We start from the raw sequence: 72,089 nt of genomic DNA, 5'->3' as shown, positions 1-72,089 counted from the left end.
GCAAGGGCTGAATGTGGGGTTTCCTGTGAAGGCTACACTTTTACTATAAGACCTAGTAACTTTTAACTATTATCTCTTTTTAGGAGAACTCTTTTGCAGATAGCTTTGCACACTGTTAAACCTTGTTCCACTCTGCTAAATAAAATTTCACAAAGACAACTTGGTGAACTCTCAACCTCTTAATTTCTTCTCTCACCCAACTCACGCAGCTTATAGCTGTACATGGAGGGAAATACGTTCACTGACCCTGTAAACAATGTGTAAGTTTGGTGTTATTTTACAGTTATAGTTGTCTGAACACTCTATATCCTTTTGTTTGATGTCCTGTTTACAGAAATGTTTGAACAGATGAAGATTTACCTCACTTTCAAACCCAGATAATGAGAAGGATTACAGCTCTGATGAGGAGCATCTTCCACCAATCACAGTGTCTGGTATGTCATCAGTCAGACTATAATCTCTTTACAGTCACAGTCAGAACAGACAGAAAAATAATACTCTTCAGGTGAGTCATGGCTATGTTTTACATAGCTGGACTAAACAATTCAACTGTTAAACTATAAATGTACTATATTTTATTGTGGTCTTTGGTTTCATTCAGATCAAGTGCTTCTTCAGTCCTCCAGTGTATGAGGACAGAATGTGTTTACACTTGAAATATTTCCTTTCACTTTATTGATAGACACGTCCATTATGTGACTGTTCTGTACATAAGTGACATTTGTTGATATGTTCACTTACTAAGATCCCACATAGAGAGCGCTAAATTGTGTGTGCAAGCCTAAAGGTTGGGCCTGCTGCTGGTTTGAGTTTGACCTACTTTGCCGCCACAATTGACTACAGGTGCAGAAGTGGTTAAGACCGCTCTATTTAAATTAGGATTTTGCACTAGTCTAGGGTTGTCAACATGGAGAAAGAGAAAGAGGAGACTCAGAGGAAGCACAAAATTAAGTTTGAAGTCACTGAATTGAAAGTGTTGGTGCAAGAGGCAAACAAACATATTTTGGAGTTGCAGCAACGAAATATCACCGTTACAAGGAGAATATGTGCATATATTGTTCTGCATTTACAAAATAGAATATATTGTCTCCTTCAGTATTTTTGTTGTAATTTCTTTATTTGTTACCATAATTACTCATATTCTCCCCAGAGGGGGGTCTAGTGCGCATGCGCCACAGGAGAGTCTATGGTAAAGATGTCACTTGACAGTTCTTTCACTGTAAACGAGTAAGAACATCTGCATTTAAATGTAATTTAAATGTTTAAAGATTTTTCATGTTTTTGTAAAATTATTTTATGTGATTCACGTGAGACAGGTGGGGTGGCGCCCTAGCACCCTCTATTGATGGGCCACTGTAATTGTAAATTCAACTCTCTTTGATATTGAATCTTTTTAGATACCACCACATCCTGTTGTTTTTTTTCCCACAGATAATGCATGGCTTCTTATCTCCGCATCCCCTTACTAATCCTGCAGGGGAAACCAGGAACAAGGAATATCCAAGTTAGAAAACAATATGACCATGGGAGGCCAGCTCCAGCAAGGTGTGACAGCCACTAGATCAAATGGTTTTTTGAGGGAGACCAGACAGAACAATAATCCAGATGGGAAGTGACAAGATTGTGGACCAGAATGGCAGTGGTGTGAAGAGTGGGAGAGGGGCAGAGACGGTTGATGTGACCAGCTGGTGGGCACTTTCTTTTCTTTCTTTTACTTGCATTTGGCCATTTTCCAATGTGTATTTGCACATAAGCACTTAAGCACTTTCTGTGAAGCACTTTGGTTGCGGCTCAGCCGCTTGTAAATGTGCGTTATAAATAAATTAGACTTGACTTGACTTGACTTGACGTAACAAAAAAAAGAATGAAGATATTTCTTGACTCAGGGGAAACTGAGGTTGGGAAGCACAATTTTTCCAAAACTCCTACCCCTGTTCTAGTAATACAAAGCAAACAAGCATACAAAGAGTGCGACCGGAGAGGTAAGATTTAAACCAGTTGAGGGGTATGTGTGATGCCTGGTTTGGTTTTTAGGAGTAGGGGTAGGAGTGACAGCAGCTGTTTTAGTGAAGAGGGAACAATACCAGCAGTGAGGCAAGAATTAATTATCTCTGTTATCAGGGGGACCAGAGACGGAAGGGTGATTTTGACTAGAATGGTAAGGAGGGGGTCTAACTGGTAGGAAGAAGATTTAGATTTTTTAATGAGATCAGAAATTACAGCAGCACAGGGTAGTGTAGAAGATGAGAATGAGTGGGTGAGGGAAGATGGAGTTTGGGAGTTGTTGATGGTGTCGTTTAGGTCAGGCTTCCTTCTTCTTCAGAACACCAGGTGATGAGATGATAATGTAGAATGAGACTCCGTGACACAAGACTTTTCACCAAACAAAGAGATCTTTATTCTGTCATATTAGGTCAAGTGTCAATTCCAGGCGCTGCAGATCATCTGGGATCACCAAAAAGCTCTAACTCTCCCTGAGCAAAACCACACTGATAAAGGTTACCTGCTCCTCCTCCTACACATCATGCTATGCCCTTGGTTAGCCATTCAACCTTCAGTCTCCCCGAGAGAGCACATCAAAGGACCAATGCCAGGACCAAAGCCTAACCTAAACATCCACTTTATGGTCAACCGACGATCCATCTGAGCAGGCAATGCTTAGACAAAATCTACAGACTTCCACCCAAAACTTAATTGTAGGGCATTGTAAATGAGTATGTGAACAAATAGATTTTTAGTAACATATTTGCTGTGTTAAAGTGTCTACTACACTTCAATGGATTATGTTCATTTTGAATGTGAATAATGACATGAGTGAATTACAGAAGGTTGTGGAGGGAGTGAGCTACGGTGTTGTGTGACTTTGTGAAAAAAGAACCAAAGTGTTTCCTTGATTGGAGAAGATTAAGTCAGAGAAATATGAATATTTTGCTTGTGACACAGTCCTTGTAATGAAGTGTGTGGTTGTGGTATATGTCTTTAACAGTGAGTCCTAACCCCTGTGTTTTCAGCAGTGGTTTAAACTGTTTGTTATGAAACTTTAGGGCTTCATAAACGTGGTAATGATGCAGATACACTGTGTGTGCGTGCGTGTTATGATTCTTGGCTCTATTACGAAACAAAGGGGAACTGTGTGTGCGTGCGTGTGTGTTTGCGTGCGTGAGTGAGTGTGAGTGTGCGTGAGTGAGTGAGTGTGTGTGTGTGTGTGTGTGTGTGTGTGTGTGTGTGTGTGTGTGTGTGTGTGTGTGTGTGTGTGTGTGTGTGTGTGTGTGTGTGTGTGTGTGTGTGTGTGTGTGTGTGTGTGTGTGTGTTGCAGACAGCCAATGTCATGTGGATGTGCCATCTCTACACTTAACAGTCTTAGGATAAAGAACCTTGTGTCCCTGTACCTTATGCAGTGGTGACCCATCAATAAAGGGCGCTCACATGGAGAAGAGGATAGGAATCACATAAAATAATTTACAAAAACATGACAATTTAAAACAAACAAGCTATATACATTAAACAGTCTGTGATTACTGTTTATAATCTGCATTTAAATGTAGTTTAAAGATGTTCTCACTCGTTTACATATGAGTGAACGGTCAAGTTATTTCCTGTTCCTTTTGGGCGCATAACTCTTCACTATACTCATGTGTGCCTGGTCACAGACAGACCATGATTGTGTCATCTTAATTTATTCCGGATCGTGCTTGATGTGCGTGGGAGGGTGTGTTGTAATTTGCATCCGAATTATCTGCACTTTAGTACCATATATTTGCATATGTGCAAAGACCGTTAGTGTCAAAATCAGTTATGTTGTCGTGGTGGGTGCCTCCCTGTTTACATCAGGGGCAAATGGTTGGTTTGAGTGAGAAGGCTCTTCTATTCGGTCTTCATAGAGATGATAAAATATACAAAAACTGGAGGTCTTTAAAAAAAAAAAGTGTTTTCTTCTTTGCAGAAGCAGATATAAAATGATAAATAGTAAAATACAAAAAAATCTTAACGTTATTCATCTAAAAAAAAGTGTCCCTCTGTTCATTCTGATCCATTCTAACTTCATGACCAGCACATATTTATGCCATGTTACATTGTCGCATTGTGGGAAATAACCAGTTTTCTTTTTGTTTTCTGTAGTGGTTTTAGTTCAAGGTGTGAAATGTCTTTGGTTCTGTGTGTTGTTTAAGATAAAAAAATAACTAACAGTCAAGCTGTGAATAAATGCTGGGGGGATTGTACAGTGGGGAGGGGTCAACATGAGGGTTACACATGGTGACATACATGTCATAAACATTGGGTATTTTGTTCTTGTTGTAACTTTGATGTTTTCTTGTGTCTGTAAGGTACTTTGATGTGTGGTGGAGCTATTATAGAATGTCTTGGTGACAGAGTCTCTCCTCGATGTATGTAGTAAAGACATGATTTACTCAACACTGATGACTCTAGAATTTCTTTCACAACATTGCGTGAATGAACATGATAAAGTAAATAGGTGTCCTGTAAATGTTCATGATTTTCCTTTATAAATCATTGGTTCTTTGGATAAGAAATTTCAGTTAATTATATCACACCTTGGATCATGTTTATGCAAATATTAAGCAAGCCCACAGGGCCGTACCCCTCCCCCACCTGGGCATGTCGTTTATGCTCATGAGCTTCAGCCATATTCCTAAGAAGCACTGACTAACTGTAAGCAAAACCCCGCTTCTTAAGGGTATCGCTCATCCTGCTATAAATCACATCTTACCTACTTCTAGCTTCAGTCTCTCAGGGGCCCCTTTTTTCGACAAAAACAAGGTCAGCTATTTGACCTGGGCCCTTTGAGATTTGTGTTTCGCACCTCAGGGCCACCGTAATATACCCTCTTTGTACTTTGATACTTGTTTGTAGTTTATAATCTCTTCTTTACTTTCTTTTACACTTTGTACCTTTGTGGCCTTTTTGGCAACATTTTGTTGTAGAAGCAACTGACCAACTAACCCAAATGACAATAAAAACTCAATAAAAAAAGTTAATGCATTGTTGGAGAGTTGAGTTTAGGTTCCCTAACTAAGGTTTATTTAGTCTGAACCTTTAAAAAAAATTGGAGGACAAAATTAAAGAAAATAAATTAAAAAAAGAAGAGCAAAGGCCAGTAAAAATGTTACACATACAGAGTGAAAATGTCGCTAACTTTCCTCCTGTGTGTGTGTGTTTGTGTGTGTGTACGTGTGGGTACATGCACATGCTTCTTATGATTCTTGGCTCTATTACGAAACAAAAGGAATTTGGTCGTAGCAACAGACTTCTTAATGTTGTCACATCCACACCTTGCTCAACAGTACACTGCGTCATTCATTCAGTGGAAAAGTTTTGAGAAAAATTAAATGTCACTCAGTCTGTTATGAGTGAATACATTTGTTACAATAATACAATCCCAAAGAGCAGCCTGGGAGCTCCATGATTTCTTATAAAACCCAAGGTCAAAGTAAAAAAAAAAGCACCACAACAGTTCAAGGTCACTAAAAATAAGGATGAGAAACAGGGGTAATGATAAAGAAGGTTTCAACATGAAAAGTGAAAGTAATGAGCTGAGATGTGCGTAACATTTCATGCAATATAGCGTGAACTGTGTGAATTGTGTTTGATCCCCTTATGATGGATTTTATTGAACTAAATCCAGCAGAAGGAAAGAAATACTGCCTGGTCATGGTGGACATGTGGTCAAAATGGGTTGAGGTTTTTCCATCTAAACATGCAAGTGGTGCTGCAGTGGCTAAAGCCCTGCTAACTGAGATAATTCCAAGATGGGGAATCCCTACAAAGATCAGTAGCGACAATGGTAAACATTTTGCGAATGCAATGCTGGATGAACTAGGTAAATTCCTAGGCACAGACATCAGAAAGCATTGTGCCTATCATCCAGCCAGTGGAGGGGCAGTGGAAAGAGGAAATGGCACTTTCAAATGCAAACTGACTAAGTGATGCGAAGAAACAGGGCTTTCTTGGATCAAAGCACTCCCTCTCGTCCTCACTTACATGAGAATGAGGAAGAGGAGCAGAACAAATTTGAGTCCATTTGAAATTCTGTTCGGCCGACCGCCCCCTCCTTAGGAGTGGCTCCACCAAAACGACCACTGCCTTCCACTGACCAATGTGAAGATGCAATGTTGAACTATTGCAAAAAACTTGTCCTCTGTATTATCTCAAGTCTCTCAACAGGTGAAAACTGCTCTGCCAAAGCCAGCATCAACTCCACTGCACAACATCAAAACCTGGAGATTGGATCCTCATCAGAGAACTTCGACGAAAGCACTGGAAACAAAGACGGTGGCAAGGACCATTTCAGGTACTACTCACTACGCACACAGCAGTAAAAATAGCTGAAAGAGCTACCTGGATCCACGCCACGCACTGCAAGAAGAATGATCCACGCCCTTTCAGTGCTAACACCACACCGCACTGCGACGCCCCTCTCATCGAAACCCCAAAAGACAAGGGTACTGTCAGCGCTGTTGAATAACACAGAGTGAGTGTACGCCGAACGCTGCTCACACTGACATAAGTACGAGAGAATACACAACACTGACGAGTTACACCTACACACACACGGTGTAACCAACGTTGCTTCATCGATGGAACCACAACAGCATCCCTGGCAGCGCAGACAGTGCAGACAGTCGCCATGGCGTCGCTTCAAGCAATTTTGCGGCATGAGAGAGATTTTGTGTTGTGTAGCAATTCTGTTTTTGATGTGTGTACTTCCTATAATGTGGATGGAAAACCATTGAAGTGTCTTAGATGAACACATTAACACAGCGAAATTCCACCTCAAATGCTCAAGGCCCATTCCGCCACACCAAGGAGCACAAGGCTCCCCAGGATGTGAGGAGTCCTGGTGCTTACGCACCACATGGCTACAAGGTTCCTCAGGATGGAGGTGAGGCTAGGTGCACATGGTTACAAGGGAAGTCTGCAGGACTGACTGGACATTGCCATGTATGGGCCTCAGTTAGCCAGCACAGGGATGCAAAGGTTAACATGTGTTTTGTTTATGCCGTGAAGAGGCAACTATGCGTGACTAAAGATAGAAGACCTTATAAGGGCAGGAGGTGATGTATAGTAGGACGGCTAAATTTCCTATAAAATGTATAGTCTTGCCGACTGTTGGGCAGTGCTTCTGGAGAATTCGGCTGAAGCGCTCCCAAGCAACTGCAGTGCTCAGAAATGACACTTGACTTGTTACAGAATAAAGATCTCTTTGTTTGGTGAAGTCTTGTGTCACGGAGTCTCATTCTACATCATCATCTCATCACCTGTTGTTCTCAAGAACAGGGAAGCCTGACGAAACTACATTTGGCGTCACAAACAGGATTGATCCATTTATATATTATTTTATTTTCTGCTAAAATTATTTGCCTGGCCAGGCTTTTTCACAATTATCCATCCTCTGACAGACTTCTGTACCATGTGTGCACACTATTACTCTCAACTTCTCTTTTCATCTGCAGTTTCACTTCTTTGATTAAATAAACCTGTGCACAGGATTTCACTCTTTTCCTCTAAATAAACCTCTACGCAGGATTTTCCTTTTCTTCTTCTTCTTTCATCAATTTTCACGCTTTCCGCTACTTGACCTGACTTACAGTTACTTAATTTCTCCTGCAGTGCCCAAATAGTCTAGTCCACGCTACTCATTATTCTATCGAGCTACTGTTGACCTGCCCACTCCACCTGACCTACAGATACTTTATTTCTCTTGCAGTACTAAAATAGTCTGGGTCAACAGCAGTCATTCTACTAATTTGCGCTCAACTTTCACAAAAGTATAGGTGAATACCATGCCTTACAGTTCAGCGAAGATTGGGGCCCTTCTTCGAGATCTTGCACCGTTTACCAGCTTTACTGTTAGTTACTCATTAGCTCTTTTGCCAAATTACTAACTAATTTCTTAACTTCTTCTTTAATCTAAAATTAATTTCCGCGGGCCCTCTAATTCACACATATTGGTACTTTTATTCCTCTTATATGGCCATTTAGTCTGGCTTACGCTACTCATTATCTACTCATCTACTTCTACTCATTATTCTCTCTAACTTCCACTTTTAACTCTTCATTTTCTTAACTCTTTATCTTTAATCTCTTAACTCTTTGTGGATGGGACCTACCTCCCCCCTTTTACATGTATTACTCAACATAAACATTTTAGGCGGAGCTCACTGCACCACCATCACACCGCAGCCTGCCCCCACACAAATTATTCTTTACAGCATGCCAACAGGGCCACCGCAAACCAACAGCCAAACCAACAAACCCACGCTGGCTCCCAATGTGAGAAAACACTCACCTTTATTATATGCCGGCTGGGAGCGAGAGCGAGCCCATCCGAAGAGGCTGCTGGAGCCGTGGACCCGAAGCAAAAAGACCCCCCCGTTCGTGACGCCAATGAGACAATAAGGGGATTTGAATATTTGTCAAACACTCAGAGAAGTCACAGACTGACATTGTTGAAACATGATATGGCCCTCGACTACATTTTGGCCAAACAAGGTGGCCTATGTGTAGCGTTAAACTTAACAGGGGATGCTTGCTACACTCTGGTCCCCGACAGCACTGACAATATGACTAGTGTGATAGAAGCATTACAGGTAATAAGAGATGCGTTTGGTCCAACGAAAGAAGCAGGCTGGTCAGCCAACAGTTGGCTGCAGGACAAACTAGGACCAATGGGTGCTTTGATGGTACAGGTTTTGGGAGTGCTTATTGTCGCACTGTGTGTGATGTTTTGCTTCTGCACACTGTTGCTGACTTTTGCGAAGGCCATGATACTGAGGTGGGTTGGAGTTGTAATGCCTGAGGGTCAAGCACAGATGCCGTTATTAGACAGACATGACTTAGACGACGACAATGAGGAAGTCAGGATAGGAGGTGATGTGTTGGATATGTATCCATTTTGATGTCTATTTTGATCTCAATATAGTTTGATCACTTGTGTTATTGTTATTTTGTTATTATTTTGTTTGTTGCTCATTTGTTGTTTTGAGCGACTCCTATATGCATGTTTGTTTGATTTTCTTTGTTTGATTTGTTTGATGTGAAACTTTGGTATCTAGCCTGCAAATGAGCAGGATCGATGAGATAATTGTGTGGACACTGACAGTGGCGTTGCCTGGAGCGGAGGTGTCCAAACTCTGATTGTGAGTTGGAATGGATAAGGGGAGAATGGACGTGATGGGGATTTCATTATGGTGCTGATGTGATATAATGGTTGGATATAAGCGGATATCCATGTTGTATCATATGAAGTAATATGTGAATAAATTGGGACTATTTAAAAGCAGTCAACGAGCTGTTTGTGACTCTAGAATCAGACTTTGGACATGTCTAATCTATAATAACATAACATTGAATATTTATGATGTATTGTATTCTATGTTGTTGCAAGATACTGGTTGTTGTTCTCTTTTTTCTCAGGACAACATCTAAAAGGGATCGACCTGAGGGTGGTTGGCTGTTCAGGGACCCCTATACTATAAATGGACTCAAAGGCTCCAAGGAGGACAGCAAGAATGGACTGTGGGTCCTGGACACAACAGTACAGTGACAGGGTTCACTGATGTATTCTGGACATTATGGGATATTCCAGCGTGTTAAGGGGCATCGCTACTAAAGTGACACACTGAATAATGTAATAATGATAATACTGTGTGACGGGTTTATATACAGGAACCTGTATTTTTTATGTTTTCTTTGTTTTGATTATGTGTTTTTATAGCATGGACTTTGTTTTATTAAGGTGTGATTTCTGACATTGATCTTATGAATGTGTTGATTTTTTATTATTCACCTTTGTTTCAAATGTTAATTCGTATAAGTAAGAGTGTAGTTTTTTTTTATAATGATTAATAATGTAAGGGTTGGAAGTGTGAGTTATATGACCGATTGGCAAAGGGTCATACAATTAGAAAATGAATGATAGATTGTCAATTTAAATGGGGACCTCTTGTCCTGATTGGCTCAAGGAGTGGGGTTTCTCCAATTTCACTGTAGAAAAGGTCTCCTAATCTTTTTCCCACCTTTTAGGATGGGTGGTTTTTCTGATTGAGAGGTAACGGCTGATCTGTGGGGTTCCCTTACATCTACACTCAAAAGGAGATTTAGCTTACAGGAGTGTGACTGGAAGGGAATCTGACATGGGAGGCTAAGTGTAGCCAAATTTGATCTGATTAGGATAGGTGAGTAGGTTACCTAGTCTGAAATAGTTAAAATAATGTGTGAATAGGACATCAAATAGGTAATTACTTAATTAGCTGATCTACCAATTGAAGTTTTTAAACTTAGATTCTTGAATAGGATATAATACCAAACAAGGAGGAATTTGTTGGAGTTCACAAGCAAGTGTGATTATGTCATATGCCAAACAACATTGCTGTGTTAATTATTTTGTATTTCGGGACTCTATGAAGTCCCGAAGGGGGGAATGAAGTGTCTTAGATGAACACATTAACACAGCGAAATTCCACCTCAAATGCTCAAGGCCCATTCCGCCACACCAAGGAGCACAAGGCTCCCCAGGATGTGAGGAGTCCTGGTGCTTACGCACCACATGGCTACAAGGTTCCTCAGGATGGAGGGGAGGCTAGGTGCACATGGTTACAAGGGAAGTCTGCAGGACTGACTGGACATTGCCATGTATGGGCCTCAGTTAGCCAGCACAGGGATGCAAAGGTTAACATGTGTTTTGTTTATGCCGTGAAGGGGCAACTATGCGTGACTAAAGATAGAAGACCTTATAAGGGCAGGAGGTGATGTATAGTAGGATGGCTAAATTTCCTATAAAATGTATAGTCTTGCCGACTGTTGGGCAGTGCTTCTGGAGAATTCGGCTGAAGCGCTCCCAAGCAACTGCAGTGCTCGGAAATGACACTTGACTTGTTACAAAATAAAGATCTCTTTGTTTGGTGAAGTCTTGTGTCACGGAGTCTCATTCTACATCATCATCTCATCACCTGTTGTTCTCAAGAACAGGGAAGCCTGACGAAACTACACCATCATGTTGTTGAAAATTCAAATTCTGTTGACGTTGATGTTGATGTACCTGACCATGTGACGACTTCTGACACTCACCCCCGACGTGTTAATCGCACCAAAAGAGCTTATGCCCTTCTAGGTTCTCCTACTGAGCAGCGTAAACGCGACAGTACACAGAAATTGGAGAGAGAACCTGATCATCATCATGATGAGTATCATCATTATCGCACACCTGTCGAATCGATCAAAGAACCAATTACTGAACAACCGACTGACCTTCTATTTAGTTCACTTTCATCTGACGGACTGACAGATGAGTTTTTACCTTATGATCCACCTCATGTTGAAGCTAGAGTGGCCTTAGCTCAATGTCATGATAACACTGCATGTGCCCTATCTCTCCTGCAAGCTAAGACATTAGACGTAACAAATTGCTGGATCTGTCAACATGTGGGAGCAAGAATGCACGACCCCACTCACACATAGCATGTATGAGTCAAGTCTGCTAAATTTCTGTTGTAGAGATGTCTGATGTGGAAATGTGGAAATAATGTATGATGTGGAAATAAAGTTGAATGAGACATAAAGAGAGAGACAACAGAAGACAACTGCTCCGAGGCAAGTCTAAGATGGCTCTGAGGAAGATAAGAACGTCCTGCATAGATATACTGTTGTGACCAGGCTGTTGTGACTAGGCTGTGTGCGAGTAGCTGCTTGAGCTTGACCTTGGTTTGTCTGTTCTACGTGAGAGCCGTCTACGTGTCGTAAAAAAATGTCAAGAGCATGAAGAGTATGTGTGTGCGTATGTGTGGGAAAGAGAAAATGTTATTTTTCCAGGACAGTCTTGAAGTGTGACAGATGCATATAACTTAGCAACATAGCGGAGTTGATAAGGGCGGAGAAACTTTGTCAACACAACCCCATTATCACCAAGAAAATATAATGTTTTAATATCAAGTGTGTCTATCCAACATCAGGTGTGCAATTACTAAGTGCAAGACATGCACAGCGAGCATACCTTTCAAATTCTGTGATCATTTGCGTGACTGAAAACATTTATTAGAAACATAAAGCCATTGCAACGAGAACATGTTATTGTACAGACTGAGCTAGTTTCAAGGTCGACTCCAGGAGAAAACTATTGTGTTTATTTCTTGCCAGTAAGAAGTCAAAAGATAATGATGGAGCTGAGAGAAGATTATTCCACAGAGAGTTTAATGGCTTCCTGTTTCCAATAAACAAATATTTCTCCCTGATTGTGGCAATTCTGATCTTCAGAATCATCAGACTGTGCACATGCATGAAGGAGGAGAGCACAGTTGGAGAAAGCGGTTTGCAAATTGTACAGCTTGGTGACTACAATTTTGATTTTTATACAACACTCAATGCTTTTCCAGTGGTAACGTGTAAACTAGCAGTACTAATTCAGTCATTAGTGTTTGTTTAGTTTATGGTGGCGGGTGTTGATTTAACTTTGTTTCTTTCAAATTTCTTTCAAATTTGTAGTCGTGTTGAAGGTTTGAGCAGCAACAGCTTCATAGCTCGGCTGTTATACATCACTTTGGGGCATGTTTGCATAAATAACTGTCATTTTCCCACTAACAAAACCTTAAAATATTTATATCTGAAAGCAAGTCCTAAGGTAATGTTGCTAAAAAAAAGAAGTGCACTTTTATACTAAAGAACTCAAATCACAAATCAGTCTCAAGAGCATGACATGAGACAGTTTAATAGGACATTATTTATTTCGTAGGTTTACTGATTTATTGTGAGACGCTGACTGGTGTTTGAAAAAATAGTTTGATCATAAAAGGGGAATTTCAATGTGTGATTTATTCTGACTTGGATAAATAAGTTCTTACTTAAAAAAATTAAGGTAACAATTTGCATGGGCATTTCTGAGGAGAATGAAAGGAAAATAAAGAAGTTAGAATAACTCTGAATCATGGGGTTTACAAAAATTGAAGAAGTTTTTTGAGAACTTAAAGGGACACTGTGTAGTATTTATGGGTTTATATGATCCAAAATCCACTTTTGTATACCTATTATGTGCTGCATTGTCTAGTCGCTGTATAGTAGTTTTTGTTTCATTTTCGTAGTGTCTCAAAAAGTCATGTAAAATAACATGGTCGCGGGCCGCTGTTGCATTGCCACGACGCCATGTTTCTACGGGAGCCTGTATAGACAAACCCGAGAGAACAAATCAAGCGCCGAGACGAGGCTGAGAGCGGATCTTTTTATGCATTTAGAATGGAGGATCACACGTATTTTACAGCGGATTAAGGAACACCAGTACCTGACCGTACGCCCGCACCACGGAGAAAGACGATGAGGACGACATTTGACCGGCTGAGGATACCGTAGCGCTTAGGGAAGGGAGGGGGTGAGCAGTGGAGCAGTTCGTTGTTGTAAATTTCCGCCTCTCCTCTAGATGGCACTATAAACTACTTACTTCACCTTTAAACAAAGAAAGGCAAATGGATTTATAAAGAATCGTCATGATTTATTAGCTCCTGAAATCATTTGGAACATTGATGCGAGAATATGAAAATGTCCCAAGCAAACACATGAACACAAAGCATGGTGCTGTTCTCCGTGTTGATTATGCGATCTGCGTGACGGGACAGTCATTGGGTTGATCCAGGAACAGCGTCTGGAACATGTGGTTGTAGAAGTCTGGGTGGTACAGACAGGCCCGTGCACAGTCTGGGCTGAAGTTCAACTCCAAGATCTGAGGTTGCATGACGCGTTCACCTGACACAGAATCAGAGCAAACACAAATCAAGAACAAAAAAAAAAAGACAAAAAAAAACCCTGGAGGGTGCAAAAAGACATTCAGCTCTGCACAAAAATACAGCAGTAACTGTTATTATTTTTTTAAAAGGACTAAGGTCAGTGAACAAAACAAGGAGACACACTGGAGTCAGGAAAATATTTTCTAACCGTTAAAACTATTCTAGGGGAAATGGTCCACCAGAACATATTGGAAGACTCAATGTTTTCAGCAAAATAGCATGTTGACCCTGCAAAAGTGTTGGGAGTGGCTTTGGATGGTTATCAATATAATTTAGATCGACCTTTTCAAATCAGCTGAGGGAAAAAAACAAGAAGTCACACTGGAAAGATGACAGAGTTGAGTCCATTGTCTTCAGGTCAAACAGGTATTTATTTGAGGATCTACACATCAAACACCATTCTTCCACCATTAGCGTTGGATGATAAGGTTTAATCTTATCTAGCTGTTTGCTCTTTCCTGTTTGTTTTTTTTTAAACTTAATTTACTGCCTATAACCCCCTCCTCTCAGGAGAAGAGTACATAGTGGGCTCAGGTTTCCACTTTCAAGGGGCAGTTAGGTGATTCCCACTTGTCTATTCCTAATGAAAACGCAAAAAAATATGCACAGTACTGAACTATTCCACCTGGTGGAAAAATGGCATACCTTTTCGAATAACATGCATAAAATAAAGTTTCAATTTTATCAGTTGTGTCATGGAAAATACATTCTCTCATACAAGACACATATCACGCCATCGCATTTACTTGTGAAGTGTCTTAGATGAACACATTAACACAGCGAAATTCCACCTCAAATGCTCAAGGCCCATTCCGCCACACCAAGGAGCACAAGGCTCCCCAGGATGTGAGGAGTCCTGGTGCTTACGCACCACATGGCTACAAGGTTCCTCAGGATGGAGGGGAGGCTAGGTGCACATGGTTACAAGGGAAGTCTGCAGGACTGACTGGACATTGCCATGTATGGGCCTCAGTTAGCCAGCACAGGGATGCAAAGGTTAACATGTGTTTTGTTTATGCCGTGAAGGGGCAACTATGCGTGACTAAAGATAGAAGACCTTATAAGGGCAGGAGGTGATGTATAGTAGGATGGCTAAATTTCCTATAAAATGTATAGTCTTGCCGACTGTTGGGCAGTGCTTCTGGAGAATTCGGCTGAAGCGCTCCCAAGCAACTGCAGTGCTCGGAAATGACACTTGACTTGTTACAGAATAAAGATCTCTTTGTTTGGTGAAGTCTTGTGTCACGGAGTCTCATTCTACATCATCATCTCATCACCTGTTGTTCTCAAGAACAGGGAAGCCTGACGAAACTACATTTGGCGTCACGAACAGGATAGTCTATTTGCTCTGTGTCTGTGACTCTGATGGCTCTTCTATGGATCTGCTCTCGCTCCTTGCCTGCATATAAAATAAAGGTGAGTGATTTCTCACTGTATGGGAGACAGAGGAGATCTGTTGAATTAGCTGTTGGAATGCAGTGGGCTAACGAGCATGCTAAAAAGAATCATTTGTGTGGTAGCAGGCTGAGGTGTGATGATGGTGCAGAAAGCTCCGTCTAAATTTGTTTTTGTTTTTATGTTGAGGAATAAAGAAGAGAATAAAGAAGAAGAGTTAAGAGAGTAAAGAAGAAGTGTTAAGAGAATGAAGAGTTAAAAGTAGAAGTTAAAGAGAATAATGAGTAGTAGATGAGTAGATAATGAGTAGCGTAAGCCAGACTAAATGGCCATATAAGAGGAATAAAAGTACCAATATGTGTGAATTAGAGGGCCCGCGAAAATTAATTTTAGATTAAAGAAGAAGTTAAGAAATTAGTTAGTAATTTGGCAAAAGAGCTAATGAGTAACTAATAGTAAAGCTGGTAAACGGTGCAAGATCTCGAAGAAGGGCCCCAATCTTCGCTGAACTGTAAGGCATGGTATTCACCTATACTTTTGTGAAAGTTGAGCGCAAATTAGTAGAATGACTGCTGTTGACCCAGACTATTTTAGTACTGCAAGAGAAATAAAGTATCTGTAGGTCAGGTGGAGTGGGCAGGTCAACAGTAGCTCGATAGAATAATGAGTAGCGTGGACTAGACTATTTGGGCACTGCAGGAGAAATTAAGTAACTGTAAGTCAGGTCAAGTAGCGGAAAGCGTGAAAATTGATGAAAGAAGAAGAAGAAAAGGAAAATCCTGCGTAGAGGTTTATTTAGAGGAAAAGAGTGAAATCCTGTGCACAGGTTTATTTAATCAAAGAAGTGAAACTGCAGATGAAAAGAGAAGTTGAGAGTAATAGTGTGGCCACATGGTACAGAAGTCTGTCAGAGGATGGATAATTGTGAAGAAGCCTGGCCAGGCAAATCATTTTAGCAGAAAATAAAATAGTATATAAATGGATCAATCCTAAATTAACTGAAGGCAATGACTGTCTTGTGAGGGCCGAATCATCGGAAAATTAGTTTTGGGGGGTTGAGAAATACCACCTCGTTTGGCTTCAAGACCAAGCAGATATATTGTTTTTGGAAGTCGACTTAAAAAATTTGAATTGAGATTAAGTACCATTTAAAATCTGGCCTAAGTGTTGTCTTTTGTTGTTCTGTTTTGTTCCTTGATGTTTTCATGTGTGTGGCTGGTTTGTGTTGTTTTGTGTATGTTGACATGAGCTCAATCTGCAGAGCTTGTGTGAGGAGGAAAAGTTGCATGGGGTTGTTGCAGGCTGTGGAGCCAGAATGACTGTAGAAAGTTGGGGGAAAAGAGGACATGCCTCTATGACAAAAAGTTAGACCATGTCTAGAGCATTGTTTCATTCAATGCCTGATCTGCTGCAGACAGGTGATATGTAGATATGTTTGGGAAAAAAAAAAAAAAAAGGAGAGAAGAGAGGAGAAGTGTGGTGGTTTGCATGAAGTTGAGTGAAGTTGCAGGAGAAAAGGGGTTGTTAGTCTGTGTTTGGATTGGTAATCGAGTGCTGTTGGGGTTTTTGGATGTTGAAGAGACTGTTGATGGTGTTGATAATGATATGATAGAAGGTGTTGGAGTAAAAGGTGAATGAACTGTTTCTGAGAGCTGATTTCTTGGGCTGGACACACAGTGATATAGAGATGGAGAGATAGAGAGAAGGGGGGTTTCAGAAGTAAGGAGAAAGATTGTGAAAAGTAGTGACCAGGGAAAGAAAGTTGAGATATGATGAAAATGTTTAATAGGAAAATATTAATAATAACAGCAATGATAAATTAAGACATTAAATAAATAAATAGATAGATAAATAATAGGAACTGTCTATGTTGTTGAAATAAATAAATAATAGTAAATAATAATAGAAAATAATAGGAAAACAACAGTAATAATTAATTAGCACAATTAAATAAACAACAGGAACGGTGTATTTTGTAATAAGAACTATATACCAACACACAAGTGATTTATAATTGTTTAAATAGGGTTCAAATGGAAGCTGAGCCGCATGATTTGAATCTCTGAAAGAGCAGGATTTCTCGTCACTATGGAGACGATGACGTGTTGTTGGGGCGGAGTTGGCTCAGCTGTGGAACTTTGATTTTTTTCTGTGGTTTGCTGTGTAAATGTCTATGTTATGGTTAATGAGAGGATGATTGTTTATGACGAAGTGTCCCTGATCAAGACACTAAGTCCTTAATGACTCCTGATAAGTGTGGTTTATGTGGAATGTGAATGTGAATGGATGAATGGGAGAATTTAAGCTGTTCAAGCGTGCTTTGAAACGCCCAGTTGATAAATAGTAATAGTTTTTAAGATGAATGTGTGACATGATTTTGTTTTATTTCAAATGCCTTTGTCTCATGGTAGACAAGGAGGGTTCTGTGTGGATGTTGTGGATGTGATGTGGAAATGACTGAAGTGGTTATAAACTAACACATAAATCTGTAATTACATCATATTATATAACTATAGGACTAAAATAATCTGTAATCTAGACTGAGTGAATTTGACTGTATGAAGAAACATCTGAACACATAGGGCCTGATTTACTAAAGCTTTGCGTGTGCAAAAACGTGTGCAAACTGGATTGCACACGCAGATTAGCGTTGATGCTGTTCTACTAACAGGGCGCAACGAGGAGCGCATCCCGCAGACGGGCAAAATAGCACCCGCAATCCATTTAGCGTTATTGCCTTAATGCATATGCAATATGGGGCGTTTACACGCTATTTTGCGTGTGATGGGAGGAGAAAATGTAAATATGTTATTTTAGCACGCGCAAAGTGATTTATCAAACCTGAAACTGATTGCGGTGTTTATTTTTGCGTCGATATTTAGCACGTTTGAAAGGCAGGTCTTAACTGGCACAGCGGTGCGCGGCGCGCACATGGCTGCGATTATTTATAGTTATATATATTTGTAAATCAGGAAATTACGCTTTTCCAGAGCATGTTCAACTACGCGTTCACAGATGACGCACATTCATGTCTTATTTGGTATATCTGAATAAATTAAACATAGATATTCAGAGGAGAAATGTGTGTTTGTACTGGTATGGGCTTACCTTGGTCTGCAGTTTGTGGTTCAAGGAGGAGTCGTACCTATGTTCCCCGGTTAAGACCGGAGGAACGGGGAACCCCGCTTTACCTTAACGGGTCCAGCTCTAACCTGGTCTACTCTTGGTGCACGGCGAAGCGCAGGCCGCACAGTGCGCACACGTCACCAAAACCTCACAGGCAGGTTACCCTAACTCTAACCCTTCCAGTTCCAGGCACATTTAAATGCAATAAATAATCACAACAATCACTATTTAATGTAACTATCTGAATCAGCTATAGATATATCATCTATATCGATTGTCCCGTCGCCTCTGACGTCAGATCAAAGGCTGTTGGCACGCGTAATGGAAACTCGGCCTGACTGAATGAACACAGATCAAACCAGGGACGGACTGGGACCAAAAAGCCGTTGTGATGATCCGCTTTATTTATTTATTTACTTATTGATAAGAAAGTCACTCATCCATTAGATCCATAAAAACAGCAGAACTCGCTCCCTGGCAGCTGTCAGTGAGCTGCAGGTGAGTCAGGAGGAGAGCGCAGCACCTTCTTTTTTTTTTACGGCAACATCCATTGTCCATAGTTTTCTTTGTTTGATACGTCAGGTAATGATGGAGCTGTCCAAAATACCGACGCAGGATTATAATAATAATATAAGATGGTCCTATGGACCCGGGGATAAATATGTCATATATGCCTCGATCCCAGTTATCTGCTCATCGCAGAACGTCACTTTCTGTTCAGTGGCTTCAAATTTAATTCTGCGCTTCCGTTGAGTCTGCTCTTTCTCCTTGTGGACAACTCTTGACTCGCGCAAAATCCTCATTTAAATAGGGCGGTCTTAACCACTTCTGCGCCTGTAGTCAATTGCGGCCGCAATCTTAGTAGTTCACCCGCAAAACGTAATCCAGTAGCGGGCGCAGTCTTTCTGCTCGCGCAAGCAATTTAGCGCTCGCTATTTGGAATCTTAGTAAATCAGGCCCAGAGTCTACAATTAGGCTCAGGAGATATCAGAGGTCAACAGGAGAGACATGGGACGCCATGACTCTTCAGGGATCCCAAAAGAGAGGAGATGGGGGACGCTCTGTCTTCTTCTCAAGCTTTGGGTGAACACTTGCTGACCAAATAAATATCTTCTGATCATTTCAGACATGAATAGAGAACAAATTGCATACATTTAATATAGGTATAGGGGATTGACTACCTTGATCTTATTACTGACTCCACTAACAGACCTGACTGACTGATAAGGGAAGAAAACTGCAGAAATAACTGTGTCTGTGGGAGAGTGTCTCTGTGAGTAATGTGAAGAGTGTTTGGAAGAGTCTGAAAGTTGTTTGAAGTGTGATGATAATTAAATTAATGTATGGATAAAGTTTGAATGAAAAGAAGTAAGTGTTCATTTGGAAATGGTATTCAGCTTCAAGGTGGTTATGATGGTGTTGACATTTATTACTTTTATATGTGAAGTTAAGATAAATAAAGTGGTCATTTACAGCTGATTGGATTAAAATCAAAAGGTAGATTAACAGTGTATCACTATTTAGTGACTCAAGTTTTTGCAAATTTTGTAAGTTTACTGATGAATAGGGTGCAAATAGCAGCTGGACAATTAATGTGCAGCTAGACTGCAGCTAGAGAGTTTTGGGTGTGGTCTGGAGCAGTGTTCTCTGCGCTGGCTCAGGGAGAAATGAAACTTGAGGACTCTCAGTGAAGTAGGAGGGGCTATCCATGTTATCCTATCATCTTGTTCTCTGACATTTGGTCACCACCCCTGGTGCTGTGCGGCCTCAGTCTCCACTCAAAACTTTGAGAAGGGACAAAACAGGATTAAAGCGACTGTTTGTAAGCTACACTTACAATTCAAAAGTGGAGAGTTATTAATAAGATTTGGATAAAGAAATTTAAATTGGACATTTTTAGCAGATTTAAGATATATGCATATAGATTGATATATTAATTCTGATATTTGGGCTATTTCTCATAATTAATTGTATTTTGCTGTAGAATTGAAACATTTACCAACGAATGCCTAGTTTGAATAAAATTATGTATTTAATTTAAAAGTTTACAGGAATAAATATCAAGATTAATTGGTCTTTAAGAAACATCCTGACCTCATGAAGGACAGTCAAAATATGTCAGAAAAATGGGTCTAATGGATAGAATTTGTCTGGCCAAAAGGAGGTACATTTGATTACAGGTAAGGATCTAAAATAGAGAGCCAACATGCACCCACCAGATAGACGTTCTCCGGGTTGGTTACTATTTTTTAATTAAAGGTAATGAGGGTCGTTATGGACCATATACACTTGACCTTGTGAGGCTGATGTCCAGACTGCCAGACATTCATGAAGGGGCAAGTGAGTGGATGAGAGCATATGAGGAAATGACAGTGGAAGAAAATCTTGCCACGTGAAGGAAATGAAGCTGTGTGGACTTGTGTTCTTGAAACATCAGCAGTAGAGAACCTACTGCACTCCAAAGGGAAAGGCTGGATGATGATTCCCATTGAAGATGAGACTAACTTCAAACTTTGTCAAAAGGTGATGTGGAGAGGATTACGAGGCGAATCTCCCACTAAGAAGACCCAGAGGTGTTAAAGAGCGAACATATCTTTGAGATGCAAAGTAAGACAGTGCAAAGAAAGCTGGCACAGTTCCCTCTTTGAGGATTGTCAAATGCCAGTAGAAGATTTAAGTTCCAGTGATGAACAGTGACGTTGACAGTGTCACATACAGCAGATGAACAATGAATGAAGGATGCTGCCACATCTATGCTGTGGATGTGGTGAGACTGGAAACTGCAGGAGTTCATGAGCTGACCCTGATTGGGGAGAATGTGGTTGTGGAGCTCAGCCTTCTCAACGTGAAGGTGTTAGTCCAATAAATTTGTGGGGAGAATATTTCTATTAGGGGGAACTTTTGAAAATGTGACGACCAAAATCACCAAAATTTGGCTTCTGCCCAAATTTTCATTAATCAATGGGAAAGAACTGTGTGAAAAGTACAAGGTTCTAATTTCCTCTCTGGAGATGTATGTTGGTGGCTCATAATTTAATTTTAAATTATTTTTATTAGACCATTCTACAATAAAAGGCGATTGTATAATTGTGGACATTTAGTTGAGGATATGCACAGTTGGAATCTGTGCGAGGGGGGAATGATGGACATACAATTTGGAACAACAAAATACATTTTTTACATTTTTGGAACAATTAAATACATTTTATGGAAGTTATGAGAAATGATTTCATTTGAAATGAGGAAATAATTTAATGCATTTGTATGTTCTTTGTTGGTAGTTTAATACGCCACTGAGAATCCCATTACCAGATCGAGAGTTTAAATATTTAGTTATGCATTGTGTAGGCATTAGGAACAATAAAGTAATAACTTCTGATAGTGATGAACCACTGTAGTCATTGGATTGAAATAACACCATTGGACAACCTTGGAGCAGAAACAGTTGAAAAAAAGGAGCAGAAACAGTTGATAAAAAGGATAAGAAACAGTTGGGAAAAAAATGAGTAGTTGATGAAATATGTTTGGGAATGTTTTGAATATGATTTATTCCAAGTTTAATCTCCAAGCTGGGGGATTAGGTATATTGGATGCTGTAAATTGAGATGTGAGTGTGGAAGTGAGTGGTTGTTTGTCATTATTGTTTATCATTATTCAAAATCAAGGTTTGGTTTAGAGAATTAATGACAAAGTTAAATGAAATGTGTACAACCACTAAACTGAATTGAATACATGTTTGGCTACTTACAACCATGAATTACTGCATGCTAATTCACACCAGTGCTAACACTGCATGAAATGCTAACAGGTCGACCTATGCTAACACAGCTGCTGAGAGGACCCATGAGGACCCACTGTTTGAAAAAGCGTGATGTATTGAATTATATAACAGCATTGTCTTTATGAAATAACCCACATTAGATGACTGCCCTCCATAGGCGTGTCCATAGTTTGTTTACTTTCAGAAAGATGGTGGAAGCTCAGCTGGGGACAAGGAAGTTGAGTGACTGATGCTGCCTGTGAATCTGTCTACCCGAGGGGAGGTCCAAAGGAAGTGGACTGAGCCAATGAGAGAAGGAGCCTGAACTGTGATGAGACCATCATCAGCAGTCCAGTCTGGAGGAGCATGGGATGGTGTCAACTAAGCCGGTACAAGGAAGTGGACGACAAGATCAAGAGCAGCATGGGGTCTGAGAGTAATGCAAATAGAAGGAAAATCTTGAAGGGCAAGAGAGCAACAGCTTGAACAGCAGAAAGTGGACTGTGGTTCCTGAACATGACAGAAGCAGGATTCACTGAGTCAGCATACACTGGACATTACATTATATTATATCGCAGTGGGAGGCGATGCTACTGAAGTTTCAACATTTAAATAACATCGGATGACAGATGTGTGAATGTTTAGATATAGAAACTGTGTTTTTATGTTTTCTTTATTTTTATTAGGTGTCTTTTACAACATGGAGATTTGTTTTGTTGGAGTGTGATTTCTAACAATAATGTTTTTGATGTTTGAAATCTTCAGTGTTAAAAGTGTGTTAAATGACTGATTGGCAAAGAGTCATTCAATTAGAGGATAAATATTAATTGTTCATTTTAAAGGAGATTTCTTATCCAGATTGGCTAAGTGGATGAGAGTTTCTCCAAGCTAAGTTTAGAAAGGTCTCCTAGTCTTTTTCCCACCTTTTAGGATGGGTGGTTTTTCTGATTGGGAGGTAATGGCTGATCTGTGGGGTTCCCTTACATCTACACTCAAAAGGAGATTTAGCTTACAGGAGTGTGACTGGAAGGGAATCTGACATGGGAGGCTAAGTGTAGCCAAATTTGATCTGATTAGGATAGGTGAGTAGGTTATCTAGTCTGAAATAGTTAAAATAATGTGTGAATAGGACATCAAATAGGTAATTACTTAATTAGCTGATCTACCAATTGAAGTTTTTAAAATTAGATTCTTGAATAGGATATAATACCAAACAAAGAGGACTTTGTTGGAGTTCACAAGCAAGTGTGATTATGTCATATGCCAAACAACATTGCTGTGTTAATTATTTTGTATTTCGGGACTCTATGAAGTCCCGAAGGGGGGAATGAAGTGTCTTAGATGAACACATTAACACAGCGAAATTCCACCTCAAATGCTCAAGGCCCATTCCGCCACACCAAGGAGCACAAGGCTCCCCAGGATGTGAGGAGTCCTGGTGCTTACGCACCACATGGCTACAAGGTTCCTCAGGATGGAGGGGAGGCTAGGTGCACATGGTTACAAGGGAAGTCTGCCGGACTGACTGGACATTGCCATGTATGGGCCTCAGTTAGCCAGCACAGGGATGCAAAGGTTAACATGTGTTTTGTTTATGCCGTGAAGGGGCAACTATGCGTGACTAAAGATAGAAGACCTTATAAGGGCAGGAGGTGATGTATAGTAGGATGGCTAAATTTCCTATAAAATGTATAGTCTTGCCGACTGTTGGGCAGTGCTTCTGGAGAATTCGGCTGAAGCGCTCCCAAGCAACTGCAGTGCTCGGAAATGACACTTGACTTGTTACAGAATAAAGATCTCTTTGTTTGGTGAAGTCTTGTGTCACGGAGTCTCATTCTACATCATCATTTCATCACCTGTTGTTCTCAAGAACAGGGAAGCCTGACGAAACTACACTTGCATCTGACTCACGTTTTCACTCACTAACCTATTCACATTTGTTCTCACTTACCATATACAGCTCATACTTACAGTATTATCTTACTTAAAAGTGCACATTCCTCACCACCTGCATAGAAACGTAAACCGCAACTGACAGGAACTCACAGTCCATAACTCACGTTCAAGTCATTTCGTAGAACACACATATATACATCGTTTCTCCTAAAACCAACAGGGCCCCTCGCCCCCGTACCACAAACCGTCTAAGGCGCGAAAGAGCACAAAGCAACAGCACACAAACATGTGCTAAAGCCTTCCTGCGCACCCACATTTCTCCTATAAGAACTTGTAACTCTGCTGCTGAGTTCAGTCTTTTGCAGTCCACGTTGGACTCTGTAAAACTCTGTTCTACTCCGTTCAATACATTTTACAAAGACAACTTTGAACATCTCTCAAATTCTTCTCTCACCCGGGGTCACACGAACATTTCCACGACAGTCGCTACATTATGCACACATTTGCTCTTTGTCCCCAAACTCTATAGGGATTTGGGTCATGATAGTTTGTCTTTATCTTTAAAAAAGTAGGTCCTCAAGGGTTATTTTGTTTTCTCAGCCAAATGATGGCCTTCATCACTTGCATTGACAAGTCATTGGACATGACAATTTTAGTGAAAGGCTGCCCGGGTGAGGACTTTATCTGCTTGGTGGGTTAGGGTAACCCTAACCCTAGGGAACAATGAGGTAACAGCCCAAACCTGGCCATGAAACTGCTTTTTAAATCAAATCAAATCAAAATCAAATCAAATCAAATCAAATCAAATCAAATCACCATAGTCTTATTTAGATTTGAATCACATGATACTTATGTGTAGAAAAAATGCTCACCATTATTCCCTGTGCTCCACTTCAGCATGAAGTCGACGGCGTATATGGCCCGCGATGATGGGTAGGCAGACATCCCATATGGAGCAGGTCGAGATGAAGCTGCATGGAAAAGCTCCTTGAAGGCTTTGAACAACTTTTCCTACAAGAGGGAGGGAGGGGGAGAGAGATCTGTATTGTTTACACAGCACTTGAATCTTAAACCTTTTAAAGTGCGTCCACACCGATGCAATTTTGTCAATGTGAATAAATTACATACAGTCAATGAAAAGGTAAACAAGTGGGAGGGAGAACGGGGCCAAAAGTGAAGAATGAGGATGTCTGGACTGCAATGACTAATCAATGAATTGACTATTATTAACCATTGACTAATCAAAAGTAGTTTTATTTAACTGAAACACTTTCAGAACCATTTCAGATTTTTCAGCTTCTTAAATGTGAATATTTTCTGGTTTCTTTGCTCCATAAAACAAAGAAATATACCAACATTTTATGACATTTTATGTTCCAAACAATTAGAGACTTAATCTAGAAGATAATCGACAGATTAATAGACGTATGCTAGCTTTAGCATTAGCCGTAGGTGAGGAGCCACAGTTGCGTTTACTCAAGAGTGTAACGTGATTAAAGACAAATGATAAATCAGTGCAAACTAGAAAAGCACTCGGAGAGCACAGACCTACGTCAAGGCAGCTCAGCCCCTACAAAATAGCAAAACAAATAGTGATAGCGTCTGCGGATCACGCCCAAAATGTAATAATTGGGACCAATCCTGGTCCCATTGCAGACATTTCCTGAAAATCGGTCCGCGACTGTTTGAACAGACAAACAAACTCCGGCGAAAAACATCCCATTCAAACAACAATCCTATGGCGCCATCTGCTGGTTATAGAGGCAAGTGCAGCGGAAACAAACAAGCAGACGGACACACACAGAGCCGCCAAAAACAATACTATGGAGAGATTAGACATTATGGGCGCGTCCACATGGACACGGGTGTCAGTGAATATGCAGACAATGAATACACTACTTTATGAAAACGATGATGTCACAGCCCCACCTCTCTCTCTTGCTCTGACATTAGAAAAGACACTAGATATCACTAGTCCTGTCCTCAGTGACACAGGGGTGAAGAAAAAAAGAATAGTTGGTGATTGACAGTGAAACTGAATTGTAAAATAAGTGGAGGAGAAGATGAAACCTATTCTCACAGTCACTATTTTACTTGAATGAACAGTTTAGTGATTGACCAACCAGGTCGTTTGAGATCACACCCCTGTTTTAAAGGGTTGAATTCAAGCATCCATTTCATTGTTCATTTGCAAGCTTTTCCAGCACCTTTAAACTATTTTAAATGACATATATTATACCTAAAATTCTGATTTTACTTCTTTAAATTGCATTAAAAGAGTTACTGTCAGCCAAACTTGCGTGTCATAACAGGCTTGGGTATAACAAAAGGAAAATGCAGATGTTTTATAGTTTAAATGTCACTTAGTTTTCATTCTGTAACATATTTGCATTTCTCCATCTACATATAAAACCACTGTGTCATATTTCCCATTTGTTAAGAACAAAATACAGTTTTAATACAGAATTTATCCAAAAATATCCAAGCACTTTCAAGAATTTCAAGCATCCGTATGTATGAACTATGAACATCTATCCTGAGTGATCCGATTACGATTAGGTGGACAGTGTTAATGAAGATTATTCACATCTGGCATGTGTCCATAATATATGGCAGTTATTTCTGTATTTGTGAGAACAATATTTCTATTTTTTTTTTTCTTTTTTTTTCGATTTTACAGTTTGTGTGGGTAACCAGTGAGAAAAAAGAAAAGTAGAGTCAAAGCACTACTTGCGCTTCTGTGGCATGACACAAGATTGTAAATATTAGAAAAAGAAAAAGAAATGATATGTTGATCACTTTTAATATTGTTAATATGGGCGTAACCCATTTCCAAACTGCCTCCAAAATATGTTTTTATGACTGGATTTGAGGATGCAGTGAGTGTTTTCACTATCAGACCTGTGCTGAGATTGAAAAAAAAAAATCTGGAATTATAGACTTAAAACTTGTAACCTACAGTATGCTCCTGCAGTTGAAATGTAGAAGTTATTAAATCCTTGCACTTACTTCGACTTCCTTCCATGGATATTGTGGGTACTGCTTCTCAAACATGGGGATGAACTCATCATAGTGGATCTTTAAACGGAAAAGACAGGTATTTTAATTATCACACAATTATCATCATTATCAAATACTTATCCAACATTAGCCATCTTTCCTGCTAAAGCTAAGAATAATAGCAATACGCCCAACTCCTATAAATGCCTTTATTTGATTATTGGCAGTCAAGAGTAATAAACTGTTGTCCCTCCCTTGCAGGGACACCAAGCTGAGAGGCGGCACCTGACAATGCCCTAGTATGCACGTGTCTGCCTAATTTTCAGGGGGGTTGTGACTTTAAAAGTTTGGAAAGCATTGGAATAGATTCTGTTGATAACATATATTGAATATTGCAAGTACCACACAAGAACATACCTGCTTCAGCTCTACACCGTCTGCATAGTTCATGACGGTAAAGTGCTTCTGATAATCATCAAATTGGCTCATGGAAAAAGGCCTGCATACAAAAAACAAGGATGAAACCATTGTAGACATCCTCTATTTGTGATGATGATGAAATACATTATGAGGACAGCTGTCTTTGTATAATATTTAACAAAAAGGACACAAGCTTCATTAACGATCAAACTGTACTCTTTATTTCAATAACATGTTTGCTGTTTGTTTCTCGCTGTTTTACAGCCTTTTCCAAAAGGAAACTAAGGTTTGTGAGGCTTTGTAAACTCACCACATCAAAGCTCATAGAGAAAATCTGTGATTTTACGTCACATAACTGAGTTATTGATCCACTGCTGCCTCCATCAGTAAACTGATAAGACTCCATCAGTATAATAAGACTGACTGTCTTATTTTATGACTTTGGTGTTATAAACTTATAAACTTACCAAATAAGGCAGCAGTAGACCTGTAGCTGTCGAGTCCCTGAGAGCTACAAACACTTTTTTATGGACTTTTCAGGAAAGAGGGATTTCTATAGCTAAACAAACTTTAGTTTCCTGTTGGAAAAATCTATGGACATTTAGTAGATGAGTCCTTTGTTACTGTTGTCTCTTCAATGTTTCATAGACAATGGAAATTAAATGTGAGGTAATCTCTTCAGTCTGAATGGAAAAGATATACGTATCGCTGTTACTGTATTGTGAGGGCAGAAGTTCAATAAGGTAAAATGTCTTATAGACAATAACAATAACTTTAATATGTATGTGTTTACATACACTATGCCTCTAAATATACTGTATAAATACATGCAAGTTGTTACCTGTTGGCAAAACGCAACCAGAAGACATTGTATGCATAAAGACGCAGAGGCTGCACAGAGCGCAACATCAACATATAGCGAATGTCAAACTTCACCAATCCCACCTCCTCCCTGTGGAACAGTACTGGATCTTCCAGGTACTTGCACACCACCTGGAAACACAAAGAGAAAGGTCACAGGTAGTTAAAGAAAATGAGTTCACTCAATGTTATATCTAACAATTCAATGTTCACGATATGCTGTTTCCAGTCCACTGTGTGGGGGATGTGACATACAGCATGGCAGGAAGTAGAAACCAGAAGTCCCATAGTGCCAATGCACGTGATGTTACATTACATTACATGTCATTTAGCTGACGCTCTTATCCAAACCGACTTACATTGATACATAGTATCTTACATAGTAACATTAAGGGCCTTGAACCCCAGCCCTCCCACCAAGGTCTGTGAACTACAACCACTGAGCTATACCAGCTATGTTGATGTGCCATCAAAATAATCTTGGAGACATTACATGAAGATTTAAATCCTACATTTTAATAGTATGCATCACATTAAGTTTATAACTGTATTTATCCAAATGAATGGACATGTACGTTAAGTGAAATGCATAAATCTAATTATTGGGCCTTAAAATGACGGCTACAGGATAAAGATGGAGGATTAGCAGCAGCAGAACGATGTCTGCTGAGTTTGAAGATGCCTGAACACCATCTCTGGGGGAGAGGTCTATCCTCCTCTTCGTGAACTTGGCACACATTCCCTGTCTAAGAGACGCTGTACTTCTCAGGCACCCTGCCCAGAGGTTTCTCAGGCACTTTGAGGAATTTCAAGGACAGTGCAGGTGCCTTGAAGTCGTTTTCCAAAATTTTCCCCACCGGAGTGAACACAGTAAATTATGAACTTTAGATAGAGCTGGTTGACAGGATGCTAGAAATACAACCATTTTTGTTTACATGTCCAGATGTCTCATGTGAATGTATTTGCTTCTTTGTTTTTTAAACCCATAATCAACTCTTTACACTTACCTTGTGAGATACCTTTTATCACAACATGTATAGTGTGTGTGTGTGTGTTGGTACCTTTGGTGTACTCTCTCTCTGTCTGATGATGTAGTCCAGGTTGTTGGTGATATGGGTGTCCAGTCCACGAGCCAAGTTCCAAGGCTTACAGATCCAGTGGTTATCCTCGCCGCTGAAACAAACACCCACAAAACTGTTAGCTCTTGTTCGGTCCTGATCAGAATTTCATCAAAGAACTGTGAACCCACCACTGTTGTCTCAGCTGATAATTCTTGACAAACTGCGGCAGCTCTGTTTGGAGGTTGAAGGTCTCTGGTAGCCAGTCAGGACCTCTACCACCTTTCACTCTGCGGGCCACAGCGGCCAGACAATCCTTCACTGTGACAATGTTCTCACATGGAAACTGGTTCAGCATTATCCGTGGTCGCTCCTCACTCAGTTTCCTGTTAGAGAAAGGGTTGGATAATAAAGTCCTTCTCGAGATTCAGAAAAATAATAATATTGAAAAGTAGTGAGTCTGTGCATGGATTTATCATTTACAACTTCATTTTGACTTATGAATAGAAATGGGTGTCAAAAACCAGTACTAAATTGGTCCAGTTATCCTTTGGTCATTATTAATAATGGTGCATTCCATTTGTGGAACTCGGAATTTCTTGACACAGGAACGCTTTCTGAGCAACCTCACCAACCTGGACATGGGATTCCAAGATGGCTGCCACCATATAAACACTGCTACTTTTACTGTTAATAGTACGCACGCACGCACGCACGCACGCACGCACGCACGCACGCACGCACGCACGCACGCACGCACGCACGCACGCACGCACGCACACACACACACACACACACACACACACACACACACACACACACACACACACACACACACACACACACACACACACACACACACACACACACACACACACACACACACACACACACACACAGTTTTCAAGGGACATTGCATTGACTTAAAACATAGCTTCACCTCCCTGTGAAGGGAGGTTTGTCCCCAAAACAGTTTTAGGTCCACACAACATTAGTAATACACGCACACGCACGCACACGCACGCACACACAAACACACACACACATACACACACACACAGGCAGTAGTATTAGTGCAGTTCCCCTCCGGACCACCAGATGGTCTCGTTTCCTTTGTGATCACAGCACACACTCCCATAATGCACCTCTTCCTTTCGATAGGACTATCAAACTGTGTTTTACTCAAACAAACGCTTTCTAAAGTGTGGTTATTTGGTTCAGTTGTTTAGTTTTACTTGTGTGTGACGTCACTAAAACTAGCGCGTGTTCGATGACATTTATGAAGTTTCGTCACCGTCACTCACTAAGCTGAGGAGCTCGCACATATAGTTTGAGCGCCTACAACACGGCCGATCCTTTCGGTTCATGAATGTGATGATTGGATGAATCACGGACTGATCCGTGTCAGGTGCTGCCTAACTTGTTACGCTGTGCGCCTCAGCCTTTCTGATCATGGATCTTCACTGCATTGTAAACTCACCATAAAGGATATAATATGAATAAACTCTGTACAACAGACTCCACGCTTGCTTAGAGTGAAGTGGTGGGTATTCACGTTCTTTGAATAGAGGCGATGGGATCATAACGTAGTGATTTCTTATAATATATATATATATGTGTATGTATGTACTACGTTATGTGCTTATGGTTTTATTACATTATGAGTATGGAGGTAGATGTGTGCCTTTATTATTCAATCCAAAAAAAAGTTTGCTTCAATCAAAATATATATTTTCAATCAAAAAAACCTTTTCAATCAAATAAAAAAAGTTTAATGCAAACAAATATTTGAATTGCAAAATGTTTTCTTTGATTGAAGTGAAGGTTTTTTTGTAAGTAATGTTTTGTGTTTGGGTAATATAATGGGTAGGACATTTGTGTATTTATAATTCAATCAAAAAAGAAGTTGTTTCAAACAACAACAAAATAAGAAATCAATAAAAAAAAAATCACTTCAATCAAAAACTTTTTCAATCATTCGATTGAAAATGTTCTTTTTATATATTTGAAGTGATTTTTTTTTTTTTTTGAATGAAGTAAAAAAAAATTTTAAGTCTTTTTTTTATTGAATCATTTTGACACAAATATCCCACAGTGGGCGGGTGCTTCCCCATTGGTCAGACATGTTTGAGTGACAAGTGTCTACACGTCCTTCTGACAAGCAAGTCAGGGAGCAGTGATGGAGTGGAGTTTTTTGTTGTGTCGTGATAACAACAGTGAGTGAAACAACAAGTGTGTGTGCCATGTTAAACGTTTTTCACTACATTCAAAAAAATCACTTCAGATAAAAAAAAGTGTGTTCAAATGCAATTTTTAGAGTTTCAAATACTTTTTTTTTCTTTGATTGAAAAGGTTTTTTTTTTTTATTGAAGTGATTTAAAAAGAAAATGTTTTTGTTGTTGTTTGAAGCAAACTTTTATTTGATTGAATAATAAAGACACAAATCTACCTCCATATATGAGCTGATTATTACATCATGAACTTTTATTACATTATGAGCTGTTATTACACAATGAGCCATTATTACATTATGAGTTGCAACTGTAAGCTCTTTTGGCTCCCAAGTGGATTTTTTGTTGCTTAAATTAATTTATTACTAAATTATGTGTAAAATGAATAACTAATGTAAAAAAAAAAAAAGATACAATATAGCAAATGTATATTATTTGTATGGCTTTATTAATAAACTTAACATGGAACTGGCTGATGCTGTAGACGCAGTAGGAGCAGCAACAGTTGCAGTAGACACACTAGCACCTTCATTAACAGCAGGGTTCCTTGCTGGTCTTTTCTCCACTAATTGCACTGTTGGATGAACAGTTCTCGTAGGGAATATTTGAAGGGACAATCTGGGCTTGTCTGGGAACATTTTTTTATGGACATAACTCAGAATGTTGCCATTGCCCCATAACATTACACTGCAGCCATTGCTGCCTGTCACGATCCCCCGGACCAATTATGAACCTTTATGAAGCCATCTGCTTGCAAAAACAGCACACAGAGAAAAGCCTAATCAAAATGATAGTGTCATGGATAACATGACATTTTATTTTAACACACACCCCCACGCACACACACACACACACACACACACACACACACACACACACACACACACACACACACACACACACACACACACACACACACACACACACACACACACACACACACACACACACACACACACACACACACACACACACACACACACAATTAACATCCCTGCCTGTTCCTGGGAACCAAGGTCATCTTTCCCAGCTGCACAGGTAAAGCTTAGGATGCGAGCACCAACTATGGTGCTTCAACAATTAAATTTGGTTCTCCAACTTTATTTTTCCTCATCCAACACCTTACTACAATTTTTGCCAGTAGACACTCAAAAATTATCAGAGATTAGGGAAAATAAAGACAGAATAGATAACATTGTCAACAATCAGAATAATAAAGCACAACGCAGTAATTAGGGGATTAAGCCATATTAACCCTTTTAACCACAGGGATCACCGGTGACACTGTGGCGCATGTGTATTTCAAATTACAGTAACTCCTCGCTACTTCGTGCAATTTTAATAATTCAAACTGCCCATGAAAATATATAAATATATCTATTATTATGGTTGCTAAAACAGGAATGCAAACTTGTCTAATTCATTAAAATATTCACTATGGTTCCTGAGACAGTGATCAATAATGTGTAGAATCCAAATTTTGGCTGTGAATTGAGGACAGTAATATTTTAGTATGTTATTCTCCTTGATGTGGAAGGTAATGAACAAAAATACTTTTAACCTAGTATGACTGTCTGTTTGAGAAAGCCATGTGAGAAAAGTTATTGTTGACCTGCTTTACTGCTATAAAAATGCTCCACTAACAACCTCTATATGTCTGACTTTGCCAGACTACCACTTTACTCTGTATCATCTGAACTCTTTGCACTATGACAGTTTGTCTCAGTCCTCTTTGATACAGGATCCATAATCATAAAAACACAGGCTTTAATTTATCCTTGATAATTTGAGTTGATTTGTTACCCAGGCTGTGACAGGAAGCCAAGTAATGAGGTAAAAACAAAAGACTTTGGCAAAGCAACGCTGTCTCATGCCTCAGTTACTGGGAGACTGCGCCCAAACACTGGCATATCTTATTTTATAAGTCTTTCTTGAAGGGTCTACTCCCCCCTGCTCCCTTATCTCCCATATCTCCAGGCCTATATTCAACCACTGGCTCCAATGTGCCAAACTCACTGAAGCCAGGAAGAATATGTTCAAAGGTTTGACTGTGGACATGAGCTAAGAACACAGTGAACTAAAAGCATTGGGGAGTGTGAGCTGTTTTATCACAAAATAAGAAAAACAATTGGACAAGTTCCATCTGCTGATTATGTGAGTTTATATACTTTTATATTTGTGTGTTCTTACTTGTATGTAAATGGTACATGGTTTGTAATATAAAGCAGCTTTGAGTTGTCACCAAGACTAGAAAAGTGCAATATAAATTCACTTTTGCCATTCACCCATTCACTCACACGTTGATACAGCGAACCTGTGTGCAGTGCATTTTCTATCACTTATCTTTCATGCCCATTCACACGCTGCCGGCAGGAGCAACGTGGGGTTAACCTCTTCTTCTTCCCTGACCCTCTTTTTGGAGACTCTGCTTGAAAATGACATGTCCAAACTAAATATAGCAAATCTCTGCAGTTACAAGCTCTACATGGATTATCTTGGTATTCCACCAGAGGTGTAAGTTTCACTGTAGATGCCACTGTGTCAGAGTAAATGCACATGGAACACAGCAAAAATGAAGGATTTTTTTCTCTCGCCTAAAGAAATATTGCATTTTAAAGCAAATATCACCTTTAAAAGCTTAAAAACACATGGAGGTCATGTAACAACATGTGAAATGCATGTGAACCACTTCATTAGCGACATAAATGCATATGACGCATTTGTGCGGACATTTGCCTTTCTCTAATCAGAACGATCTAATGTCACTCTGTAATGATCACTCAGACCAGGAATAGTTCCCAAAGCATGCTGGGAAGTGTAGTTCTTCATTAGAAGTGGTTTTGTTCCGGTGGAAATAACTTGTTTTGATAAACAGCAAAGGTAAGACAACATTTCTGCTTGTGTTTCTTGAAAGTCGGTTGTTGTTTTGCTCTTATGTTGAGGCTGGATCCGTGAATCTTGGTCGTAGAGTGATAAAAGTGTTTTTTTTGTTTACATAATCATGCTGACGCTCCGGTGCCGCTTTTCATTGTGTGCGCTGTAACGTTTTTTTTCCCGCTCCTGCTGTTTGATCCATCAGTTGTTTTAACTGTGTTTGGTGAACATAAGAATGGTTTATATGAGCTTTTAGCGGTTTATGACCTTTCTGTGGGTATGCAGCATGTTTGTGTTTGTTAAAGTTAGATATGGTTTTATGACGCTTTTGTCGCTGCGTGTGACACTGTGAAGAAGACGTTAAGTGTCTTGCCCAAGCACACACCGGCATGTAGAAAAGCCCATAGCGAACAAAAAAAGTGTATTTGCGTTATTCTCCAACATTTAGGAAGGACATTTCTAAAATCATAGGAGTCTGGTGTATTTTATATTTTGGATTTTATATTATACAAAGTAATTGTTCTGAAAAATCACGGGAGGGGTCAAAAAGGTAAATGACATCATGTCACGTTAGCCCTCAACAGAAAGGGTTTAAAAGGTCACCATCCATCAAACTTTTTGACGGGGGTGGTGTATAAATATTATGTTATAAACTATTTATTCCTTCTTAAAAGGAGCAGAATATGTGTGACACAGTTGGAAATGTATGGCTTTGAAATGGCATGAAATGGAAAGCACAAATGTTCAGTTAACTGCTTTAAGGTCTACAATTGTACCAGGTTTATATCGGTAGGTAATGGAGGTTGTGATATCAATATCAGTATCGGACACAAAAAGTGATATACTGCCATCTCTGTTTTTTACGGAGATCCATTTATACACGTACAGTATACACATGTTGTGTTTGCGTGTGTGTGTGTGTTTCTTAGATTCTAACCTGTAGTCTTTGATGTGATTGTAGGCCCAGATAATATCTGCCTCCTCCTCATCCTCAGTCAGCTGGAACCGCGGGTGAGTCAGGTTGTTGGTCACCTGTGACATTTCAGAGTAAACTCTAGAAAAAAAGCAAAACAAATATCAGTATATATAATATCAGTAAATATCAACAACTAACTATTTATATATATATATATATATATATATATATATATATATATATATATATATATATATATATATATATACATATACATATACATATATATATATATATATATATATATATATATATAAAGTTTGGATACCCCTGCACATTTTCTCAATTTTCCTTTATAAATCATTGGTTGTTTGAATAAGAAATTCCAGTTAAATATATCATATGGGAGACAAACACAATGATATTTGAGAAGTGAAATAAAGTTTACATGATTTACAGAAAGTGTGCAAGACTCATTTAAACAAAATTAGGCATGTGCATAAGTTTATGCACCACAAAAGAATAAAATTGTGCACCCTCCTTTTGCAGAAATAACAGCCTCTAAACGCTTCCTATAGCTTCCAATTAGAGTCTGGATTCTGGAAGAAGGATTTTGGACCATTCTTCTTTACAAAACATCTCCAGTTCAGTCCGGTTTGATGGTTTCCGAGCATGGACAGTCCGCTTTAAATCACACCACAAATGTTCAGTAATATTCAGGTCTGGGGACTGAGATCATTATATTTGTTCCTCTGCATGAATGCTTTAGTAGATGTTGAGCAGTGTTTAGGGTCGTTGTCTTGTTGAAAGATCCAGCCCCGGCACAACTTCACCTTTGTCACTGATTCCTGGACATTGTTCTCCAGAATCTGCTGATATTAAGTGGAAACCATGGGACCCTCAACTTTAACAAGATTCCCAGTCCCTGCACTGACCACACAGCCCCACAGCATGATGGAACAACCACCAAACTTAATTTTCCCAAAATTGATTTAGCTTATCATACGGTGTTTAGCATTTCCCGAAATAGCGCTATTCATGAGACGCCACATGGCCGCGCTTTGGTGTGCTTGTATATAGCCGTGACATCACTCAAATTTTCTCGGCTTTCTATGGCCTTAAAGGTGAAGTAAGTATTTTAAAGTGCCATCTAGAGGAGAGGCTGAAATTTACAACAAAGAACTGCTCCTTTGCTCACCCCCTCCCTTCCCTGAGCGCTACGGTATCCGCAGCTGGTCAAATGTCGTCCTCGTCGTCTTTCTCCGTGTCAGCAGATGAGGTTCGTGAGGAGGGAGAGGGCGAGCTACCGCGGCCGTAGCAGACGAAGCGGAGAGAGTGGAGGCGGGACTTCCGCTACAAGTAAAGAGACGCTTGATTTGTTCTCTTGCGTTTGTCCTTACAGGCTCCGGTAGAAACATGGCGTCTCGCTGCTAACAGTGGCAATGCAACCACGGCCCGCGACCATGTTATTTTACATGACTTTTTGAAACACTACGAAAATGAAACACAAACTATTATACAGCGACTAGACAATGCAGGAGCATTATATGCATAAAAAAGTGGATTTTGGGTTATATAAACCCATAAATACTACACAGTGTCCCTTTAAGGATGGTTTTACAAAAATGAAACTCCATTAATTAAAAATAGAGAATATAAAGATCTAGAAATGTAGAATTGAGATTTACAGGCGTCTTTTACTATTGTGGAAATTGAACAATTGCTATTTGGGCCACAAAAAGTGCTTTTTGGGAGTATTTTTTTGTTGCAGTACCACAAGTGGCCACTGCAAACGAATTGCGCAAGCCAGAGGGGGTGTTTAAAAAAATAAGTAAAATAAACAGATAATATAAAATATATATCTAGACCCTTAAAGGGACAATGTGTAGTATTTATGGGTTTTTATTACCCAAAATCCACTTTTTTATACATATTATGTGCTCCTGCATTGTCTAGTCGCTGTATAATAGTTTTTGTTTCATTTTCGTAGTGTTTAAAAAAGTAATGTAAAATAACATGGTGGATTTTGGGTCAGATAAACCCATAAATACTACACAGTGTCCCTTTAAAAGGAGGCTCCACATTGGATCTGATAATGAGCAGAATGACGTCATTAACTGATGCAGCAGGTCAGCAAATAAAAACAAGATTTTTTCAATCAGTTATATTGTATCCTAATATATGTTCACTTATTATCTATGCAGCTTACATGTTCATTCCTTTTTATAATATTGTAGAACATTTCAAACTTCAAAGCAACCAATTTCAATGCTCGTTAGTCTTCTGTGAAGAATGTGCTGGCAAAGGTTTGGATAAAATATTTGGTTTCAAATAGTACAAATAGTACATGGAACCCAGCTGTAAACACATGCTCGTGCTAAATTATATGCAAGTTCAGTCATAAAGTGAAGTGAAATGGCTGCTGTGGATGATTAATACAGAGCTACTGAAGTCTAGACTCTTACTTGAGGATTTTGTCCGTGGGCACAGAGTAGGGTTGGATTTCCACTGGCAGCTGCTCCTTGTTCTCCTGTAAAATGGTCTGAAGTAACACAGAAGGAGACATTTAGACCTTTAACAACAGGAAACAACTGTTCATTTAAAAAAGGCGTAACCACCGTAAAGAAAGGTAATTCATATTTCTTGAGACTCTCTGGGAGGCTTGTTGTCTTATCCTCAAGAACAGTTATTAAAGTTACTGATATATGTGATGATAAGATGTGAAGATAAACATGTTGTGTGAAAGAATCTGGAGCTGTTAAACTACTTTTAACACATTGTTGTTGTTCCTAATAATGTTGATGAAGAGTCTATCTATTCATATATTTATCATAAAATATCTATAGTATTTTATGATATTTATATGAATATAATAATAATAATAATGATAATAATAATAATAATAATAGTAGCAAGCTTTATTTGTAAAGCACATTTTCAAATTACTACAATTGTTTAAACCAAAATACAAAGCAGAGGATAACAATATTATAATACAATATATATTCATTCCCATAATTCATAATTCATTTTCTGCCCCTTTGCAACCCTTTGTGTTCATTGCACTTCAGAACTGTCCACTTGTGATTACGTAAATCAGGGCTGGGTTTTGCTATGGGCAATGTGGGCGACCGCTCAGGGCGCAATCATGTGAGGGCGCACTGCGCACGACACGAGCGCCCTCACGTCAACTTGCTGCGGGGAGTCATAAAGGTTGTGTGTGTGTGTCAGTAGAGGGAAGGGGGAGGGGGGAGGGGGGAGGGGGGAGGGGGATCAACTTGTGACTGCAGTCTGCAGAGGTTGGCATGGAGGAGAGGGGCGAGGGATAGACTGATCCCGGGCCAGACCACACAACACAAACGGCTTTCATTCCTAAAATGAACGTAGATCCATATACCTACATGTAATTAACTGGGTGATGTGAACAATGAAAAAAAACATCTGTGCAGTCGTCTACGTGACTCACGTGACTCCGCTTGATTGACGGGCAAACGGACGGTGTTTGCAAAGGTAATGCGAGAAAAAGTTCATGATGTCGAGACTTCATCCTAATTATCATGGATAAAAGACCAAAGAAGCTATCAGGTGCCCAGTTTAGAAAAAGAAGAAGAGGAGAAACTTGCAAAAGATAAAGGTATGCAGATTTCAATGAGTGAAAGAAGGCGAGTCAAGTTTTAGGTAGTTACTGCAGGAATCTTTTATTTATTTATTATTATTATTATTATTATTATTAGCTTTCTTCAGGGAATTTTCAAGCATGTTCATTAGATCCTGTATGGATTTGTGCAATTTACTTTGACGTTTATATACTGTACTTTATTTATTTATCTTGTTTTTTCTCTGTTCTGGTTACCTTTTTGTATTTGAGATTATATATAATAAAATAATACATATTATTTTGACGTAAATCTAGCCAGGACTGGCCCTGACGTTAAAGTTTTGTATTTATATAGCGCTTTTCTAGTCTTGATGATCCCTCAAAGCTGTTTTGCACTACAGTTTTGCCATTCACCCATTCACTCACACTTCCATACAGCACATCGATGTGTGTCTCTCCACTTTGATATCCATTCACACGCTGTCGGCACAGCCGTCAAAAGTGGGGCTAAGTATCTTGCCCAAGGAAACATCAGCATGCTAGCGTGATAGCGGAGCCGCTTTCAAGCTGAAAGACGACTCACTCTACCACAGAGCAGCTGTGATGTTAATACCCATAGTGTGACCCATACCCATAGTGGTCTTTGACAAAATATCCTGGTGTCCTGTTAAATGAATCAGAGCAAAAGTCCTCACCTCATAGTACAAGTCTGGAGGTTCAGTGGTGGCACTGCTGACTCCTTCTAGATCCGTGGGTATCCATGGTAACAAACGGCAACGCTTCACCAGGGGGTTCGTCTCCCCATATGTGTAATCACGGGTGACTTCATCTGTGGAAATAATATATAGATAGAATAACAATCAGATGAGTGGAAATAATGTTTCATCAGTGACTTCCACACTCACTGGATCCAACTGAACACATGATGAAAGGGCCGCATATGCAGGCCGTATTATGCCCAGGTCTGAGGTAGAGTGCTGTTATCTGGTATTGCAATGGCTAACAATGGCTAGCCCAAGATACATTTGTTTTGCAGTGCAAAACGCTAACACTCAACTCAACTTTATTTATAGAGCGCTTCAGGCAGCAATAGCTGGGACAAAGTGCTTAACAATACAATAAATAAAACATGGCACATAAAACATAGGAAACAAAATAAAAACAATAAAAAAAAAATATATATATTAAAACTATAAAACAATAACAAATGTTTAAACAATAAAAAACAATAAAACTATAAAACAATGAAAACAATAAAACATTAAAACAAGAGCAGAGTCTCATGCTGAGTTGAATGCAGAAGAATAAAAATGGGTTTTAATATGAGTTTTAAAAATGGACAGTGAGAAAACGCTATATTTCGGTACATTACATGTGTGTATATATTCTCTATGAATAGATTCTGCATGGATTTGATTGTGTGCGCAACTGTGTTTATTCATTCATTCATTCATGAACGCAGCACTAGCTTATAGAAATGATAGGGATAACATGTCACAGGATGTTTGGGGGCGATGGAAATTAAACAGAAGCCATATAATACAGCGGTACTAGCGTCAGCAGAGAACGGTAAGTGGAGGAGAAAATAAAATGTTTGAGGGCGCACCATCATCTACGAAATCCACCTGTGTGCCTAACCCTAACCCTAACCCCATTACATTTGCTATTTGCTTTCTTGAGTATATTTTTAGAACAGAGTTACTGCCTCAGAAGATTATTTTCGTGTCAAGCTTATGGCCAAGAAGACTGCTTAATAGTAGTGGTTATGTGGAGTACTAAGTGGACGAAAGATTGCTGCTACAGTGTGTTTCCTCTTGTCACCTCTGTCCTGCAGGTCGTGTAGTGGCCATAGTACAGTGTAGGTGAGCTGGCTTTGTATGTGGAAGAAAGGAGCCATGCCACAGCTGGGCTGTTCAGAGTGCTGCACCTGGGAGCCAAACTCATCCATGATGTACCACACAGGAACCTTTTCCTCTGCTGACTGCACAGGAGTAGAAAAGGAATAGAAAAGAGGAGGAGAAGTGAGGAGGACGACTGACATGACAACCAAGTCCTATGTTAAATATAAAGTTATGGCACTATGACTCTGACTGAATTTGAATGAATTTACACTTGCTTTATGATGGTGAACATACCCCTTGAGAAAGGCGGTAGGTCTGGTTGTACTTCCACATGCACTCCATCACAAGCTCCACCGTGTCCGGGTCAGGGGCCTCGCCGTGGAAGTCTACCCCCATGAGGGCCGCCATTCTGGGCAGCAGGCCTGGTATCTGCTCCAGCTGCTGACGGGCGTGATCCACGCGATATGTCCAGGCATGATCCACCAAGAAGACACTGCAGGAAGAGAGAAGCTCAATTTTACCAAGACCAGTCCAGTCAGACTTAATAATTAATACAAACATTTTCAGAGAAATCAATTAGAAAATCCGAAAAACTGCACTTAAGCACACACTAAACATCCTCCGCTGCCAAACGTCATATGTGAATTATTTGCATATTGTAATATTTTTAAAATATTGTATATCGATTTTTGTTCATTAAATAAATAAATGAAAAAGCAACACACGCATGTTGGAATCAGTTCATAGCTTTACATTTTCTTCAGAGCTTTATCAGGGGTGTCAAACTGTTCAGTCACGAAAGATATCTATGATCATAATCTAAGTAAAATTGCTATCAAAAAATCTAAAAATTGTTTTGATGTGATCCTTTGCCCCAGTGAGGCTAGGTTCAACAAAGACATAATGAGTAAAACTGTAGACAAATTATGGGTGTCGGGGTTACACAGAGGCCTTTGTGATCTGCCAGTTTCAGCTGATCTATACTGAGTAGAGATTTTAGATATTTCCCTGGTAATTGTTGGAGATAAACTTGAATATTTTAGTATACTTACATTAGCCAAAATGTTTCCAACAATAACATTGTTGGAAACATATGTGAACATTATGTAAATTAATTTATAATGTATGGGGTTAATTTTTCAAATGTTTTAACCACTTCTTCCCTGACCCTCTTTTTGGAGTCCCTGCTCGAAATTGACATGCCCAAACTAAACAGAGTAAATCTCTGCAGATAAAAGCCCTATGTGGATTATCTGGTATCAAAATAAAGATAACACTTGTGAGATTCCACCAGAGTAAATGTACATGGAACACAGCATAACTGAAGGATTTTTTTCTCTCGCCTAAAAAGATATTGCATTTTAAAGCAAATATCACCTTTAAAATATGCAGTAGGAGCTTAAAAACACATGGAGGTCATGTAACAACATGTGGACATGAGTTGTGCAAAGTCTGATCCTGCTGAAGTGAAGCAGAGTGAAATTACAGAGGTTTTAGTAAAGAGATGTCTGGGCGTTCTCACTTTTGGCACAGCTTGGCACCATCTGTGCCATTTGAGATTTCTTAGGTACCAAATTATTAAAAACCGATTTAATTTTATTTATATGTTACTACAGATCTAAAAAGAAGTTGTTTTGATAAAAAAAAAAAAAAGTATGATAACTCGCTGTAAATCGATGCTCCCTGTGCGGTGCGTAATAACAACTCTGTGGCTCTGCAGCATCTTCAGTTACGCAGTGCCATAGCTTTGGCTCCGGTGCCGCTTTTCAATGTGTGCGCTGTGACCTTTTTTTTCCACTCCTGCTGTTTGATCCATCGGTGTTTTAACTGTTTCGTGAACATAAGAATGGTTTTTATGAGCTTTTAGCTGAGTTTCTGACCTTTCTGTGGGTTTGCAGCATGACTGTGTTTGTTAAAGTTAGATATGGTTTTATGACGCTTTTGTCGCTGCGTCTGACGCTGCCCCCGATCCTGGGGGCAACCGTGAAGAAGAGGTTACTGCTGTTGTTTAAAACAGGTCATGGTTCCCTTAGTATTCTGTAATATTAGACAAAAGTCAAAATATTATTATTATTATTGTTATTATAGAGATGCTGCAAAAACTTAAAAACATATAGCAAACTCCCACTCTCATTAGCTAATGCTGTACGTACAATCACTTAGACAAGGCTATAAGACTATATTAGGATATAAGGCTCTTAACACCCACACAACTTGTAATTCATTCTGAGAGTTATTATTGTTATAACTGTTATTATTATTATTATTATTATTATTATTATTAATAATAATAATAGTAATAATGCAAGTTTACACCTTTTGTGTTAAGAAACTTGACAAATGCTTCTGAGTCACTAAAACTTTTTTTTTTTTATTATTATTAAATTAAATCTTCTTTTGTTTATTGATTATACATTTATAATGAATTTATTACCTACTTCAAACTATGCAGAATGTGAAAGACAGGTCAGAAGTGCTATTCAATAAATGCTTATTATTATTATTATTATTATTATTATTATTATTATTATTATTAATAATAATAACATTTGTTACAACCGTTATAAATGATCACATTTCTAGATTTCAAAATTCCTAAGATCAGGATCAGCCATAGAATATTGGTTGTAATAGAGTTTTGATTGTTTCTTTTTCATATGATTCAATCAATGATAACAATAATAAAACAAAAAAAGAGAGAAAAAAACTGTATCGCAGTTTTTTTTGCAGGGATACAAAGTGCTTTAAAAGGAAAAAAACAATACAATCTGGTTATTAATACGCTAATAATATTAAAAAAAAATAATGCATCATACAATACTATAAGTGTAAATCTTTGACTGCAGTGGGACGTTTGTGTCCTGTGGCGCCCTCACCTGTCCGGCTCAGAGGCCTGCAGTCCACTGTCCCGGGTCACCACCACTTTACAGCGGGTCACAGCTCCGGGATTGTCCTTCTTCTCCTCATTTTCTCCACTTTCCTCATTGTCTTCCTCCTGGAACTGCATGATTCCAAAAACTTCCCCAGCATCGTAAATCTATAGGAAAAAACAAACACGCTTAATTCACATTTCATCAGACTCCATTGGATAAATAACTGATAACTGCTTGCCGGTTTCCCGCAGCAGACTCGTAGTAACCGAGCTGGTTAAGCAAGTTGAAGGTGTTGTCAATTGCACTCTTTAAATCGACATTCATGACAAGCCACATGTCAGACAGCAGGAGCGATTTTAAACCAAATAACCTAGTTTTTCAGCGTGATATTCTTTCACGTATTCCTATTTTACAAGGGCGGGCCTTTTCTTCTTAGTAAACAGAGCTTAGCAGCTTTCTTGTTTTATGGCGTCTGTTAGAAGTTATTACTATTTACTGTAGTAGTATGTAATGTTTGTGCAGCAGCGCCCCCCAGTGACTCTCTGTGAATCTCCAAAAACACAAACCTCGCGGGTGATTTTGCGACGCAGACTCCTCCAGTAGATCTCCGGGATTCCAGAGGCGCGTAGAGCCACGGAATACAGAGCCATGAAGGAGGAGAACTGCTCCTCATCATCCTCTTCCTCACTCCCATTCACATTCACACTACTTTGCTGCTCTGCTGACATGATTCACGTGCAGAAGTGCAGGAGCAAACCCGGAAGAAGAGCGTGACACTTCTACCCGCGTTGCATTGTGGGAGACTTTAAAGGGCTCCCTCAAGTTTCTCATTTACAAACACTACTGGGAGCACACACATACACACTTATCCAAAAATAAATAAGCTTAGCACAAATTGTAAGCAAATTTGTGTTGGGTCGATTATTAATTTGTTGTAACAATGCTTCTTGGCAATAAAGCCTGTTTATTTTCTGCCACATTTGCAAGGAAAATGCATTTTCTGGTTGAGCAGCAAGAGTTGAGTATGTGGGTTGCGCCCATGGATGTGTTATAAGAACTGGATAGAGCACCGCACCTTTGGCTCCCTTCATTCCTATGGAGCTGCGCACCTAGAAAATACAACATTTTGCTGTCACAGAACTCAGGGATAGTCAGTTATATATTATTGTCCAAGATCAATTATATTATATAATATTAACCATGAATAGGATTTTTTTCCCAGTCTTCCAGCATTTGTCAGCCAATGTGGTTGTGTTGGCGACAGAGTAAGGTTAATTGCCAAGAATTCTGCAAAACATGAAAGGTAACATACTTTATATGTCAAAAAATAAAATACAAAATGTGTACCTGAATAATAACAAAAAACATATGTATAGGAATGTGTGTAACCTACATAAAAACTATTCAAAAATAATCTTGCAGAATTAATAAAAATACTATATGCATTATTATATATGTACAAAAGATTTAATATATACATAAAACTATACAAAAATGTATACTTGAATATAAACACAATATATTGACCCAAACTATATACTGAAATACAAACCAGAAAACATAACTATGTCACTAGTTTGAGTATGAGAAAAAAAACATGAAGCAGGTTTGTAACAATAATAAACATGTATTACTAAAAAGGACAAAGAAGAAAAACAAAATAAAGTCAGTGTTGTGACACATTTTATTTAGATACAAATAGAACAAGTTAAAGCTGCATCCAATCTGAGCATTTCATTTGTCAATACGAAAGTTAAGTTTGTATGTACAGTCATAGAGCTTTTTGCAGGAAATAAGTTACATATTTTCAAACTATTTAAGTAACAAGTGAAACATGGGACATACAGGAGTCATGTTTCACTCAATAAATTAAATTTAATTAAAATTAACAGTTTAAAAACCAAAATCTGACCACATCAAATCCAAATGTTCTGGTCAGTGAAGGTCAAAGAAGATGGACATTGGTTAAAGCTTAAGTCCATAATTTTTCAGTGTTTTATCATAGTTGTTGAAATCCTGTTCTGAAAGCAAAAAATTAAATAACATTGCCTGGAGGGAAAAAGGAAAAAAAGTGTAGATGTAGTTAGGAAATAGTAGCACAGCAGACTATCGCAACATTTACATTTCGCATTACGGTCACAAGGATTGCTTGCCTTTATTACAGTGTTGCCAGTTGTTGATGTTGTTTTCTTTGTCCAAGCAACTTTATATATTTATGAATTTTAGGATAAGAGAATAAAAAAAAAAGGTGTTTTAGAAACAAATTATGGGCTATAAAACCTTTGTGCCCTCTGAATCACAATTGCACATCATCTGCATATACACACACACATTAATTCTTACATTGGTGAGGTTGTTTTTAAATTTGAACTGTTATCATCCTCATCATCACTGGCAGCATCACCCTGGAATAAGTGTTTCCTCCTTTACATCTTCAGGAAACGGTCTTTGGCATTACTCCACACTTGAATTCCCTGCAAGAAAAGAGAGGAAATTAAAGCCTTTAAAACACAAACGCAAAACAAAAAACACAAACGCAAATCACAAATGCAAATCAAAAAACCACAAACGCAAATCAAAAAACACAAACACGAAACAAAAAACGCAAACACAAATCACAAAACACAAATGCAAATCAAAAAATGCAAAACAAAAAACACAGACGCAAAACAAAGAACACAAACACAAATCAAAAAACACAAATGTAAAAGCAGAAAACACAAAAACATTAACTCAAAACGCAAAAGGCAGGCATCTGCTCGACCAGGGTCGTTGCTCATTGGATGGACGCACAGTCCGTGTTTTTAACATCCATAGGTCTATGCTTGGTTCATGTTATTTTGTGTAACGTTGTAGTACTTCTGGTTCAGGGTCACTGTTGAATATGGGGCTGTTTCCAGTCAAGGAGCTACTGAAGATGACAGTAACCGAAGTCCATCACATATGCAGGCTGACATTTAAAACTCCTGCCACCAAAATGGATAAGAGGTTTAAGCTACACGCTTCCTCATACATATGCGACAACAACCGCAGTGAAATCAGTTTCAGGTTGGACATTCAACAGATATTGGCTCCAGATCCAGCGGCATATTCAAGAGTAATGGGTCTGACTTTGACAAGCTGTGATCGTGCACCTACAGTATGTCTAGGGAGAGACGCAGGAGGGTGCCGCTGGATCTGGAGCGAATGTCTGTTGAATATCCAACCTGAAACTGATTTCACCGCAGTTGTTGTTGTAGGAAAATTATTCGGGATGCAAAGAAAACCCCACAAATAACTTCGGATGAAATATAGGACTCTGAAAAAATGTAGTTTGGCTGTTTTGTTGAGGAAAGATTTAAAAAAAGCTAAGCATAAAAGTGAAAACATCTGAGAAAATTAATTAAAGTTATGCATGTGAAGTGAAGACAAGGGAAAACAACTGAGAGAAGAAAACTGTTTGATTGCAGCCCTAACTATGAGAGTGTGAAGTGCGTGTGAACTTGGGAAGGAAAAAAACACCTGCAGAGGCAATTACTCCAGAGAGGAGCTGTTTTACTCATAACAATGATAAGGGTGACTTGTTATGAGCTGTGCCAGAAGAGCCCCCGTATAACCAACATGTACCTTTAATATTCAAAAGTATATATATATATATATATCTAGTGTGAAAAATGAACTGTGCCTTGAGAGACATCCTGTTATCAGTAAGTGTGCCATCCAGAGAAAGATGCTGCTTGTGTTTTTTGGTGTGATCCTGCAGCTCGGCCACTGAGTCCAAGCAGGGGAGATCAAAGTGGTAACTCTTCGCTGACCCATTGATGAAAGGGAGCCCATAGTACCTGCTGACAGTGCAGAATACTGAGCGAAAATCACCTAGCTCTTGGAAAGCACCAAAACATTTCAAAATGTAGGGATCAGTGACAACTGGAAGTGGCAACAAATGTCACACGCCTACCCCTCCCTATCAGGGGGGTGTTAAACACACTTTAAAACTTAAGAAAACAAAAGAAATAAATGGCAAATCTGACATGATTTAAGCTTATGATTTGATTCTAATAGGTGGAAAGGTTATGGGAATGGACACAGGAAAGGTGGTAAAAAAGGGATGCACAAAGGGATGCACAAAAAAGTTTTGTACATACATTTTGTATTTGGTACAGCTCACTTTGTATATTCTTTGTGGATCTACAAATAAATACCTTTGGATTGAAGACAACGAAAACAACTCTGTCTCTTTTTTGGAGTAAGACTGATTTTTTCCTGAAGCTGATTTGAGAAAAAGGTCGTTCCACGACAGTTTGAAGATGCACAATAAGGAGGCACTTGAACAAAGATGGGCTGCATGGTCATGTTGCCAGAAGAAAGCTATTACTATGCAAATACCACAAAGTATTCCACTTACAATACACCAAACAGCACAGAGACAAGTCTCAAACCTTCTAGCACAAAGTAATTTGGAGTGATGAGACCAAAACTGAACTTTTTGGTCACAACCATAAACACTACATTTGGAGAAAAGTCAACAAGGCCTATGATGAAAGGTACACCATTCCTACTGTGAAACACAGTGGTGGATCACTCATGTTTTGGGGATGTGTGAACTACAAAGGCACAGGACATTTGGCCAGAATTGATGGCAAGATGAATGCAGTAATTTATCAAAAAATACTGGAGGACAATTTGCACTCATCAGCCCGGAAGCTGCACATGGGACTGGCTGAGAATCAATTTGGCTTGTACAAGTTGTGATTTGAAACAAAAGTACACAACACTCTTTTCCCGGTCAACTCGCTTTCATTGATTATTGCAGGTTTCTGCTCACTCCCCAGTCTCTATTCAGTCGTAAATATCAAACATGTTTCATGTTTAAAATCGGAAGGCATCCACGCTTGTGGGTGTGTCTAAAAATCCGATTTGGACTGCAATCTAAACAAGGCCCTAGAGCCGACATGTCCAAAGTGACCATGTCCCCCGGACATCTTCACATTATCCTATCTGGTACTCGTTAAAAAAGTTACCCCTTAAAAAGACACCCCTGCCTCAGAGTATGGCAACATAAATGTGACCTCCAGCTGCTGAGCGTGTTCTCCACGTGTACCTTCTTGCACATGCTGATCTGCATGACGGCGTAGTTGATGAGCGCCTCCCGCAGGTCTTTGTCTTTCTGCTCCTCAAAGCGCTGTATATCCACCCATGCTCTTTCGACGTGCTCTCTGCACATACACACATCAGACAAACTGTCAATATTCACACACACATTGCAATACAGTAGTAAGATCCACATCACACAGTGAAATGTTTTTGTAAACCTTTCATTTTGGCCATTGATATACACACAAACTGTGGGTTCGGGCTTTCCCCCGGTACCGGGGGCAGCGTCACACGCAGCGAAACAAATGTTATAAAACCATGTCTAACTTAAACACAGACATGCTGCATACCCACAGAAACTCAGCTAAACGCTCTTTTTTTTCAAAACAAGTTATTTTCAGACAAATAGTGACATTAAATGGGTTTTAATAATTTGGTACCTAAGAAATCTCAAATGGCACAGATGGTGCCAAACTGTGCCAAACAAGCGAACACCTAGACATCTCTTTACTAAAACCTCTGTCATTTTACTCTGCTTCACTTCAGGAACATCAGACTTTGCACAGCTTTTTTATGCTCCTACTGCATATTTTAAAGGTGATATTTGCTTTAAAATGCAATATTTTTTTAGTCAAGAGAAAAAATCCTTAATTTATGCTGTGTTCCATGTGCATTTACTCTGACACAGTGGCATCTACAGTGAAACTTAATCTCACAAGTGTTATCTTTATTTTGATACCAAGATAATCCACATAGAGCTTGTAACTGCAGAGATTTACTCTATTTAGAAAATAGAGGGTCAGGGAAGAAGAGGTTAACAGAGTGTTTGTGTCAACAGGGAAAATGCTATGTTTGATGTCAGTGTAGGACATTGTCGCAGTCATTTACATGAGTAAAATTGTATAATGGTGTTGGACGTAGCTAAATTCTGCTAAATATGAATTTTATCTCTTTATAAAAAGCAGTACATTTTATTGTTTTGGTATAAATTGGGCAGCATACAAACACACAATAAACTAAATTAATGAAAAGGCATACTTAATTAAATTATTATGAGCTAACTTGAAAATATATCAAATTGCTATACAATATAATGGATACTACTACACTATACTGTGGTGCAGTGTAGTGATTATATTGTCCCCCCAGCCCACCCATGTGGTGAGCACCTGCGTGCCACGCACAGTCGTTCACACACACAAATGCTGTGGTCACACTGGATGTGGTGTAAATTTTCGAGCGTCGAGTTTACATACAAGAGTGATGGGGTGACATTCTTTAGATAATAAGATAATAAACTGCAAGGGAGATAATACTGATACAGTGACATGTCTGGAGAAGGGTGCTGCTAGCAAGCTAATGCTATCTACAGAACTTAAACTGAGACTAGAAGAAAAATACCACAAACAATCTTAGCGTTATCGTTTGATATAGGCTGCACACACAAGACAAATCAGCTGGTGTGTGTGTGTAGGAGAGAGAGCGAGCTGCGGGGAGATGAATGAACAAAACATATGATACGTATGTGTTGATTTTGTTGCCACGTACCGATCAATGTGGGAAATTCCAGAAACGTTAGCCACACATTGCACTCTAGAGCCCTGTTATTTACGTTTTTTCTACTTTCCAATTAACCTCAGTCAGGGAGGGTGAAAGGGCTGCATATGGCCAGTGGGCCAGATCATCCCAGGTCTATAGAGCATTGCTTATGGCTATGGCCAAGAGGAAAGGAATTGGAATCCTAACCAGAATGTTGCTGGTTCAATCATGGGACAGGTCAAGGTCTCAGGAGTTTCCCAGGCGCAGATGTCCACTGCCCCTGCACCAGTCATGTGTGTGTTCATTACTGGTGTGTAATAAGGATGGGTTCAATGCAGTGGAAAAATTCATTGTCCCTGATTGATGTGGACAAAAATGTAATCTAATTCTAATATTGCTATTGGTAACACAAACAGTTACCCTGCAATAACAGGGACAAAAAACGTTTTTAATTCTCAAATGGAACACGATGAACTCAGAGGTGATGTTACTCCCAGTTCCGATTACTGAAACGCACCAAAAATCACAACTCGAATTTTTTTTTCTTCAGACAACCAATTAAAAACAACTTTTCAAAGCTCAAAGCTCACGAGGGGGCTGCATCCCACACTTTTGGAATCATTGCCATCAACTGTGCATTAAATTCAATTTTTTTTCCTGTGATGGGAGTTTCCTGTGATGGGTCCAGTGGAAGGGAATTGGGCTTAGTAGTAGGGTCACTAGTTCGAATCCTGGGACAGGTCAAGGGCTGGGGTGCAGATAAGTGCTGCCCACTGCTCCTGTTCCCAGTGTGTGTGTTCACTACTGGTGTGTATCAGGATGGCTTTAATGCAGAGGTCAAATTCACTATTAAATTGGTGTGTGTGTGCAAATAGAAGTAATTTTAATTCAGTATCAAGGACTCACTCGCACTCGACCGTCTTCTCCTTGACCGTTTCCTCTCCCTCAGCTATCATCTCCTCCAGCAGCTTCAGTCTGGCCTCCCTCTGCTCAGGTGCCTCTTGTCCAAACAGCTTGTTGGTCATTCCTTTAAAGGAGAACGTCCGTACGATCTGATTATGAGGAAACAAGGCGGAAAGACAGGATGTTGGGGATGAAAACAGACTACCAAAATAAAACGGGAAATTACTAAAAACTAACAGAAACAAACTCTCTTCTCTGACAGATCCTGACAATCAACAGCACTAACAACTGCAGAGAGGTTGATACTTAACAAGACCTACATCCCTACAAGGTCTTAAAGGGATAGTTCAGGCGTTTTGAAGTGTGGTTGTTCAGTAAGTGGTACCACCAGCACCAGGAACCAGTCTGAGAACATGTAAACATGGATAGATAATATGTATGTCACTTTTTTTGCTATTAGATGACTTTATTCAACTGGAGTTTGTGTCACCTACCCGACTTATCCCTCTCGGCACCAAATAAAAAATCAACAATTTTACATCACAGCACACAGGAGTTCAACGTTAAGTTAAAATGTGTTATTTTGTGAGTCCATTGTTTGAAATCCTTTATCTAGATTTACCTAACTGTCATCAATTTCCCAAACACAGCAGCAGTAGACCAGCAGCTCCCGAGTGCCCACAGGCTAAAACGCTGCTTTTCTTTAGAGACTTTGGTGCAGGAAGTGACCAGTTCACAAACTTCAGTTTCAAGGCTAACAACCGCCTATATCGTTATGCATATATTAATTAGTATCAACCAACTATCCTCAGTTCGACCTGCCTCACAGCTCTATTTTAATGAATTAACCTCACAGTGAAGTACATGGTGTGTCTGGTTCCTGGTTCCACATTTGTTCAAAAATCAAAGTCTGTGTCAGACAAATGGTTCAAAATACTTTGTAAATATCCATGTGTTTTTAGGGTATAACATTCAATAAATCATTGAAAAGGCAGCTGTCACATTGGTGGATTGAGCTTATATTAACGCAGACCTAGACCGGAAGTTCCAATTAAAGCTGTTTTTTAGTGTGTATCTGCGTCCTTACCTTGTTTAAGAAGCCCTGAACGTCCTAAAAAAACAGTTCAGCCACTGCTGAGAACGCTGTGTTTTATTGTAATCTCGGGCTCAGCCAGATCTCTGAAAAAACCCGGTCCAGTTACGTAAACACCAGTTCTCCGGAACAGCAGATCATCCTGCTCCGGGCACTAGTCCATGCACATCCGGTTGCGTACATTGTACCGCAGAAGAAGAATAACGTCCGTTGTGGAGGTGTTTCACGAGAGACATTGTCTTCTGACTCTGGGTCTGACTCCGGGTCAAAGTCATAAAAGGGACTGCGGCTGGGAGTTGTGAAGAAGCTATTTTTAAACATTGTTAAAACAATGTTTTGATAATGAGTAGCAGTGCATCCACCGTTCCAGAGGGGGGAGCTGCGCTTCTGAGAGTGGGTGTGCTGAATATACTGGCCAATCACAAGACTCTGTCTTCTGGGTGAGAGAGTTGAGTCTCAAATCTCGCGGCTGGGAAACACCGTCAGAAAAGAGGATTTCTATCGGCTCGTTTACAGCAACTAGGAGGCATTTGACCATAAAAACAAGTTAATGTATGTACGTAGACCTCCATAACTAACATATATGTGCAACAGGACCACTCTATGTGAGCTTTAATAATTAAATAAATTTCTTGTGTAGTAAAAGAAAACTTTTCTGGAGAGAAAACAGGAAACTATCCGAGTATACTTAGTGTCTTGGAGGTCACGTTAAAAGAACAGTGAACTACTATACCAATAATTTCAGAGGTTTTGTGAAGGTGTCATGAGGATGTGTGCGGTTTACCCCTGTAGCCAGCTCCTCACGCTGCTGCTTCTTGGAAATGAGGTCCTGTGAAGCCATCTCCAGCTCAAACTGGGTGAGCTCATGTTTCCTGCACACCGCCCTGCAAAAGTGAAATGAACAACAAAATATTATATGTAGGGTTGTCCCAGTCGGCTTTTTTGGCTTCTGATCCCTATCTGACCTTTTCACCCGGGTTCCTGGGTTCGAGCCCCGTTTGGAACAACTTCGGAACAAGGGCCTTTCTGCAAGGAGTTTGCATGTTCTCCCCGTGTGTGTGTGGGTTTTCTCCGGGTTCTCCGGCTTCCTCCCACAGTCCAAAAACATGCGATATGGGGATTAGGTGAATTGGTCACTCTAAATTGACCGTAGGTGTGAGTGTGTGAGTGAATGGTTGTTTGTCTCTATATGTGGCCCTGCAATGGACTGGCGAATTGTTCAGGGTGTACCCCGCCTATCGCCCAATGTCTGCTGAGATAGGCACAGCACCCCCCGTGACCCTCTGGTGGAGGATGAAGCGGTAGATGATGGATGGATGGATGAATTGAATTGAATTGAATTGAATTGAATTGAATTGAATTGAATTGAATTGAATTGAATTGAATTGAATTGAATTGAATGACTTTATTCCTCCCCCGGGGGGGAAACATGCATTTACAACAGCTCAGTTAAGGCGACAAGAGGTGAAGAAATTTGCAAGGGCATAATAAGTAAAAAGAAAGACAATGTAAAGATAAGAGTAAAAATAGGATAAAAAATAAAGTACGATATGGTAAAAAAAAAAATCACACTCTATAAAAAAATATAAGTAAGACTAATACTTTATATAAAAAAAATGCCTTTACTTGAAAATGGGAGCTTAAAATGCTATGTGTGTGACATAATAGATGGGTAAAATATTATTATTTTGTACTTTTTCTCTGTGAAACAAGTGTGACTTCAAGTAAAACATTGGTGGTCTATTTCCAAAAACAGCTTTGGGCTATGTTTTTATACAGAATGGTAAAACCATCTCCACATTTGTTGAACAGGTGATTTGATATAAGAGTGTTTATATTTATGGTCTGTGCAAACATACTATAATGTTGTTCTCAACTTTTGTCCCAAAAAGGATAATATAGTGTTTGTTCGCTTGGTGCAGCGCTCAAGACAGAAATGACAAAAAACAAGGCAGATCTAAACAAACATTGCATTAAAATATGACCAAATATAAACAGTAATATGAAATAAATGCCACTGGCATGGATTGCTCCAATCTGTTAAAAAAAATGCCCACATAGATTCTGATCCAACATTGGGACATCCCTGATTACCATAACAAATGGTAATAGCTAATAAAAAGTATGACATATTAAGACACATGTGGACAAAAATAACTTGAGCCTGGTAATTTTAAATAAATTCTAATGTGAGAAGAATGCAAGTGTGTTGCTACAGAAGGAAAATGTATACCCGCAACAAGGCCCACAGACAGAAACTGTGTTTTCATCTCTCAGGGATACAGGCTGCTCTACTGCTGCCTTGTTTGGCAAGTTCGTTGACCGTTTTTGATGGTAATGTGACCAGGATTGCACCACTTGTTGTTCACATAAACAGCAAGCCCACCTCTTTTGCGCTTACCACTCGTAGTGCAGTCCCTGTCAGCCCGGACAGTGTGGACCTGATCACACTGTTGTTCCTGGAACCACAGTATACCACACAGTATACAGTATACCACAGTACCACATTATACCGTTAACGGCGATAATTGTTGTCGTGCAATGTTTGCTGACAAAACGGTACGAAAGTTTGGGTGACAAAACTTTCATACCGTTACATGCCTAGTCAGTATCTCATAAAACAACACCTCAGAACTATTTCTTAAAGTTCGGAAGAGTGGAGGAAAACAACAACTGGTGAAATGATCTTACCTCAGAGCTTCAGCATAGAAGAGATATTCTTTTAATTGATCTGCATAATGTTCTTCTTCTTCTAAGATGTCATCTATAGAGGCAGCAAATCTGATGAGGACAAGAAATGTGTCTTTACAACAAACCTTTTGTTTAGTTCATGTCACTGAAAGCATATGTGGTAAAGGTCTCTGTGCTTGCAATCATTAACAATAATATTGGAAATGACCCTTTAGACCATCTTATTCTGCCAATACTTTATGATGCTTTGCTTAAAAACAACCTTTCCTTGAACAGGCAAAATAATTCACCAAACACTAGAATGAAATAGATTTACTTATCTTACATGATCACAACTGATACATCATGAATAGAAAGTAATACAATAAAAAAAAAAGGGTAACGCTTTCTTTTACAGTCCCCTAATTACCAGGTATTTACCTGGTAAATTCATGGTAACACCAAAGTGTTACTAGGTAATTACCAATGGTAATAAGAAAGTAAATACAGTGAAACTGTTGCCAAAATACTGGGCATTTACCTGGTAACTATATAGTTAATTATAGCGTGTTATTACTGCTGTTAATAAGAAGGTATGTACAGCTAAACTATGGCAAAACTATGGTAAATGTAAGTGTATTATTGGGTTATAAACTGGTAATAAGCAGGTACCTACAGTCCCCTAATTACTAGCTATTTACCCAAGGGGTAATCTAACAAACCTAACCCTAAAAATGTGTGTAATTACATGGAAACAAGCTTGGCTTTCTTTTACAGTACAGTTTTACTTTACTTACCGAGTACATTACCGTGCATTACCCAGTATTTTGGCAACGGTTTCACTGTATTTACTTATCTTATTACCCTTGGTAATTACCTAGCAAAACTTTAGTGTTACCATGAATTTACCAGCTAAATACCAGGTAATTAGGGGACTGTAAAAGAAAGCGTTACCAAAAAAAGTTACGTTTTTGTCTAGCGCCAGTCCTTTTGGGAAGGCTAGCTGATTATGCAAATTAGCCACATGGAGGAGAAAGACATCATTTAATGTTTTAATACATTTTAATCTGACAGGGAAGATGGGGTGGTGAAACAGTATTGCACAACAAATGGGAGATGGGACCCCCCCTCCCCCAATTATCAATGGGTATTTGGCACACTGCCCTTTGGCCAACCACTACAATTGCAAATTAAATCAGACTGAGGTAAATAGAATTTGTCAAAGGAAAAGAAACTGGAATAGAGGACTCACGCGTCCATGTGATGACCGGCGCTTTGCAGTCCATCACCCATCTCTCTCTCTATGGCGCTCCACTCACTGCAGTGAACACACAGAAAATGACTTTCTCTCTGTCACGCACACTGATACTTCCAAGAAAGTCTGTTCAAACAATGGTACCAACACACCTTTACCCATTATACAAATCCAGCACTACTCGGTTTGACTTTTGTTTTTGTTCGGAAATCTCAATATTTCACACAGAAGTAGCAACAGCACAGACTGTGAGTCGAATCGCAACACATTCAGCCGTATTTCAGCTCAGTGATTGTGTCGGCACTCCGGTCATGTAGAAGTACTGAATGATTCGGTGAACAAATCTTTTAAATTAAGTGATTTTAATGAGTACAGCGAAAATATCTGCTTTACCTGTCACTAGTTTGTGTGTTTGTGTCACATATAAAACAAATGCCACAGCAGTTTCGCACAGCCATGCTATGATGACCCTGTCCGTTGAGGAGGTACCATGAAGTAATGGAAAATGACATGATACCAAGAACAATTGAGTCGAGTAGGGCTGGATAGTGATAGTACTGTATAATGGAAAAGCGCCATAAGAGGCTCTGGACATTTATTCATAAAACTGACTTTGACTTGATTTGAAAACTAGCCTACGCTGTCGGGGGCCGACAGCCACGGGTATATCCGCGAACTTGTCCAATCCTCAACTTTCCAATATACCCAAAGTATACGCACTCGCAACTGCCACTAACTGTTTTAATTAATTATTAATAAATTCAACAACATAACTGGTAAATATTATGATATAATGCTGACTACACTTTATACATGTTCAAAGTATCCATATAAACTCGATATTGAACACAGAATACCTGAACTCATAAATTTTTCTCTAGTTTTTTATAAAACTAGTTAACCTATTATACCTTGTTAAATATTATGAATATTAAAATGCTCACCACACCTGCCATATCTTCAAAGTGTCCAAATGTCATGAAAAAGCATACACTATGTTTATTAAATTTCACGAAAAAGCATACAATATGTTCAAACTTTCCATTCAATGCATTAATAAAGAAATGGAGGCTTAACTATTTTTTATATGATAATTAATAAATTTATATTATAATCTAATAAATATTATGAATTAGTGCTAAATAAACCTATGATATCCTCAATGTGTCCAAATGAGCTCAATAATAAAGAAAAAATGCCTTAACTATTTTTTCTGTGTTCACTAATAAGTTAACCAGTTAACTTATTATGTAACTATTACCAATCATAGCCAAAGTAATAATGATTGTACTTGTAGATAGTTGTTACATGAATCATTGTACAAAAATTGAAGGCAATATCTCCATCAGTGTGGAAGAAAAACCCGAAAATGTGTTTTTAGCATAATAAATTAATTAATTTGCTAATTAATAATAAAGCTACAAAGATAGGGATAATTCTCAGGTGGTATGTGATGCCCATGCAAAATTTGACGCGCGAGACCGATTCCATAATATCCGCGCGCATTTCTCACGGATATAATAGTAAAAACTCATCATTAGTTCTATTTTATTCATGCCCATATACATTATGTTATGTTATACAGACCTGAAGACTCTCCCATAGTTCCCATGGACCTTGTACACACCATAGAGTCGATCAGCAACTCTCTACAAGAGACACACAAAACATTGATGTTAGACATACATTGACTTCTGCTTAATGTCAACATATGTTTAAAATAAACCAATAAACAGAGGGAAAGAAAATATCCCCATCCACCACATTTCTCACCCAGGCTGCCTGCCCCATGCATAACTGATCATGAATGACCTCATGATGGTGTAAGTTTATATTGGTTTCAAATAAACAAAACCTTTGAGGCTCTTGTTTAGTAAAAGCCACTCAGAGGACACAAACATCCATCTAATACCCAGGTATTAAATAGGTGATTGCTTTTGTCTACCCTCTGCTGGTATAAAGCTTAACTAAATAAAGACAAGCAAAACAGACAGGAACTGAGACTTACTGCTCTTGCTCGGAGCAGCTGGGATGTGTGAGACTGCAGCTCGTCACTGTAGTGTTTCATATCCATGAATCGTCTGCGTAAGACAAGAGACACGTACAGTATTCCTTTGAGGTGAATGTGTGGGGCGCAGGGACTTAACAAAAGGCTCACCTAATGAAATCTAGGCCTGCGTATGTTCAAAATGTCTTAATAATATGTTTGTCCTTTTTTAACTGACATAAGATAATATTTTCTACCTGGAAACTGAAGTTTGTGTCTCTGTGTAAACTGATCACTCCCTGCACTTAAAGAGAAAATGAGATATTTTACACAACACTGCTGCCTCCATCAGTAAGTTTATGTGTTATTTTGTGATTTCAGTGTTTCAAATTATTTGTTTGAATTCACCAAAGTGATAAAAAGTTATAGAAGAGGCAGCATGCCTGTGTTAGCTAAAAATGGTGATTGTTTTTATGGACTTTGGTGCGAGAGATTGACTGGTTTGCAGAAACTATGGATTCACCTTTAAGGCGTGTTTAGGAAACACTGACATACTTATCTGTGTTCCTGACCCTAAAGGTGGCACTGAGAGCTTTCAGTCTGGAATCTGCCTGCAATAAGAATGAGAGCCAGAGGGGGCGGAGAACTTTATAAACAATTTCTGTCACATTTCATCTTGTATGAATCAAACCTCAGTAATGTCATGTGCAGTACCTTTGCCTGAAATCCCGTGTCATACACCACTTCTTTCCAGCCATGTTCCTGCCACACAAACACACATTAGTTACATAGGTCAATTTCAGACCAGCTGCTGTCAATCTATACATGAAATGGAGGCTTAACTATACATCACATGACCGCCCTTGAGCTGCTGCAGGTACCTCAGTGAGGAAGTGGTAGAGGATCTTGTCGTTAGACAGGACTGGATGACAAGCCACGCGAAGCAGGAAGTTCTCCAGCCCGACCCTGCGGCGCTCTACAAAGTCTGGATCCATGTTGTCTGCTGAGAGCTTGTGCCACACAAACTCTGCCTGAACGCAAAAGGACAAAGAATTCCATCTTCGTGTATGTCAGACTACACTGCCATTTAGAGAAATGAATATGTGTAAATAGACTAAAATGTAGTTCTGTTTCCAGTCATAAAAGGCTGTCTAACAACAAAGTGAAGCAATTAACATAACCCTAGATATCTTATTCAGGTGCAGATTTTATTAGGTAAGTATTTTGTGTCAAAAATGTGTTTTTCCTTGTGTCTTATTTTTGCTTAGAGTGTGTCATTCTGCACAGTGCAGTCAGTACTAGCTGTATGCAGTCCTCATACAGCCACACTTTAACAAAACAGAACTCTTTTGAAGCATTTTGGGTTTTTTTTTCATTTGAATGAAGACATTTGTTGAAACTCACTCTCTTCTCAGGCAGAGGGGGGACCACGATGTATGGATAGGTAACTACCAGGTAACTCCGTAGCAGCTCAAATTCACTGTAGCGCCTCCACAAAGAGTCAGGGCTGAGGTTACGACCTTCAGCCACTGCATCCATTGGCCTTTAAAGAGTAAGACACAAAACAATGTTGTCAGGTTGGTTTTGCTGACAGCGGGTGGAGTTGGTGATATTTCAACCCCTCCAAGACTATATTGTTTCATTTAAGTATGCATGCATGTATATTGCTGTCAAAAATAATACAATGACCATCACATTGATTTCAAGTATATATTGCCTCATAAAATAATGAATGTAATTATCACAGTTAAATACGTACTGTGGTGGCTGACTTTTCACTACAGGAGAAGAAGTACTGGAAACTGGTTTGTTCCACATATGTGCGAACTGTGACTACTTCTTTACAGAATGAAAGATATAAAAACGTGTATTCTATTTTATAAATTTACAGTAACGCTGTAAATTTCCCCACTGCGGGACGAATAAAGGACTCTTATCTTATAACGGCTGTTCTCTTATTTTGAAAGCCAGGTTGAAAAGAAGTGGCCCTTTATAAGATTGTGTGTTGTGTGTCTTTTGTTTTTAGGTGCACATAACCACTTGTTTATACTACTAATTTAGTATTATTTATCAAGATTAACTATTAAAATGAAATATAACGTAAAAGCATGTACTTGTCTCATAAAAATAACTAAGAAAATGAAAGATATCATTAAAATGTACTTTGTAAGATTTACTACAAAGACAAAATGTAAAATAAAAACATGTATTTTATCTTCATAAAATTACTACTAAATTGTAAGGACAATTGTAAGAGCTTTTTTGGTATACGCTCTGGCAAAGCATATCCCCTGAATAAAGGATGAGACAAACAGCATGTGGCTCTTTCACAGGCAACTTGGTTATGTCACCGGTTCCTCCTCAGCCTTCTAGAAACCTAGAAACATTTCAACTCGTAGACTACACATCTCTGACAGAAACGGTTCAGAATCTAAAATCCATGACCTGCTGTCTTGATGTGCTGCCTACAAGCTTGCTGAAGGATGTATTTAACTGTGTTGCTCCAGATGTATTAAAGATAGTAAACACTTCTCTTCAATCAGGACAATTTCCCAAGGCACTGAAAACTGCAGTGATCAAACCTCTTTTGAAAAAGCCTAATCTGGATACCTCTTTAATAAGTAACTACAGACCCATATCAAACCTTGCATTTTTGTCCAAGATCATTGAGCGAGTTGTTTATCAACAAATTCACTTTTTCATGACCCAAAACAATCTCTTCAATGCTTTCCAGTCAGGTTTTCGACCACACCACAGCACTGAAACTGCATTTATTAAGTTCTTAAATGACATACGTCTTAATAAGGATGCATCAAAAACTTCAGTGTTGGTGTTACTGGATCTCAGTGCTGCATTCGACACTGTTGATCACAATATGCTGCTCCAAAGACTGGAGAAGTGAGTCGGAATTTCTGGTACGGCGCTAAATTGGCTCAAATCTTACTTAGAAGATCGTGACTTCTTTGTCTCAATGGGTAATTGTGAATCTGAGCGAACAAAGATGACATGTGGGGTCCCTCAAGGCTCCATTCTTGGGCCACTCTTGTTCAACATCTACATGCTCCCACTGGCCCAGATCATGGAATATCATAACATCTCATACCACTTATATGCTGATGACACACAACTCTATATTACAAAGTCACCACATGATTACGGTCCATTACAGTTGCTGAGTGAGTGTATTCAACAAGTCAATCAGTGGATGGGCCAGAATTTTCTCCAGCTCAACGCAGAAAAGACAGAAGTTATTGTTTTTGGTCCCAAAAATGCGAGGCTTGAGGTCAGTGGGCAACTTGACTCAATGACACTAAAAACCACCGACCAAGCCAGAAATCTTGGTGTAGTTATGGACTCGGACCTGAATTTTTACAGCCACATAAAGACCATCACTAAATCAGCCTATTATCATCTCAAAAACATTGCACGAATCAAAGGATTTCTGTCTCAACAAGACATGGAAAAACTTGTTCATGCATTTATTCTTAGTAGGTTAGATTATTGTAATGGTGTCTTTACAGGTCTCAGTAAAAAAACAATCAAGCAGCTGCAGCTCATCCAGAATGCTGCTTCCAGAGTCCTGACCAGCAGCAAGAAAATGGACCATATCACACCTGGCCTTAAATTATTGCACTGGCTCCCTGTGTGTCAAAGGATCGAGTTTAAAATCCTGCTACTAGTCTACAAGTCGCTGAATGGTCTTGGGCCTAAATACATGTCAGAGCTGCTCATTGATTATGAAGCGTCCAGACCCCTCAGGTCATCAGGGACAGGTTTACTCAGCGTCCCCAGGGTCAGAACCAAGCAGGGCGAAGCTGCATTTAGCTTCTATGGTCCTCACCTGTGGAACAAGCTCCCTGAACACCTGAGGCGTGCACAAACTGTCAGCTTGTTTAAATCAGGGTTAAAAACATTATTGTTTAATGCAGCTTTCTAATATTACAAATTTTAACCACTTTAACTTTCCTTTTTAATGATTTTAATAATTTCAAAATAATGATTTTAAATTGCATTATTTTATTATTTATTATTATATTATTTTTAAGTTGTTTAATGTTTTAAATTGTTGATTGTTGATCTTAAATTGTTTAATGTTTTAAATTGTTGATTATTGATCTTAAATTGTTTAATGTTTTAAATTGTTGATTATTTATCTTAAATTGTTTAATGTTTTAAATTGTTTTAATTTCTTAATTGATTTTTGAATTTATTGTGTTTAAATTTCAAATGATTTTAAATTGCAATTTCTGCTTCATTTTGAGATGTTTTAAATCAGGGGTCACCAACCTTTTTGAGACAGAGAGCTACCTTAAGGGTAAAAAATAATATGGAGGGCTACCATATAATATTTTTTTGTTTGTTTACCATTTAATTGATTAATATTATGCATTCAACTGCATACACATTCATTCCAGTGATTACTCCTAACGATTACCAGTTTTTATAAACAATATCAAAGATATTTTACTGAGCGATCATACGGATACATGCAAGTGAGGTGAAGTGAAGTGAGCCCGCGGGCACCGTATTGGCTGCCTGCGGGCTACCAGGTGCCCGCGGGCACCACGTTGGTGACCCCTGTTTTAAATGGTTTTAATTTCTGTAATTGATTTTTTAATTGATTGTGTTTTAATTTCAAATGTATTTCCTGCCTGTAAAGCACTATGAATTGCCTTGTGTAAGAATGGCGCTATACAAATAAACTTACCTTCCCTTGCCTTGCCTTCTGGCACAAACGCCAAAATGTCAGGACTATTAAATCATGTTTCAGCTATGAAGACCAAAACCTGGTCCTAATGAGGCAGAACCTAATTTATGGAACTGGTTAAGTTTAGGGGTACGATTTGAATTGTGGTTAGGTTAAGGTTAGGATTAGGCATTAGCTCATTATGGTTAAAGGAAGAGATAACACATGTTTAGGCTGTCCAAATGAATGAAAGTAAATACAGTGTCCGATGAAGCATAGCTGCGCTGTGTGTGAGTAAAGCTAGGTTTATGGTCGTCGTTGTGTGCCGGGCGTGCGACAAAAATGACGTAATCTCCTGTGTCTGGTTAGGATCGGACCGGGCGCGTCATTCATGGAAGGAGAAAACATGATGGATCACTTTGTGAAGGGCAAAAGACGAGCTCATGGAAAGAGTGATGACCCAGGGGGAAAAGCCCTCCCGGTGATTTTGGCGGAGCTGGGATGGCTGTCCCAATACGTGAAACACAGAGAGACGCACAGCAATTTCAAGATCAATGTAAGCGGTATCCTAATGGCAGAAAGTTGTTGTTTACCACTGTTGCTAGGTATCGGACGTTTATCCGGCAGCAAATGTTGACTTCCTGCTTATTCACTGAAAAGTTTGGTTGTACGTCCCCTGCCGTTGAGGCGAATACTGCAACGAACAACACGTTGAGCATAAACGCCTCCATGCGTGCTTGTAGGTCGATCACCGTAGCCCATTGCTCTCTTCATATTGGTGGCCTACTGGTAACAAACGATGTTTGTTAATGTATTGACCCGTGTCATAGCCTAGTACGACAGTTTTCATTCGCCCAAATATATCAACAGTTGAAGATTTTCCATAGGACGTGTATCGCAGCACTTCACTGTTTCCAAGGGGACAGGTTTCAGGGGAGCTCCACCCCATGTCTAATTGTGTGGATAGGTGAATAGGTCTCACTATGGTGATAGTCACGCCAGGAATACGCTATCAGTAACCCAATTCACTCTGGTTTTCCACAGCACATACTTTCACTGCACTAGTACAATAAAAGAAGTGCATATTCCCCTACACCTGTGATATTGCGTACAAAAAACCTCTCCCTTAAAGCTGATAAAGGGCCTGCTGATGTCACCTGGTTTCTATCAGGTACACGGTGAACATCTCTTGCATGTTGACTGCATTTTTGCCATTCCGCTTCTCAGCCTCAGCGACACAGATCTCCATCCTGCGCAGGAGAGTGCAGCCCTGATCCACGATCTGAACACAGCAAGAGAATACACACTCATGTTAACATGGTATTAACATATACATATTATTAAAATACATACATTTAAACACTCCAGCTTCTTTTGATATTATACGCCTCAATAATTGTCTGTATTCCATGAAACCTTACTTAAATAGTGAAAAACACACAGCATTTCCTGGTGCTCCACCATTTTACCAATTGCTTTTAACTCCTGTTCTCCATCCAAAATATTCTTTCATCACTATGTAATGTCTGTCTTTACTCTTGTTAAAAAAAACAATTATGAAATGTTTTATTGTTGCTGTCACACTGACACAGTTTATTAAATAATCATATTTATCGAATTAGCGCAACATATACAGCCCATAGTGTGAGGTTGTTCTGTGAGAGCTCAGAAGTCACACAGAGCTAGAAATAATGATAAAATGTTCATACATGACCGTGTGACAACACACTGGTTTAAATAGAAGGTTAGTCAGCTCGTCTTACCGTGTTGTTTAATCTTCCCTCTGCTGCAGCAGCAGGGTGTTTCTCTGAGTCATCGTCAGTGGCCACCAGTTCCTCTTCGCCATCCTCCGCCATCTTCTTCTCGCTGATGTTGTTGTTGTTGGTGGTCAGTGCGCATGCGCACAGCATCACTTCACTTTTTTTTTTTTTTACGATACTTTGCTCTATGTGGGATTTTTTTTTTCTCGTCACTGTTTTTTCCACCCTCTCACTATTGAGATAAAATGGAAACTATTTAAAAAATGTCCCTTAACTCCATTTTGTTGCCAGTAAAGAGCGCTGTGGTACTAACTTGTACCAGGGCCGGTCCAAGCCTTTCTGGGGCCCTAAGCAGAAGTCTCCACAGCCTCTTCGACAGCAGATGTGATGACCGAGGGTGCGTTTGTGTGTATTCACCAATGTGCTGGGGCGGGCGGGGGCAAGACGTGTTTATTCTTTCAAACGGCTGAACACACTTAATTGTACTTTTAAAACACTGCCACCGCCACCTCCTGATGAAGGGAGGCATTATTGAGACAAATATAACCTCTCAAAAATCCGTATCTGTGGAAAGCGAGGACTGCCTGTTCTGGCGATCCACAAATGCAATTTTCAGTTTTACAAATGTCATATTATTTACAAATACATATCTATATTTGTAAAAATCAATATACAAGTTATAAATAGGACTTTTTTTATTTGTGGATTCACATCAATAAATACTTGTGGAGCACTCTCTGCACATATACAAATATTATTGGAATAAATTGAATCCCATATCTCAGCACCCATATGTGGGGTACTTTGTCTATTTTCCTCCAAACTGAGACTTTAGCTGTTTTTGTTCATTTCGTACAGGATCAACTGTTGAAATGTGCTGCTCTATTTCTGTCCAAGAAATGTAGCTTATTGTTTGCATTTCAGAATGTGAAATTTGCTGAGACGTTTTTCTGTGATTATAACAGCCAAGTATAAGTCAGACAAAACATTGCTAATAACTATAAATGAGTTTGTCTTTATAAAGGTCATGTGTGAATTCACTGGACCAAAATACGGTGAATAAATGCGAGACATTTTTGGGAATTCACGTCAAATTTTTCAGATTTTGAGGACTTTAGAGTAGTGCCCTGTGACTTCCTTATTGTAAATGGTTTATTGTAAGGCTATGAAACCATACAATAATTATTATACGGCAAGTATACAACATTGTCATTTGTATGGATAGTAGTTTGCTAATATAGCCCCAATTCTACAAACTATCTTAAATTGGACGTAAAACTCACAATGCTATCTTCAATAGAAAACACCACACAGATTTCCAGTGAGATCAATAATGTTGCCATGCAGCAGGGGTGCTTCAAGGGACTTTGGGTGCCTTCATAATTAACTCATGGTTCATACTTAGCCTCTGAAATTATAAAGCTTTTGGCAACAAGCCTGTGACATGGGGCCTCGTTGGTGTAAAAACAAAATAATCAGCTATTTTTTTGGGGAGGCCGAATCATTTCAGATTCAACTGTCTGCTTTATTGCAATGCCCATGTTGGCCAGCAGGGGTCAGTGAAAACACAATATTTGTCACATCCTACTTATCACGAGGATCATTTTTGTGCAATTCAAACTTATTAACCTGCCATCCAGGTGCGATTTCAGAAAAGCTTTCACATTCCCTCTTTTCACTTTCAACCATAGCTGAAGTTACTCAGATTGTAGAACAGTAGAAGTGTCGCTGAGCAAATACAATGTTAGGATGTGAGTAAAGTCTGTCAAATCTAGACTCTGGTTATCACAAGAATTTGTTTACACTTTGACACTTGAAATGAAATATCTGACGGATTGTATTCCCATTCAGTGTAAAAATCTCTTTAATAAAAGTCATCACATGGCACATGGAGATAGTGCACCACAGTAAAAATCTCAGTTCCCACATCTTGGTTGACATAAAATTCAAGTACTTTTCAAGCACTTTCCAGGACCATCTGCCTAAAATGTAAGGACCAAATGTGCTGACAAAGCTTAAGATGGGTGGGCAACGTGTAAGAGCTGTTTCGACCATGGCGTTCACTTTAATCCATGTGCAGCACATTCTGCATCTGGCCAAGTGATTGTTCTTGGGTTCTTGGGCAAGTCAGTTTTTGTCATTTTCTTCTCTCTTGCTTAATGTTAGTCACTCATTGTTCAGCATGGAATCTCACCTCAATGACAGAGAGAGAGACAGAGAATGTTCTTTAAAATTCACAAGCTTACAAGAATTTCAAGGACACATTAGAAACCTGAACATTGTAAATACATGATCGAACATCAAGGAGAGGACAGAAAGAACTCAAATGAAAAGATGAACAGACAAGTACATTTTAAATGATAAGGCTGACCGTTATGCTGCATTCACACCGGATACAGTGCAAATTCTTTGTGTGGCAAGTTTACACACAGATTCAATGCACAGACGTGAGTAATCACATATTTTAAATTGATTGAAGTTATTTTAAGCATTGAGATTCTCCAACTGATGTCACCTCAATGATGTGACATCACATCCATATCTGGCGCTTGGCCAGTCTCGGTTGGTTCACGATGAAGGAAAAACATCTGTGTGTCTACAGCACTTTCACCTGAGAGTGCTGTAGACATTCGCAGTTGTCAAACTCTGGATATTCTATTTATGTTGTTTATAGATCTGTTACTTCTGAAGAAGTTTTTTTGTTACATCTTTCTGAGAAAATAATTGAACAAAATAAGTAAAGAATGGTCCCGAGGCCCCTTTGATACAGAGTTTTGGTAGCAAACCCTATATTTCATCAAGTGATTTTGACCAGTATTGGACATGTACTGAGTACTACTTCAGCTTATCCCTAGTTATGAACCAATCTAGGCCATGCTGTGTCACGCACGCACGCACGCACGCACGCACGCACGCACGCACGCACGCACGCATACACACAGTCTGGTTTCCATAATTTCAAAGGACATTAAATTGACTTATATTAATTTCCTGGAGACTTACTCTAATCTTAACCATAACCAACTCACCTAACTTCACCCTAGAGCCTCATCCTCAATCAAAAGAGTCTTGAAAATGTAATAATTTACATTATGGGACTTGATTTTTGTCCCCATAAGGAAGAAAAGTCCCCATAATGTGACTGTGTAAACATATTTAGGTCCCCTCAATGTAAGTAATGCCTGGAACACAGACACACAACAATCATAAATATAATGCATGAAATGCCAGTTGTTGTTATTTTGTTGTATATTTTTTGTCATAAACTGCCAACTGCACTGACATTAATTCACATTTTAACATAAAACAAAAGAGCAGAGAGATCAAAAGGAGCCCCTGATTTTTGATGATTATCACACTATTGCATGTTCGACCCCTGCATTTTCAAAATAAGAGCCTGGGGTGGGGTGTTACATGACAATGGAATATATGGTCAGTTGATGCAAGTCATCAAGTGAGTTTGTTCCTATTCAACAGACAAACTAAACATGACCTTTGAGTGACCTTGATGAATCCTGAGCTGGGGAATTCTCTGCCTTTTGATGCCCTTTGTGGCAGGACTGGTTAACACATCCATGATCCTCAGTGAATTGCTAAGCTGTCCTCCAGAACACACACTACATCAAAATACACTATATTGAGTGTGTACTCACATATTGAGCATGTGTTTCTTTAATATTCACCAGATTGCTTACTGGTTCAGTCCACCATGTCCTCACAGAGAGGAGCAGGAATTTGACTGTAAGACCTCTGGTGTTTGGTTGTGAGACTCGTCATCTGAGCTCAGAAAGAAGCAGACATTGTCCTGTGGAGATATGGGGGCGATGTGAGGATTGTGGATGTGCGATGACAAGGAGCCATGAATGTCTGGGGAGGAAAGAGCGGGCAGTTTGTCTCTCTGTGTTGGTCTCTCACACTGTACCGGAGGAGGAGCATCCAAGTATTTCCTTAGGCATGGCTCACTGGAAATCACACACAATTTAGAGAGTTAAAGTAAATCTAAATAAATATGCAAGAATACAAGAGAAATAATATACTGTATGTGTAGAGAACATGAAATCACCCTTAACCCAAGCCCCATTAGCTGATGAAGATGCAAAAGACAATAAAATAAATAATCTTATATCATTTCAAAACAAACACTTTTATTTTGAAATTCCGTGAAATGTTGTCACAAATATGATAACTGTGATATCATGATGGAATATTGTTGAAATATATTATTGACTGAAAGTTGGACTTTTTGTCACATGACTGGCCTAAGACTAGATGGTTAGCTGCTTCCGGTCACATGCGTTTGAGACCCATGGTCTGAAAGCATTCAATTTGAAGAAGCCACCAAAGCATTTTAAAATAAACCTACAGAACATAATCTGGCGCAAGAGAAGTGACACCGCTATGAAATGCTGGTAAAACTTCTAAGGTGACGTCAGCAGCCGCAGGTAAATCCACACCTATGAAGTCACTTCCTTATGTTGTCCTCCCATTCCCACCTGTCATTTCCATTTGTTATTGATATTTAGAGTAGAGTAGTAGAGTATTTGCACTACATTCACATATATGTGAAGGAAACGAATACCGGCAGTGCCCCTCATTAACAGAAAGTAAGACCCTTAGTTACTTCTGCATACAAGAAAATAAGGTCTGGGATAGTAACTTGTGTGTTACCTAACGGAGTTGGTTGGTGCTCCTTTCCAGGCCTGTTTGTAAACACCAGTAGCAACTCCAAACAGCCAGTTTACATCAGCGGGTACCTCAGGGATCCACTCCACAAATCTGCACCAGCACAGAAATTACATCAAGTACATTAAGTTCCAAACATGTATTACATCCTCAACTTTCCATATACCTATGAACGTTTTCATTTAAGCAAACAGCTATATACAAATGTAACTTTTCAAACATGAAATGGAAGTGTTTTATCAACAAAAACAAAAAAACAAATGATTCTGCAGTCGAGATGCACAACAGCTTATAATGGAAATTTATGAAGAGATTAGACACTTGATATGTAAAAAAACTACTATAAAGTCGCTTTTAATAAGATCAGAGAAAAGGACTAACTGAACTGTGGACGACTGAATGTAACCTTATATAAATATTAACAGAGCTTATTTGAGCAAAGTAACTGTTTTTACACTGTTCTGCATTAGTCTATACTGTAAACTGAGGTTGGATTAAAACAGGAAAAAAAAACGTTATTAATTTTTGCAAATGAGCTACTGCTCCACTGACATCATCATATTTGCAATTTAAATAGTTACCTGGCCTAACAGTAACTGTGAGTCCTTCATGTTTGTCCTGGAGGACGTTTCATGTGGATCTGTGTTCAGTCACATGATTAATCACACGAGAGAAAACTGTAACGCAACATGAGTTTCCCTAGTGTGACTAATTTGTTTCTTATAGAGTGACATTTGTGTTATAGCAGTTAATGGCCAGTAGGAGGTGCTATAGGGTGTTCTGCATACAGTTACCTGCATTCAGTGAAACTGAATATTGCATTTGTGAATTGTGGATCCGCATTTGTGGATCTTCACACGCATTTGTGGATCACATATTTGTCTCAGTAATGCCTCCCTTCATCAGCAGGTGGCAGTGTTTTACAAGTAGAATCTAGCTTCAATCCATGAACAAGTCGTTCATTTGTTTTTCAAAATAAACCAGAAAGAAAAAAACAACTTGCTTTCTCAAGATTCGAAAGAAGATGTATGCTATAATAATGCCAGTTGGTGGTTGAAACGTCGCTGTGGTGCTTGTCATCACCCGACCTGTACCTGCACATGTGCGTGGCTGAATGCCTAGAACCATTGACGCTCGGACACCTCTCTTGCCACTCAGTCCGAGATGATACAACTGATCGTAACCGAACTGATCGTAACCGAACTGATCGTAACCGAACTGTCACAGATAAACAGCTGTCAGTTGTCGTATTGTATGTTTTTTTGTCCTTACAAAGATACACATACAAGAACATACAGCTTCTCTGAAATAGGGTGAAAGGTTGGTAGCAGGCCAATTGTATTTATTTCCCTAATGGTAAACATGCTAACTCTTCGAGCTGGTTGCAAACGTAGAAGTGTGTTTGTAAAAGGCTGAGCTGAGAACTCACCTCTGTGCCACAGAGTAGGCTGACTGTACAGGAAGTGTGTATGGCATGAGCATGTAGGAAGCCACTCTCATCGGCAGCATCTCAGACACCTTGCCGTATAAGCTGCTTTTATCCTGGCAGGCCTCACAGAACACTGAGCACAGAAAGACAAGCAGGGCAGTCAAAGATACAGCATATTGAACATGTGTGTGCCAATATCTACAGTTGTTTTAAGTGAACTACACTGACTTAAAATCAGGACTGAAAATACTGTTTATTGTAGCTTCCCATACATTATTTGGCTCATCGCCTGCTTTTATTGTTTAAATCATACTTCTACTTTCTATTCTATTTCAATTATTAATTTTTTTTAATCCCTCAATACTTTGCTTGGTTATTTTTATTATTATTTTTAAATCACACTTTTACCGTTTCTATTGTATTCTATGTATGAATGGTGCTATAAAAATAAACGTGCCTTGCCTTGACAAGTGTGTAACATTAAGGAGGGTTTATTTGCAGAAATTCAAAACTAATTGCTTGTGGCTGCCACTATACAAACACTTACTTTACCAAGTAGCACTTCTGTAGTATCCGTTTCACAGTAAATCAGTCGTGCACAGACTACGGTTTAATTTTAAAGCATAGACATGTTTAAACTCTTCTTCCCTGGTCCTCTTTTGTTTCACTGTAGATGCCACTGTGTCAGAGTAAATGCACATGGAACACAGCATAAATGAAGGATTTTTTTCTCTCACCTAAAAATTGCATTTGAAAGTAATTATCACCTTTAAAATATTCAGTAGAAGCTTAAAAACGCATGGAGGTCATGCAACAACATGTGGACATGAGCTGTGCAAAGTCTGATGCTGCTGAAGTGAAGCAGAGTAAAATTACAGAGGTTTTAGTAGAGATGTCAAGATTTCTTAGGTACCAAATTATTAAAACCCATTTAATTTGATTGATATGTCACTATTGGTCTAAAAAATAACTTATTTTGATTTTTTACCGTAAATCGATGCTCCCTGTGCTGTGCATAATAACAACTCTGTGACTCTACATTGGGCCATAGCTCTGGCTTACATTGGTCAATGTGGGTGATTGACAGCTCTTTTTAAACCTCTAAACCCATAGAATCGGGCTCTGGTATCCAAATGCGTGTGAATCATTTCATTAGCGGGTCAAAAGGAAGTGGCCTTTCTCCAATCAGAACAATCTAATGTCACTCTGGAATGACCAATCAGGCCGGCATGAGTCTCCAAAGCATGCTGGGAAGTGTAGTTCTTCATTAGAAGCGGTTTCTATGGATCCGTTCCGGTGGAAATAACTTATTTTGATAAATAGCAAAGGTAAGACAACATTTCTGGTTGTATTTCTTGAAAGTGAGTCTTATTT

The 72,089-nt window shown here is 39.2% G+C and overlaps 3 protein-coding genes across 3 annotated transcripts in view; all 3 read right to left on the bottom strand.

Annotated features, from left to right (window-relative positions):
* Nucleotides 1-13,535: 13,535 nt before the first annotated feature.
* On the bottom strand, nucleotides 13,536-44,364 carry ttll12 (tubulin tyrosine ligase-like family, member 12; the record flags this gene model as incomplete). Its single annotated transcript, XM_083907048.1, has 14 exons — nucleotides 13,536-13,746; nucleotides 24,837-24,975; nucleotides 26,974-27,042; nucleotides 27,382-27,463; nucleotides 28,226-28,377; nucleotides 29,307-29,418; nucleotides 29,495-29,689; nucleotides 35,346-35,462; nucleotides 37,790-37,866; nucleotides 39,618-39,751; nucleotides 40,744-40,903; nucleotides 41,058-41,256; nucleotides 43,640-43,800; nucleotides 44,203-44,364. The coding sequence occupies 14 exons, from the start codon at nucleotides 44,362-44,364 to the stop codon at nucleotides 13,595-13,597; spliced, it is 1,911 nt and encodes a 636-aa protein (XP_083763174.1). The 3' UTR covers nucleotides 13,536-13,594.
* Nucleotides 44,365-45,418: 1,054 nt separating this feature from the next.
* Nucleotides 45,419-64,708, bottom strand: LOC310941925 (sorting nexin-4-like). Its single transcript, XM_083907179.1, has 14 exons — nucleotides 64,607-64,708; nucleotides 64,001-64,125; nucleotides 59,561-59,699; nucleotides 59,038-59,187; nucleotides 58,871-58,918; nucleotides 58,712-58,767; nucleotides 58,178-58,250; nucleotides 57,757-57,818; nucleotides 56,167-56,232; nucleotides 54,936-55,025; nucleotides 53,029-53,128; nucleotides 51,155-51,300; nucleotides 48,717-48,831; nucleotides 45,419-46,110 (listed from the first exon to the last, which is right to left on the bottom strand). The coding sequence occupies exons 1-14, from the start codon at nucleotides 64,697-64,699 to the stop codon at nucleotides 46,063-46,065; spliced, it is 1,311 nt and encodes a 436-aa protein (XP_083763305.1). The 5' UTR covers nucleotides 64,700-64,708; the 3' UTR covers nucleotides 45,419-46,062.
* Nucleotides 64,709-68,189: 3,481 nt separating this feature from the next.
* The window catches only part of pnpla3 (patatin-like phospholipase domain containing 3), a gene marked incomplete at its 5' end in the record, with an annotated part of 13,014 nt that continues 9,114 nt past the window's right edge, over nucleotides 68,190-72,089 (bottom strand). The window contains 3 exons of the mRNA XM_083906537.1: nucleotides 68,190-68,565; nucleotides 69,272-69,379; nucleotides 70,716-70,848. Of these exons, the coding sequence (XP_083762663.1) occupies nucleotides 68,319-68,565; nucleotides 69,272-69,379; nucleotides 70,716-70,848 (488 nt within the window). The 3' untranslated portion in view covers nucleotides 68,190-68,318. The remainder of the gene's footprint in view (nucleotides 68,566-69,271; nucleotides 69,380-70,715; nucleotides 70,849-72,089) is intronic.

Source organism: Microchirus variegatus (assembly GCF_963457635.1).
Source record: "Microchirus variegatus genome assembly, chromosome: 20".
Taxonomy (NCBI): Eukaryota; Metazoa; Chordata; class Actinopteri; order Pleuronectiformes; family Soleidae; genus Microchirus; species Microchirus variegatus.
This window is presented reverse-complemented; position numbering and strand designations above follow the sequence as displayed.

Coding starts and splice junctions, on each gene's coding strand:
- LOC310941925 (XM_083907179.1), bottom strand. CDS start 64,699: ATGGCGGAGGATGGCGAAGAGGAACTGGTGGCCACTGACGATGACTCA. Junction 57,819..58,177: donor AGCTGCTCCGAGCAAGAGCA/GTAAGTCTCAGT, acceptor TGTCTCTTGTAG/AGAGTTGCTGATCGACTCTA. Junction 55,026..56,166: donor GCCGGTCATCACATGGACGC/GTGAGTCCTCTA, acceptor TGTCCTCATCAG/ATTTGCTGCCTCTATAGATG.